The sequence below is a fragment of the Notechis scutatus genome, chromosome 6 (assembly GCF_049901735.1).
Source record: "Notechis scutatus isolate UNSWTSFEM ecotype Mainland chromosome 6, rNotScu1.2, whole genome shotgun sequence".
NCBI lineage: Eukaryota > Metazoa > Chordata > Lepidosauria > Squamata > Elapidae > Notechis > Notechis scutatus.
This window is the reverse complement of record NC_142014.1, coordinates 38,911,712-38,983,800: the sequence shown is the minus strand read 5'-3', so window position 1 is coordinate 38,983,800 and position 72,089 is coordinate 38,911,712. Positions and strand designations below refer to the sequence as shown.

The 72,089-nt window shown below is 36.8% G+C and overlaps 1 pseudogene; it reads left to right on the top strand.

The window, feature by feature from the left end:
- The first annotated feature begins 62,249 nt into the window (after nt 1–62,249).
- On the top strand, nt 62,250–69,935 carry LOC148130179 (uncharacterized; annotated as a pseudogene).
- The last annotated feature ends 2,154 nt before the right edge of the window (nt 69,936–72,089 follow it).

Here is a 72,089-nt window from a genome sequence, read left to right as displayed (position 1 = left end):
ATATAAATGTATTCCTTGGATTTTAACTAATAAGGAAGCTTCTTTATGTTTAAGATTTGAATTTCTGTAGAAAATGTAAATGTGTTCTTAGATAAGTTGCAGTATTTTGAGCTGTTGAATAGATAAACAGTATTTAAGTGACAATGTTCTAACTAATCCTTAATATTCAAATGCTGTGTACCAAAAATGACAGACAACAATTTGTATACACAGATTAAATCCAAGCAGCAGCTGAACTTTTACATAAAATGTGTTTTTAGAATGATATCAGAAACCAGAAAAGAAAATGAGAACAGTAATTTGCATCTTCCACTGAGGGATTCATGATCTTTGTAGCATGGAGCTCATTGGCTTGGCTGGAAGCCATTTCACCTTGGGGAATACGTGTATTCAAAATGCATAATGCAATGCTTTGGAAAATAAATAAAACTTCTGTTTTCAGAAACTGATATTTTCTGAAACATATCCCCTGCTCCCCAAAAAGCTTATAGTTCATAAGTAAAAATAAAATAACAAAATATCAAATGATGTACTACCAGATTGAATTTTGGTATAGAATATAAAAGCATAAGATAATGCTGACAGTTAAAGAGAGTTGGATCATTGAAGATTATTCTTCTGAATGAGCAGCTTGCCAATAGATCTAAAAAGGAAGACTGATATTTAACTGTGTAAGCTTCACCAGGGGTGAATATTAAAGAAACTAAGAAGAGTTCTATTACATTTTTTCATGCCATTAAGCAACACAAATATTTTGCTTTCAAGTATTAGTCTCACATCTAGGAAACTGTCATAACTAATAATAAGAACTAGGACAGACATTTTTCTGCTTTGCATTGTAATGTGAATTTCATAGATATTAACCAAAACAAGAACTGAAACACACTACTCCAAATTGTGTAAGTCAGTTCTCCATAGAAGAAAAATATGTAAAATGTTTATATGAGGAATCAGGGACACACAAAATGGTTAAAATAAGATTAGAATGCATTATATTAGAAAAAGCAGCTTGCAAAATATAGAAAGTTGCATATGTTATACAAAATTGCATATGTTATACAAAATTGTATTCAAAGATTGTATAATGGGTGTAATTCTTACATTTCATTCCTCCCCAGTGAATGGTAAAACCAATAACTTCATAATTAAAAGAGTATGCTGCTTCCAACTGTCCATTTAATTGTAGGTGTACTGTAGTTATGGAGTAACTTGTTACTTTTGTAAAGAAATGATGATGAAGTGGAAACAAACAATAGCAAAAAATAGATAGGGAGAGATAAGATTGTTGGGTTGTTAGAAACATGACAGTTGTGTTGAGACCTTTTAAACATGCAATTGAAGATTGTAATAACACATTCTTAGAAAAATTAGAGTCATTGACATATTTAAGAATGTTCTGGATAAGAAACTAAGCTTTCTATTTTTTTCCTGTTGAGAAGATGAACTTCAGAATAACTCAATCCCACCTCTGCATAAGTTTATAAAATCAGGTGAGGAATATGTATTAGCTTTGAGAGCATTTCCTGAAAGGATTGTTTTACCACACCATATCTCAAGGATGTGTAAAATGGAAACTTGTTATGTCAGAATGGAAGAATTTCTCAGATAAGTAATATTGTTCAAAAATATTTCTCATACTCCTAGAGCAGTCATGTCAAGGTCTACCAGGAATCTATTGTAATTCCTATGCATTTATTTATAAAATTTAGGTTATATACTTGTACATATTCTCTCTCCTCTTTCTTCACTCTTTTTAAAGATCATAAAAGAAAAATTTCCAAAACAGAAAGCAATATTCCTACTAAATATGGAAGTAAGCCAATCTGAAGTTCTAGGTATTGTTCCAAACTGGGGCAGATTACAACCAGTCTGGTTCAGATACTCTAAATTTGAAGTTGCCTTCAACTTGCACAAGATAGGCCATATTTTAAAGGACTAATCTAATTTAAAATCCTCCATGAAGCTTCACATCTAATATATAGTTTGTCCATACTCCAAAGAAATGTATGGTGGCAGGCACCAGGCACATTTAAAAAAAACAAAAAACCCTGATGCTTGATTGTCTGAAATGCTCTATTTGGTGAGAACTGATGTAGGAATGGGAATGATTTGATTAACTGATTTATGGCTCTTTAATGACTCTTGACATGTAGCCTTTCAGTTGTTATGTCATACAGATGTAGGATGGGGAGAAACCTACACTTTCTGATTGATTTATCATTATTTTTATTTTCATTCTCACTTGACCTTCTTTGAGGCAATTTTCATCCAAATTGTGTTCTTGTCAATTCCTATGCTTTCTTTCCCTTCTGTCATGTGGTAGACACCAATAATCTTTTTCTTGATAACAAGAGGCAAGTTTATCTAGAAACTACCTGTTCATGTATTTTATTCCAAGGTAAAATAAAAAATCAGTAAAGTTCTCCATTGCATTCTTTAATTTTGTCTAACTCAAAGATGCTAAACTTTAGAAATGAAATATTTATGAAGAGCCCACAGTATAAATGCAAAAAATATCAGAGTGTGAAATGGGGGAAAAATAATTTTGTTAGCGATTGAAAAACAAGTGCAACAATCAAACTCATTTCATTGTTTTATTTCATCCCAACCCATCTTTTTTATGCAAAAAATATTATTTACAACTTACCTTTTCCTCTTTTTCTTTCACACACTTATCTGAATGCAACTTTTTTTTAGCCATCATGATATAATTTTCCTGAGATTTTTTATTTTAGAAATGTTCTCCTTTTTGAAATTTTGAAATTTAATTTTAAAATATAAATTGATAATTTTAAAATAGAAATTGATATTATTGATATAATAGGGCGTTTAAATTCATGGATGCTCTTCTAATTCCATAATGAATTGCTTTGGTAGAATGTATTGTTTAGCTCCTAGTGAAATGTGAGGCAGATTTCTTTACATAAAATTCTACACTTACTTTTTTAATCAACAGAAAAATGGAGCAAAATTAGTTATTTCAGTGGTTAAACACATTCCTGCCTAAGTGCTGATGGAATTTTTTTTCACAAATTATCAAAGAAAAATGCTGACATACACCCCTGTATATTTCTTTTTGTACAAAATGACTTCAGAATGAAGTCCTCCCAGTATAAGTTTATCATCTGACAAATTATGTCCCTAGAATTAGTAATATGAATATTCTAATGAATTAGAGACATTTCTTTTAGTTTGGTAAAGCATCTTTCAGTCTAGAGAAATTATTCTTAAAACTGAAAATTGATGCAAGTGGGCTTTCCCCCCCCGTTGGGTGGCTCTTTTTAGGTATCTTGCATTCTCTAAAGCAGGGATCCCCAACCTTTTCGACGCCGCAGCCCGGTACCGGCATCAGCTGGGCGCCGCGGCCCGGTACCGGCATCAACTGGGCGCCGCCATCTTTTTTTGACGAAAAAGTGCTTCCGGTGACCTCACCGGAAGCACGTTTTCATCAAAAAAGATGGCGGCGCCAGCGCTTCCGTTGAGCTTTTTCGGGTAGAAATGGCTTTCTACCGGAAAAGCTCACCAGCGCTGGCGCCGCCATCTTTTTGATGAAAAGTGCTTCCGGTGAGCTTTCTACCCGGAAAAGCTCACCGGAAGCACTTTTTTACCAAAAAAAGATGGCGGCGCCCAGCAACCAGCGGCCCGGTAAGAGTTGTTCCGCGGACCGGTATCGGTCCGCGGACCGGCGGTTGGGGACCCCTAAAGAATAACCTTCTGAAAACAAACAAACAAAAAAACCAATAATTTAAAAATAAAAATGGTGGAATCACATGTATTAAATATCTGCCTAAATATTAAATGCTAACTGAAGATCACCCTCAAGGTTTTTCTTCTCTGCTTGGTTGCTTGTAAGAGAAAACCTTGCCTTTTGGGGAATCTTACCATATGGTGTGTAATACTTTCATACATTTATTGAAAGTTTTCCCTTTTACTTTTGAAGACCCATTAATTTATTATGTTTGTTACATTAAAACAGTAATGACTCACTGCATGGATTGAATAAAGTTTATAAAAACTAAATGTATCTTTCCATTTAAATAAGAAAGCCCCTTTATTATGGGTCCATTGCAAAACTGGATTCAGGGTTTTGAAGGACATTTACAATAGGCAAGCATCCCATCTAGGCTTATAACTGGAGAACTTTTAAACTTTTCTCAAGGGAAGCATTTTTGAAATGCAAAGCTGAACATTTTATTAAATATATAGAGTGTTTGGGGAATTAAGGAAAAAAAACACATTTGGGGGTTAGGAGTGAGATAAATGCCTGTTGCTTGGGAGACTAACCAGCTTGAAAACAGCACCCATTAAATAATTGCCCTAAAGCATAGATGCACAAAGGCTGACTGGTTAGAAGATTATGCTTTGAAAATAAAGATATTCACAAGCATTTTATTTCATACATTTAGAATTTTAAAAATGATCATGGGTCTCTAGACACTCGGGAGTAAACCCTAAGCTACAGTTGTGCACATAAGTTTACGTATTCTGGCAGAATTTATGATTTCTTGGCCATTTTTCAGAGAATATGAATGATAACACAAAAACTTTTCTTTCATTCATGGTTAGTGTATGGCTGAAGCCATTTATTATCAATCAACTGTGTTTACCCTTTTTATATCATAATGACAACAGAAAGTATCCAAATCACCCTGATCAAAAGTTTACATACCCCAGTTCTTAATACGGTGTACTGCCCCCTTTAACATCAATGACAGCTTGAAGTCTTTTGTGGTATGGATGGATGAGGCTCTTTATCTTCTCAGATGGTAAAGCTGCCCATTCTTCCTGGCAAAAAGCCTCCACTTCCTGTAAATTCTTGGGCTGTCTTGCATGAACTGCATGTTTGAGATCTCCCCAGAGTGGCTCAATGATATTGAGGTCAGGAGACTGAGATGGCCACTCCAGAACCTTCACTTTATTCTGCTGTAGCCAGTGACAGGTCAATTTGGCCTTGTGTTTAGGGTCATTGTCATGTTGGAATGTCCAAGTACGTCCCATGCGCAGCTTCTGGGCTGATGAATGCAAATTTTTCCTCCAGTATCTGTTGATAACATACTGCATTCATCTTGCCATCAGTTCTGACCAAATTTCCTGTGCCTTTGATGCTCACACATCCCCAAAACATCAGTAATCCACCTCTGTGTTTTATAGTAGGAATTTGGTACTTTTCATAATAGGCCTTGTTGACCCCTCTCCAAATGTAGTGTTTATAGTTGTGGCCCAAAAGGTCAATTTTGGTCTCATCACTCCAAATGACTTTGTGTCAAAAGGTTTGAGGCTTGTCTCTGTGCTGTTTGGTGTATTGTAAGCAGGATACTTTGTGGCATTTGCATAGTAATGGCCTTCTTCTGGTGATTCGACCATAAAGTCCATCTTTCCTCCAGTGCCTCCTTATTGTGCATCTTGAAACAGCCACACCACATGTTTTCAGAGAGTCCTATATTTCACCTGAAGTTATTTGTGGGTTTTTCTTTGCATCCTGAACAATTTTCCTGGCAGTTGTGGCTGAAATTTTAGTTGGTCTACCTGACCGTGGTTTGGTTTCAACAGAACCCCTCATTTTCCACTTCTTGATTAGTGTTTGGACACTGCTGATTGGCATTCTCAATTCCTTGAATATCTTTTTATTTATTCTTTCCTGTTTTATACAGTTCAACTACCTTTTACTGCAGGTCCTTTGACAATTCTTTTCCTTTCCCCATCACTCAGAAGCCAGAAACATCAGTGCAGCACTGGATGAAAGATACAAGGGTCTGTCAGGAGTCCAGGAACTCATTGACCTTTTATATGCACAGACTAATTACAAGCAAACAGATCACAGATGAGGATGGTTACCTTTAATACTCATTCAAACCACTTTGTGTCAACCTGTGTACATGTTATCAGGCCAAAATCACCAAGGTATGTAAACTTTTGATCAGGATCATTTGGGTACTTTCTGTTGTCATTATGATATAAAAAGAGTAAACACAGTTGATTGATAATAAATGGCTTCAGCCAACCATTACCCATGAGTAAAAGAAAATATTTTGTGTTATCATTCATATTCTCTGAAAAATGGCCTAGAAATCATAAATTCTGCCAGGGTACATAAACTTATAAGCACAACTGTATGACTACTATAAACAGTTATTTTTGAAATAACTGAGAAATAATTAATGCAACCCATTGATTTCAATAGGAATAAAGTTAGATTTTCAATGCAGCCTCTTAAACAATGGATCTTCTGAACAGACACATATTGGATTGTATAAAAAATTATAAATGTAATATAGGTACTCACTGTTATCAGTTGTTCAATGCACAATGAGATTAATCACTGTGCAAATTCACATCATCTATGCATACTCGGGACACATTTAGAATTCTGTCTAGGTAATCTCATAGAATGACTGCCATGAGATATCAATTCACAAAATGGCTAAGTTGATGGTCATATGTGATATTTAAGACTCTAATAAATAAATCATTTGCCTAGATTTAGCATATTTGCATATTTGTACTGATCCAAAATACTAACCTATATCTTTGATTCTATATTTTTTTTCTGATTGGCCCTTAATTTTCCAAACAGAGTCTAGCACAGTTGCCAGTCATATAAAGGTCCTCTCATGAAAAAGCATAGAAGTCCTGAAATCCCATTCAGATTGAGTAAAGAGAGGATGGAGCTGCATATGGGGAGACATAGAAGACGGTGCTAGAGCCTGTGGTCTAATGTCCTTAGATATATTCATTTTATCCAGTTCAATCCAGGAATTCGCAAGGGATAAATTCACAGACAAGAATGATAAGATGTGCATTTTGATCTAAATGATAGGGCTTATGTACTAGTGTTAGATGAAATGAAGTACTAATGTGCATCTTTGCATAATACTGTCATGATATATAGTCATCATTGTGATATTACTAAGCCATGTTAGAAACATCACTGCTGATATTGCTTGAACAGACTTGCTCTCTCCCACAGATCATCCCCTAGAAGTCATGGGATTTGGTAGGAAGGGGACCACGCAGAACAGAATGTGAAAGCAAGGAGCAATACAAGAAAAGAAGAAGGAATAAGAAATATTTTAATCATTAGCCATAGAAGACAGACAAGAAGAAACAGATCTTGATCCCATTTGATCAGTACTTCTGAGGAACCAGACATCTACTAACTTATTAGCAGAATGAACGAGCATTGGTCATATTACAACTGCAACTATTTCTCAATGAAAACTGATAATGCTTTCATTTTGGGGGGAAAAGTTCCTTCACAAACATTTGCATTGCACTGATGCAGTCTTCTTGAACTTAGGAATCCTCCAGCTATGTAGACATAAACTTGTAGAATTCTCAGAAATACTATGTGGCTGGGAATTCTGGTTTTAGGGATGGATGAATCTGAGAAAAGTCTAGAATCCAACAGATGTTACAGGTTACAATAAAAGAGTCATGGTGATGCAGAGGTTAGAATGCAGTACAGGCTACTTCTGCTGCCTGTTGGCTGCCTGCAATTTGGTAGTTCGAATCTCACCAGGCTCAGGGTTGACTCAGCCTTCCATCCTTCTGAGGTCGGTAAAATGACTACCCAGATTGTTGGGGCAATATGCTGACTCTGTAAACTGCTTAAAGAGGGATGTAAAGCACTATGAAGCGATATATAAGTCTAAGTGCTATTGCTAGTGCTAAAACGTAGGATCACTGGATTATCACAGCAGATAGAGGACACTTGCTAATATTCCTGTGGACCTGGTTCGGCCATTGAAAAATACATGATATTTAAAAGTGCTATGTTAATTATACTTATAGACCAAAATGAGTGTACCCTATAGTAGATATGAGACCCATTGTAGAAATGATGTTACTTTGTCAGGTCTCTAACATCTTACTGATCCCTTTGATCATTATTATACAATACAAATAAGTTATCTTTTCTCTCTGAACAAGAAGGTTATTTATGAATACGTAATTTACAGAGAATTAAAAACTCATTTTAAGAAGAGCAGAACTGGCTCAGTTTTTTGTAGAAATGCTATCAAACTAACAAACACTGTCCTTTCCTCAAAATTAAATTCTTATTCTTTATTTGTTCAGATTCAGGAGATGAAAGAGAACAAAAGCAGATGTTAATGGAACTTAAATGAGATGGTGAAAGCAACATTAATGTAGCAGCAGGAAATTTTAAAATAACAATAAATCAATTCAGTTTCCATGATAAGGAATAGAGTTAATAAGGATAGGAATAGACAATAACTCTTTTGTTGTATGGTCTCTTCATTGTACTCTGAACTGAAAATTTAATTTGCACCACTGACAGATGCTTCTCTGTCTGTCTCTCTTTCTGTTCCCATGAGGCTGACACTTGACCATTACCAAGTACTTTGAATGAATGAATGAGCCTGACAGTTTCAAGTCCTTGTAGAAAAGTAAACTGTTGTGTTTAATAGATTTATACCTTTAATATATGCTTCAGAGTCAGTTGTTCAAGAAGCAGAAGTCAGGATGGAATTTTAGTCACATATGTCATTTTTGGTTAACATAAATAACCATCTGCAAAAGAAACAGCCTGTAGTATCATGAAGGTTTTGTTTAACCCTCCCTGGGCAACTCCAAAATAAATCCCATTAATTTTAGTGATGCTTACTCTCAAGTCAAGATGTGTTGAATTTACATTTCAGTTCACTGAACAGTAATAATATGGCATATTTTTATCTATATTGATGCAGTTCTTTCTCAATTTTATTTATTTACTTCCACATGTCAAGATATTGTTTAGTAAAATACTTTAAAAGCTTTAGTAATAGGGCCTTTTCAGAAACTGTCATTTAAACCAGGCTTTTTACTTTTCAATACAAAAATGGAGAGAGGGCATATTTTTATATTGCATTATTCTCAAGAAATTCAATTCATGTCTATTGAAATGTGAAGTTCTGGGTTAAATGAATTGGGTATACTTTTCTTTTCATGTTTGCTGCCATGCATGATTTCCTGTTAAGAAATGTGAGAGAAGGGCTGGTTTACTTCATGGCATGGGGCCAGCCTCTTAACACATTCAAAATCATGTTACACAATGGCTCTTTCACTGAAATATCTCACAATCCAGAAGGAAAAACTACATTTTAGAAGACAAAATCATACTGTACATTTGCATGCCTTTTCTTTTTTTCCTTTATAAAAATGTTAAAAGTTAGTTGTTCAAAATCCTTCATTATCTCTCTGAATACCATGGTATATTTCTAGTCTCAACTTATTTTCATTTATATTATTTAATACATATGTAAGTAAGATATATATATATATATATATATCAATGAACACATCACCCTGTCTATAATTCAAGGTTATTCTATAGTTATTCCATATAACATTCCATTGATTTGCACATATTTTAATTTTTTTCTAATGTTCTCATTCAATTTTGCAATGTTCTCTACTATATACATTTTATATGCAATTTCTTATGACACAAGCATTTTGCACATAGTTCTCTTAATATGTATGGCATTGACAAACCAAGATTTGCATTGCAAAGTTGAAAAAAGTGAGAAATCTTAGCTACAAATCTGTCAGTTTATAAAACTAAATAATGAGATCAAGTCAGTGTTTAATAATGTGGGGTAGGGAACCCTAGGGATTCTGTAATAATTTGCTTATTTCACATTAAGTATATTAAAAATATTTTAGCTAGAATTCCCAAATCACCATGTGACATTGTATTTTTTTTTTCAAATCCTCAATGGCCACATAACAGAAACAAACCTAGCTAGTTTTTTTCTGTGTCACTTATCTTTATGAAATAATTATTATCTTCAACTGTTTTTCCTTAACCTGTCTTATATATACTAACTTAACATCTTTTTTTCTTTTGCTGTTAATATTTTATTTTATGCAAACAAATTGCATAAAAATAAGGTTTGTGGATAGAGGTTATTTGTGCCAGTCTAGGGAACCCTATTAAAGTATAGCCAAGCCTACATTCTACATGGCCATCAATATTTTATTTTATATGTGATCAACAGGAAAAGCGTGTTTGGGTTTTAGGATCCTGGGAAAACCAGTTCCCTCTGTTCTGCTTTATCAGATAGGAATATTGAAAGGATCTTCCAAGATCCCAGGGTCTGGATTTTTTTTGCTGGGAAGTTCAGATTAGCCTCAGCTCTGTTGTTCCAGCACTAATAGGAGAATACATTTTATTCAGATAGGTTTGCATGATATGTAACTAAATTTGACAGTAGACAGATTGCATATGCTCTGTTACTGATTTAGTTGGTTAGAAACATATGGTTAACTTTTTGAATTGGGGCCATGGCCAGAAGGAGAAGAACTAATCTGTGTGTGTGTGTGTGTGTGTGTGTGTGTGTGTGTGTGTGTAAAACTTCTAAAAAGATACAGCATTTACTTTAATTTTACTGGTATTAATGAAGATTGACTTTGTAGAGATTAGGATTATATAATATCAGATGTTCATTTTTGTCATTCTCAACCATATTTCAGTGAATAAACGATGTCTACAAAGTGTTGGAACTGATTTAAGAAAGAGAGGAAGCATGATAAGGAAGGGAAAACCAGAATGTGAAAAGATTTTTTTTTACAATAAAAGAAGATTGTTTAAAACAATGTCTGCAATGAGATTGTCCCACCTTATTTAACTGTTATTCCAAACTAGAAATAATATTACATGCCTTAACAAAGTGGTCCCCATTCTTCATGACTTGATGGCCTGGCTGGGGAGGGGGAGAGGTGAATTGGGCTTCATGAGTGTCAGGCCGGTGCATGTGTGCACAGTTTGACTTGTGCAAACATCAGGGTGGCACATATGTGCATGCGGGGACAGCTCAACTTCCCCAATGTTCACACAGCCTAATTGCGAATAGGCTGCCGCCTGGTAGTGAACTGCGGCCCAGAGGTTGCGGAGCCCTGTCTTAACAGTTCTCTAGAGATTCCATTTGATACTTGAATTTCTTTGAAAACTATAGTATGAAATACTTTAGAATTTGGAATATTTAATTTATGCATTTTTCTATAAGTTATCATTTATGGATGTCTTCATGAAATGTGAAACGGAATGATAATAAATTTGTATAAAAGAAATACTTTAAAAGAATGTCTCTTGACTAACAGCTGAAGTATTCTGTTATTTTCATCCAGCATGCTCAGGGACCAGTTGATTATTACCTAGACAACAAAACAAATTTGATTTCAGTCTTGTCTCTCTTTAAAGTTTCTAGGAGCCAGATGTCACAAATGTTTGCTCTCCCTAAGGATGCATACTTCAGTATAAAAACAAAAGATAGGCACCTAAGACTAAGTAAAAAGTGTCTTAACTTGATATGACGCTATAGTAGGAGTATTACAGAAATTAATCATGTTTCTTTTCAATTTAAGTTCACTGTCATATTGATTATCATTATCAATGCAATAAATCACCAGGAAATATAAACTGAATGCCAAGAGCAGGAAGGCCGGAATTGTCCTCTAAGGCAGCATCTATCCTGATTTCGTACCATCAGGAATGAATGATGTGCCCATTGCTATGGTGACAAGCGATGACAGCATCTTAAGCAACTTGGAATAGATGCTTTTAGGATTGAAAAGAAAACCAACATATATGGGATAACTAAGGTTGGTGTCTAGTCTACACCTTCGTTATCTTACTAACAAGCATGATGACATAGCTTAAATTGGCCAAAACCATGATGATTGGCAGAAGTTAGGACATATGGCCCCATCTGGGAATAAGTATGGCAGTTGTGACTTGGAATGTAAGGAAAATAGCTATGTTATTTATTTTATATCTATGCTGTATATAAGAAAAAAGACATAGTTATAAGTCTTTGTGATCTGGTGAATTGGAGTTGATAAACACTTGAAGGAAAATAAAATGTAGATGTAATTATGAATGGAAGAGTACAATGTATGCAAAAAATATGAGTATGCTAATTTAATCTGTAAAGTTTTCCGTGAAAGTGGGGATCCATAGATTGTTTACAATTATTGCATGGTATATTCCAGTCAATGGTGATAATAGCAGAACATGAAAAAGATTAGGGAGATTGTATGGCAGCTGCATACTATATAGCTCTGTGATGGCGAAACTATGGCACACGTGTCACAGGTAGCACACAGAACCATTTGTGTGACCATGTGAGCCACAGCCAAACCTACCTGCACTGCACATGTGCACGCCTTCCAGCTGATTTTTGGCCCGTTTGAGGCCATTTTCGCCCTCCTGGAGGCTTGAGGGAAGCCTCTGCAGCTTTGGGAGACCAAAAAACGGGCCTTCTGGAAATACTGGAAGTGCCCATTTTCAGCCTCCAGAAGGCCTCTGGAGCCCGGGGGTGGCCGTTTTCACTCTCCCGGAGGCTCGAGGGAAGCGCTTTCGGCACACCACAACAAAAAGGTTCACCGTCACTGGTATAGGTTGTAATTCCAGGTGATCTTCAAAATCAGTCTACTTAGTGTAATCTAACTCAGCATTACAATAGTCTAAGTGAGTTGTGATGAAGCCTGGGTACTGGCACCAGGGCATTCAGGCCCAAGTAGGGTTATAATTGGCTTGCCAGCTGGTGCTGGGTAAAGTCATCCTACAAAGAGTCCAGAGGACTAGTTATGATGAATACCAGCTGCTTTAAAGTGGAAGGAAAAATTTAGAAAGTGAGCCAGAGAGTGAGAAAAGTATAGCTGTTGAAACAGGACATAGCCCCTGGTTTATAGCTGGATAATATTCTGGGATCAATCTAGAAATGGTATCCTCAAGTCAGATGGAAATCATATGCTTTGAGAAATGCAAGAAGTGTCACCACAAAAGGATCTCACTTTTTTCCAATGCATAGGAGAAACAGACATCCAGTTTGCATCTAATGATTCTATTAGCACTCCTAATCCTGCAAGGGTGAAGATGAAATATGAAATATCTCATCTTCCCAATTACATCTGCCCATCCCATTAGATCTGTCTGAAGAGATGTGCTATGGGCCAGTTAGGGCAGAATCTTAGGAGGTGAGCCTTCTCCACCAAGATGCTCTCCTTATTGGACATTCTCTCCCTCAAAAAGTGTGGTTAACCCCATCTCTAATCATTTTCCAGACATTCTTCAAGACCTGGCCATGTCATTAAGTTGGAGATCTCATGGGACTTGCGACATTAATTAACTATTTGGCTAAAAATTAATCAATGGAACAGCTTGCCTCCCAGAGTTGTGGGCGCTCCATCTCTGAAGGCCTTTAAGAAAAGATTGGACAACCATTTGTCCAAGATACAATAAGATTTTCTGCCTTCTGCAGGGGATGGGTCTAGAACACCTCCAAGGTCCCTTCCAGCCCTATCATTTTAAAAGATATTGAGGTGGCTTCATTATTAACATCTAATTTCTTGTGTTTTTTAAAAATGTTTTAATAATGACTGCTTTTTGGTATATTTATTGTTTATAACTTGTGTGTATGTGTAGATTTATGAATATATAATACATACATACAGTTGTGCTCATAAGTTTACATACCCTGGCAAAAATTATGATTTCTTGTCTGTTTTTCAGAGAATATGAATGATAACACAAAAGATTTTCTTTTACTCATGGTTAGTGGTTGGCTGAAGCCATTTATTATAAATCAGCTGTGTTTACTCTTTTTAAATCATAATGACAACAGAAAGTACCCAAATGATTCTGATCAAACATTTACATTCCTGGTGATTTTGGCCTGATAACATGTACACAGGTTGACACAAAGTGGTTTGAATGACTATTAAAGGTAACCATCCTCATCTGTGATCTGTTTGCTTGTAATTAGTGTGTGGTATAAAAGGTCAATGAGTTCCTGGACTCTGACAGACCCTTGTATCTTTCATCCAGTGCTGCACTGACGTTTCTGGCTTCTGAGTCATGGGGAAAGGAAAAGAATTGTCTGGATCAAGGACCTGCGGGAAAAGGTAGTTGAACAGGAAAGGGGTATAAAAAGATATCCAAGGAACTGAGAATGCCAATCAGCAGTGTTCAAACACTAATCAAGAAGTGGAAAGTGAGGGGTTCTTTTGAAGGAGCCTCTGTGGTGCAGTGGTTAGAGTACAGTACTGCAAGCTACTTCTGCAGCCAGCTGCCTACAATTTGGCAGTTCAAATCCCACCAGGCTCCAGGTTGACTTAGTCTTCCATCCTTCCGAGGTGGGTAAAATGAGGACCCAAACCAAACCACGGTTAGGTAGACCAACTAAAATTTCAGCCACAACTGCCGGGAAATGCAAAGAAAAGAAAATGCAAAGAAAAACCCACAAATAACTTCAGGTGAAATACAGGACTCTCTGAAAACATGTGGTGTGGCTGTTTCAAGATGCACAAGAAGGAGGCACTGGAAGAAAGATGGACTGCATGGTCGAGTCACCAGAAGAAAGCCATTACTATGCAAATGCCACAAAGTATCCTGCTTACAATACACCAAACAGCACAGAGACAAGCCTCAAACCTTTTGACACAAAGTCATTTGGAGTAATGAGACCAAAATTGAGCTTTTTGGCCACAACTATAAACACTACATTTGGAGAGGGGTCACGATTCCTACTGTGAAACATGGAGGTGGATTGCTGATGTTTTGGGGATGTGTGAGCATCAAAGGCACAGGAAATTTGGTCAGAACTGATGGCAAGATGAATGCTGTATGCAGGGTGGGATTCAAATTTTTAAACAACCGGTTCTGTGGATGTGGCTAAGTTGGTGGGTGTGGCTTGGTGGTCATGTTATTGGCTGGGTGTGGCCAACTCAGTATCACTCACATCGAGGCATGCATCTTCTTGCCTGGCCTCTCATGACTGTCTCATGCTGCAACAGTCGTAAGTGTAAAAACGGTCATAAGTCACTTTTTCAATGGTCACTCCACACAAGCAAAGTACAGCAAAGGAAGGGGAAAAACGCCGGAAGTCTAGTCCTGCCAAGAACGTAATAAGGGTTAACAAAGAAGCAGGTTTCTGTAAGCAACACCAGAATGTTTCCTTCCTGCCTTCCTTACAGGATTAAGCCAATAATTTCTTCTAACAACCGATTCTCCGAACTGCTTAGAATGTTAACAGCCGGTTCTAGCGAATAGGTGGGAACTGGTAGAATCCCACCCTGGCTGTATGTTATCAAAAGATAGTGGAGGAAAATTTGCATTCATCAGCCCAGAAGCTGCGCATGGGACATACTTGGACATTCCAACATGACAATGACCCTAAATAAAAAGCCAAATTGGCCTGTCATTGGCTACAGCAGATTAAAGTGAAGGTTCTGGATCTGTCTCCTGACCTCAAAATCTCAGTCTCCTGACCTTAAAATTTTTGAGCCACTCTGGGGAGATCTCAAAGGTGCAGTTCATGCAAGACAGCCCAAGAATTTACAGGAAGTGGAGGCTTTTTGCCAGGAAGAATGGGCAGCTTTACCATCTGAAAAGATAAAGAGCCTCATCCACACATACCACAAAAGACTTCAAGCTGTCATTGATGTTAAAGGGGGCAGTACACCGTATTAAGAACTGGGGTATGTAAACTTTTGATCAGGGTGATTTGGATACTTTCTGTTGTCATTATGATATAAAAAGAGTAAACACAGTTTGATTGATAATAAATGGCTTCAGCCATACACTAAACATGAATGAAAGAAAAGTTTTTGTGTTATCATTCATATTCTCTGAAAAATGGCCAAGAAATCATAAATTCTACCAGGATATTCTACCTCTGCAGCCCCGAGACGCTCCGAAAAAACTTTCTTCGCTGAGGCTTTCTTGGAGAAGTCCCATTTTCCGGTTGCTAAAGGCAGAGGACAGAGCTTCCATTTGCGGGCCACCTGAAAAGCCGATCTGACCTGTGGGGAGGAAAAGCGCGAGGGGTTCCCAGCGAGGGGATTTTGCATTTCTTGGATTTCCGAGTTCTTTGCTGCTTCTCCCGGGAAGGAGGGCGATTTCTTCGGCGCTGAGCCCATCCGCGGCGCGAAAGGAAACAGCCCCAGAGGGAAAGTGAAAGTGCCGGGAAACGATCGGGAAGGGCCGGCAGAATCATCTCCCCAAGAGAAAGTGAGGACTGCAGGCGCTATCTCTGCTTGGCGCCCTCGGGACTCAGACTCGAATAGAACTAGTTTAGAGTAAATGTTTGGCGGATTGCTGGCCTTTCAAAAGATACAAAGATTCGTTCGTGGCACAAAGCGAGCGTTCTCATGACCCGCGAAGAGCGCTAACAAACAGCCCGGAGGCGCAAAGGCAAGCGGGCGAGGCCATCTCATTCATCAAGGGAAAACAAAAACAAATAGTTTCCTGTGAGCTGATCAATCTTTCCTTCACTCAGATAAAAACCCTTGGATCATTGTGTTACAACTTCCTGTTTACAGAGTAATAGCGATCTGCTTTTCAAACAGCGATAAATTCCTCTCTGCCAGTTAAACAATTAACCCGTTCCTTGCAGACTCTTAACACTACCTCATTACCTCAAATCTTACAACTTTTCTACCTCATCAGCTATATCAACGATTAGATAATCAATTTCTATAAAATATTTTATTAATGGTTTAACTGATTTATTGTTTTTAATTGATTAGTGTGATTAGAGTGTTTAGTGCAAATAGTGTGATTACTGACTAGTTTAAAAGATCAAAATCCATGTAATTTAATTGAATAGCAAAATCATTGATCTAGTGAATTTAAATGAACAGTGTGGTTAATAATTAGTGAATTTAAATGAACAGTGTGGTTAATAATTAGTGTAATTAATTGATTAATGATTAGAGTAATTAACTATTCAGGCTGATTGTTGCTCAGGAATATTATCTGACTTGAGAGATTACTGCAATTGATTGTTTGATATAATATTGGCTATATAGATTACCCAAAATTGTTCCTCTAATTAATTCAATCAACGTACTATTTTAACAATCCTACCATGCCAAAAAGAAAATCCTACGTCAAACCACAACCTAAAGAGAAGATGATCCCCACCAGTGAACCACAAGACTCCTGCACATGCCTTAAATGCTACAAAAATCTAAAGGATAATGAAAACTCCATAGCCGTCAAGGGTGGTGCCTGTAGAAATCTGTTCTCTGTCCACAACAGCGTCTGGGAGCGGTGTTCTGCTCAATGCATCGGCGTGGAGAATCGATTTCCCGGGCTGCTGCAAGGTGTAGTTGTAGGCCGCCAGGAATCAGACCAACGGGTCATTCTGGGGGACAATATATACTTGGGATTAGTAGCGGTTTATGATCAGTGATTATTGTAAACGCACATAAACATGAAATCTTTTAACTGCAGCAACAATACTTCTTTGTCCAGCTGACTAAATTTCGTTCATTTAGCTAAGGTTCGCAAAAAAAGCGCGATGGGGGCTTCCGCTCCGTTTGGTAACACGTGGGCCAGAATTGCCCCAACCCCAAAGGTGATGCATCACACGTGATAGTGAGCAGCAGAGTCTCGTTGTACTGCATAAGTACTGAATCAGAAGTTAGCAATTTCTTTACTTGTTGGAAAGCATGTTGTTCCCGTTGTCCCCAAACCCACGTTGCTTTTTTGTCTAATAGTCTATGCAATGGTTCAGCTACTGTTGCTTTGTGGGGTAAAACACATTATAGAAATTGATAAGTCCAAGGAACGCCTGTAGGTCTGCCTTGTTCCTAGGAGTGGGTGCCTTTTTAATTGCTCGTAATTTGTCTTCGGTGGGATGAATTCCTTGGCTGTCCAGGAGGTATCCCAAAATTCTACTTTTTCGGTACATAAGTGGCATTTATCTTTTTTTACTCTGAGGCCTGCATTTTGGAATCTTCGTAAAACCTCTCTGAGTCGTTTTTCTAGGATGTCTTTGTTAGGTGCGGCGATGAGTACATCGTCGAAATATGGGACAACGCCTTTTATCCCTTGTAACAACCTTTCCATTAAACTCTGGAAGATTCCAGGGCGACGCTTACTCCGAATTGGAGCCGGTTGCATTTAAATGCGCCCCTATGTGTTACGATCGTTGCGCCTCGGCTGTGGTTGGGTCTACAGGCAATTGTTGATACGCCTGGGCTAAATCTAGTTTGGCGAAAACTTTCCCGCCGCCCAGAGAATGGAGTAAGTGTTGCACTACCGGTACTGGATAAGCACTTTGCTGCAGTGCGTGGTTTAATGTGGCCCGGTAGTCTCCGCAAATTCTTAGGGACCCATCAGGCTTGATAGGCGTTACTATCGGGTTTCCCAACGGGCGTGGTCGGTGGGTTCCAGTACACCCTGCGCTATCAGCTTATCGAGTTGTTCGTCGATTTTAGGCTTTAAGGCGAACGGCACCCGACGCGGCTTAAGGCGGATGGGTGCTATTTCAGGGTTCAAGTTAAGCGAGATTGGGGTCCCCTTATACTTGCCTAGTCCGTTCGCGAAAACGTCTTGGAATTCTTGCACGAGTGCTTCCTCCCAATCGACGCTTTCGGCCTTGTGGACTCCGGCTACAGTGATTCCGAGCGGCCTGAACCATTGCAGGCCTAGAAGACTAGGCCTGTCTCGATCCACGACAGTCAGTGGTAGTGCGACGGTGCGGTCCTTGAATGAGACCTGGAATCTGCGGGACCCGACGACGGGAATTGGTTGCCCTGATAGTCTTTGAGTATAACCCTCTGAGGGTTAAGGTCTTGGCGGCGAATCGTTGGAAGGAGCTGTTGGAGCGTTTTCCATGACACCATTGAGAGGAAGATCCCGAGTCTACCTCCATCACGCAAGGTTTGTTTTCGATGGCGACCTTTACTCGGATTTTCCCGGCATCAAGGGATGTAGCGTGGCCTATGGTGATTGTTTGGTGGGTCTCTTCCCGCCTGGTTTCTTCACGCCTGGTGGAAGTGGTGGACGGCTTGTTTCTGTAGGAGTGGTTCAACTTTTTCTCGGTGTGTGCCGAAGAATCCTGAAGACTGGAATTCGGCCTGTCGGGGTTTGGAGTTCTGTTTGCTCCTGCAAACCTTTGCGATGTGACCGCGTCTCCCGCAATGGCGGCAAAGTGCGTCAAGGAATTTGCAGCCGGATCGTGGGTGATTTGCTCCACAGCCGGCACACGGTCGAAATGAGTGTTGTGAGGATTGGTCTCTCTCCGTTCGAAGTCGGTTGACCTCTTCCTCATCACTGTCGGACGGGACTCTAGGTCTTCGTGGTGAGTTGATACCGGGTGTCTCTCTGAGTGAGGCGAGGTATCAGTGGCGAGTTTACGTGAGCGGTGCGTTGGTGCGGCGCATTTGGGCTGCCGACTTCTTTGTCGCCTCTGCTGCCGAGGCTTCTTTAAGGGCATCGGTGAGGCTGATGTCCCCCTTAGCCATAATTTTGCTCTGGATAGCGCCGTCTTCTAGGCCCAGAACCAGGCGGTCCCGGAGAGCTTCTTCTAAATTTGCGAATCCGCAGAGGCCTCCCAGGTTTTGGAGGTCCGCGATGTAATCGGCAAGGCTTTCACCTTTCTGTTGGTCCCTCCGGTAATATTCATGTCTTCTGACGAGGGTTGGCACCGTAGGTGTGTAGTGAGCCCGTAGTAAAGGCTCGAGGACGTCCCAGTCCATCTCTTTTACCTCTGCTGGCCTGGCAAGTGACTTTGCCATCTTAAACACGGTCGGCCCGCAGTGAGTTAGAAAGATAGCTCTTTTTTTTCCCGCTGTTGCATTTTTTAGGTTGTTGGTCTCCAGAAACATCTGGAACCTATCCATGTATGACTCCCAGTCTTCGGTTTCTGGGTCGAATGGAGCGGGTGGTACGACACCGCTGGCCATGTTGCCGTTGATGGTGCGTGATCAACCACGTGCTCTGTAGGTTGCTCTGTAGGTTTAGTCAGCTCTTGGTCTCCGCATCCCACCTTCGTCGCCAGTGTTAAGTTTGGAGAATAAGGAGACCAGACATCTGACCAGTGACTTCAACTCTTTAATAATAACAGGAATCAGAATGGAACAGAGCAATGCTATGGGCAGCAGTAACCCTTTTATAGGGTTAGCTGCTGCCTTATTAACCAATGAAAATGTGCAACAGGTTCCAACTACTGGCCAATAAGGACAGTCCCAAAAGTGGCCAATCAGGGACTGGTTCTGGCCCAATCCCAAGTTGTTGTATAAGGACCAATCAAGTGTGCAGGTTTTCAACCCCTAATTTGCATTTAGGTTATTCACTTTTATTGATTCACAACAGAATGTAAGGAAAATAGCTATGTTATTTATTTTATATCTATGCTATATATAAGAAAAAAGGCATAGTTATAAGTCTTTGTGATCTGGTGAATTGGAGTTGATAAACACTTGAAGGAAAATAAAATGTAGATGTAATTATGAATGGAAGAGTACAATGTATGCAAAAAATATGAGTATGCTAATTTAATCTGTAAAGTTGTCCATGAAAGTGGGGATCCATAGATTGTTTACAATTATTGCATGGTATATTCCAGTCAATTGTGATAATAGCAGAACATGAAAAAGATTAGGCAGATTGTATGGCTGCTGCATACTATATAGCTCTGTGATGGCGAAACTATGGCACACGTGTCACAGGTAGCACGCAGAACCATTTGTGTGGCCATGTGAGCCACAGCCAAACCTACCTGCACTGCACATGTGCACGCCTTCCAGCTGATTTTTGGCCCGTTTCAGGCCGTTTTCGCCCTCCTGGAGGCTTGAGGGAAGCCTCTGCAGCTTCGGGAGACCAAAAAACGGGCCTTCTGGAAATACTGGAAGTGCCCATTTTCAGCCTCCAGAAGGCCTCTGGAGCCCGGGGGTGGCCGTTTTCACTCTCCCGGAGGCTCGAGGGAAGCGCTTTTGGCACACCACAACAAAAAGGTTCACCGTCACTGGTATAGGTTGTAATTCCAGGTGATCTTCAAAATCAGTCTACTTAGTGTAATCTAACTCAGCATTACAATAGTCTAAGTGAGTTGTGATGAAGCCTGGGTACTGGCACCAGGGCATTCAGGCCCAAGTAGGGTTATAATTGGCTTGCCAGCTGGTGCTGGGTAAAGTCATCCTACAAAGAGTCCAGAGGACTAGTTATGACGAATACCAGCTGCTTTAAAGTGGAAGGAAAAATTTAGAAAGTGAGCCAGAGAGTGAGAAAAGTATAGCTGTTGAAACAGGACATAGCCCCTGGTTTATAGCTGGATAATATTCTGGGATCAATCTAGAAATGGTATCCTCAAGTCAGATGGAAATCATATGCTTTGAGAAATGCAAGAAGTGTCACCACAAAAGGATCTCACTTTTTTCCAATGCATAGGAGTTTGCATCTAATTATTCTATTAGCACTCCTAATCCTGCAAGGGTGAAGATGAAATATGAAATATCTCATCTTCCCAATTACATCTGCCCATCCCATTAGATCTGTCTGAAGAGATGTGCTATGGGCCAGTTAGGGCAGAATCTTAGGAGGTGAGCCTTCTCCACCAAGATGCTCTCCTTATTGGACATTCTCTCCCTCAAAAAGTGTGGTTAACCCCATCTCTAATCATTTTCCAGACATTCTTCAAGACCTGGCCATGTCATTAAGTTGGAGATCTCATGGGACTTGCGACATTAATTAACTATTTGGCTAAAAAATTAATCAATGGAACAGCTTGCCTCCCAGAGTTGTGGGCGCTCCATCTCTGAAGGCCTTTAAGAAAAGATTGGACAACCATTTGTCCGAGATACAATAAGATTTTCTGCCTTCTGCAGGGGTTTGGTCTAGAACACCTCCAAGGTCCCTTCCAGCCCTATCATTTTAAAAGATATTGAGGTGGCTTCATTATTAACATCTAATTTCTTGTGTTTTTTAAAAATGTTTTAATAATGACTGCTTTTTGATATATTTATTGTTTATAACTTGTGTGTATGTGTGGATTTATGAATATATAATACATACATACAGTTGTGCTCATAAGTTTACATAACCTGGCAAAATTTATGATTTCTTGGCTGTTTTTCAGAGAATATGAATGATAACACAAAAGATTTTCTTTTACTCATGGTTAGTGGTTGGCTGAAGCCATTTATTATAAATCAGCTGTGTTTACTCTTTTTATATCATAATGACAACAGAAAGTACCCAAATGATTCTGATCAAACATTTACATTCCTGGTGATTTTGGCCTGATAACATGTACACAGGTTGACACAAAGTGGTTTGAATGACTATTAAAGGTAACCATCCTCATCTGTGATCTGTTTGCTTGTAATTAGTGTGTGGTATAAAAGGTCAATGAGTTCCTGGACTCCTGACAGACCCTTGTATCTTTCATCCAGTGCTGCACTGACGTTTCTGGCTTCTGAGTCATGGGGAAAGGAAAAGAATTGTCTGGATCAAGGACCTGCGGGAAAAGGTAGTTGAACAGGAAAGGGGTATAAAAAGATATCCAAGGAACTGAGAATGCCAATCAGCAGTGTTCAAACACTAATCAAGAAGTGGAAAGTGAGGGGTTCTTTTGAAACCAAACCACGGTTAGGTAGACCAACTAAAATTTCAGCCACAACTGCCGGGAAATGCAAAGAAAAGAAAATGCAAAGAAAAACCCACAAATAACTTCAGGTGAAATACAGGACTCTCTGAAAACATGTGGTGTGGCTGTTTCAAGATGCACAAGAAGGAGGCACTGGAAGAAAGATGGACTGCATGGTCGAGTCACCAGAAGAAGGCCATTACTATGCAAATGCCACAAAGTATCCTGCTTACAATACACCAAACAGCACAGAGACAAGCCTCAAACCTTTTGACACAAAGTCATTTGGAGTAATGAGACCAAAATTGAGCTTTTTGGCCACAACTATAAACACTACATTTGGAGAGGGGTCAACAAGGCCTATTATGAAAAGTACACGATTCCTACTGTGAAACACGGAGGTGGATTGCTGATGTTTTGGGGATGTGTGAGCATCAAAGGCACAGGAAATTTGGTCAGAACTGATGGCAAGATGAATGCTGTATGCAGGGGTGGGATTCAAATTTTTAAACAACCGGTTCTGTGGATGTGGCTAAGTTGGTGGGTGTGGCTTGGTGGTCATGTTATTGGCTGGGTGTGGCCAACTCAGTATCACTCACATCGAGGCATGCATCTTCTTGCCTGGCCTCTCATGACTGTCTCATGCTGCAACAGTCGTAAGTGTAAAAAACGGTCATAAGTCACTTTTTTCAATGGTCACTCCACACAAGCAAAGTACAGCAAAGGAAGGGGAAAAAACGCCGGGAAGTCTAGTCCTGCCAAGAACGTAATAAGGGTTAACAAAGAAGCAGTTTCTGTAAGCAACACCAGAATGTTTCCTTCCTGCCTTCCTTACAGGATTAAGCCAATAATTTCTTCTAACAACCGGTTCTCCGAACTGCTTAGAATGTTAACAGCCGGTTCTAGCGAATAGGTGGGAACTGGTAGAATCCCACCCCTGGCTGTATGTTATCAAAAGATAGTGGAGGAAAATTTGCATTCATCAGCCCAGAAGCTGCGCATGGGACATACTTGGACATTCCAACATGACAATGACCCTAAATAAAAAGCCAAATTGGCCTGTCATTGGCTACAGCAGATTAAAGTGAAGGTTCTGGATCTGTCTCCTGACCTCAAAATCTCAGTCTCCTGACCTTAAAATTTTTGAGCCACTCTGGGGAGATCTCAAAGGTGCAGTTCATGCAAGACAGCCCAAGAATTTACAGGAAGTGGAGGCTTTTTGCCAGGAAGAATGGGCAGCTTTACCATCTGAAAAGATAAAGAGCCTCATCCACACATACCACAAAAGACTTCAAGCTGTCATTGATGTTAAAGGGGGCAGTACACCGTATTAAGAACTGGGGTATGTAAACTTTTGATCAGGGTGATTTGGATACTTTCTGTTGTCATTATGATATAAAAAGAGTAAACACAGTTTGATTGATAATAAATGGCTTCAGCCATACACTAAACATGAATGAAAGAAAAGTTTTTGTGTTATCATTCATATTCTCTGAAAAATGGCCAAGAAATCATAAATTCTACCAGGATATATAAACTTATGAGCACAACTGTATGTATCCATAAATGTACATGTACATATACAGATATAGTCATACACACATAGTCACTCTGCCTTTCTTTGTCCAGCCTTAGTTGTTTCTATTCTTTAGAAACAGGAGTTGTGTAAAAAAAAATTCAGTTGCCTTCTTATTATATTTCTTATTATATTCTTATATTTCCCATAACCTTTTCCCATTTCTTGGCCAGGAAGCTACAATTCTGAAAAAGTGCTAAATTCTCCTGACAGATAAACATAATATGGGATTCTAGGATGACATGAGTTTCCTGATTTATTTTTAATGTCTGCAAAGAATTGCTAATCAATTTGCCAATGCGCAGGAAGGAGTATTATATATGTTCACCACTTTGAGTTGTTAATAAAAATAATAAAGGTGGGATATAAATGAGAGGGGGGGGTTCAGAAATGCAAAAAATATAAACAAGTAAATAAATATCTACACACATACAAATAAATGTTTCTATTTCATTTGTAGTATATTAGATTTAATCCATAACTTTAATCCATATCTTCAAAAGTACCTTCGCTATAATATTAACATGATTTTAAAGTCAGCACCATAACAGTATGAAATAGATTTAGGTGCCATAAACAAAAAAAGCCTTCCTTCTTTACATCCGTCTTCAATACATTTCATCTTTGATGACTTTAAATTTGATCCCATGGTATAAGTAAAAATAATGAAGATGATGTTTGTCCATCATATTTAAAGAAGACCTTGACATCTAACAGGTTGCATCAGATCAAATCTCAATAATAACAGAATAAAACAAACAATAGCTAGTTTTTTATAGAATGCTATCTGGAAGGGCTCAGTATATTTATGATTTCTTTCTGTGGGTGGGGGCAGACTGAACTTCAACATGTGATTGTTCCAAAGAACTGGCACTGTTGCTGACAAGCAGTGACTGACTCCCTTTTCCCCTGGTAATGATGTGCACGGAGTGATTGAGAATCTCTACATTGTGCAAGGAGTAATTTCTCCCTAGATGACGTAAGAGATTGAGCTGCTTCTAGTTAGATCAGGGAGCTATGAGCCTACCCATAAATGGCTTTATAGGCCATTAATTACACCCAGAAAGTAACTGGTAGAACTATTTGGCCTGCAGTATAGGTGTAATATGTGCCCAGTAATTGGTGCCAGATAGCACAGAGATGTGGGATAAGTGCAGCCTCTGAAATTTTTTAAAAGCAGCTCCAGGCAAAGTGCTCAGCAATAGTCTAAACTGGGTAGTAATAATAGAATGAAAATAAGTAACAACTTCCACCAGATTAAGTTTGCCACTGGTGCTAAAGATGGGCAAAGATTGCTCGAAACATAGATTCCATCTGTTATAATAGTAGTAATTGTGAATACAGAACCATAAACCTGCTTCTTCAGAGATAGTACCTACCCATAAGTTAACAGTGATATTGATGGAGACCGTTGATTAAAAAAGCAGGCCCCCTCATCTTGTTGGTTGCTTTAGCCCGCGGGCCAGATGCGTCACGTGCTGGCCCCGCTCCCGCCCAGTTTAGCAAAGGGGAAAAGTCCCGATATGTCACATGATGCTGCCGTGACGACGTAAGTTTGACACCTTTGCTTTAGCCTATTCTATTTCATGTAGATACTGCCAGGCACAGGTACAGGTTCCTTCCTTCCTTCCTTCCTTCCTTCCTTCTCCCAGTTCCATTAAGACTCTGGATGGCATACAAAATTAATAACATCAGGAACCAATAAAATAAAAAGAACAATGGGCTTCTCAAAGGAAAAACATTCAAACAAACTGCTGTCTGATAATATATCAAGGTTTTTAAAAATTAAATTCAGCCCTTTCAATTGTTTTTCTTCTTGCATATGCATACTGATCCATGCCTGCCAACTCAATCAATAGGCATGTGGACAGATATAAAATAAAAAGGAGTATGCAAGTGTTTATTGAACTCACATGATTTAAGTTTAGGAGATAGTTAATACTTTGATAATTAGATTAACGAGATTTGGGATCATGATATTATCCATAAATCCTCTGAAATTGCATGTTGCATAGACAAAGGGAATTAAAAGAATATTTTAGTTAAAAAATATGTATTTTGCTGAAAGTTTGTTTTAAGAGCTAAACAAGCAGCCAAGCATATGAAATATTCAAAGCTGATTGTGGTTTCAATGCTGTCTGCTAAGGGGATTTATTTGTGGAAGTGACAAATGAGTCCTCTGTTTCAATATAGTCATTTCAAACCACAATCCCAGTTATTTTTGTAATTCTGGATTCATTAAATCTCTAAATGTTCAGATTGAAAAATGTAAATATAACTTGGTGATTGTCAAGTATCACTTAAGAAAACTTATGGAATTTGGTCCCTCTACATGATTTGGGAAGAATGTGCAGATGGCACTGATTTTTACTGAAGCTTAAACAATGTTTTTGACAAGCCACTATGAAAGAAAGGTAGAATGTGTTTGTATATATATAGTATAATTGGTGTAATTAATATTTCAAATAGATTTGAGATCCATAGCAATAAATGATTAGATTGAGTATCAAACATCCAACCAAACAGATCATAAAGGGTTGATTTCTTTTCATAATTTATTAGACAGTGAAAAGCTATTAATGCATGGAAAACACTAAAATACAGTATAGTTCATCTTGGCTTTAATTTCCTTGATATAGACCTGAACAGTCTTTGATCAACTATTAGAGAACCTATGAATGTGTAGTGTAGGTTTTTCATTGATTTGATTTGAATAAAAAAAGTTTTAGGCAATCTTGAAAGTCTGCTTCCTTGTAAGGCGTGCTATAATTGATCAATTGGGAATTTACACGTGAATGCATTATAAATAGCAAAACAATGTAATACAATACTACATCCATCACAGAGCCTAAATACTGCATTGATCATTATCGCCTCATGTAGGTAATGATTTCAGTTTTCTCTTTGTGGGAATTAGATGAAGTTTTTCTTAGGCTGCTAAAATATCTGGTGGTTAGATCGGTTTCTTCCTAATAGTTAAATTGAAGTCTTGCTCTTTTTATTTACTATGTGAAAAGAAAAGAACAATATGATTCATTTTCATGAAATGAAGTTTTGATTTATTGTGTGCATTCCCATGATTAATCTAGTTGGCACTAGATATCTATAAATCCCTGTGACTAAAAACTGAAAGCAGTGATAGCACAGGAGAGGGATCAATAGGTTATTCATTAGAAGACTTTAATCAAGCATTGATAGGAATCGTATGGTGAAATGTAACAGCACATCAAAAAGAAAGTACTCCACTATTTTCTTTATGAGATTGCAACATGGGGATTCATATAGCAAACAGAATAATTGCTTTACAAATACTGTCTGATTTCTGAATGCAATGTTAATGAATGGTTTGGTCTAAACCTGTATTTCACATTGCATTATGCATTTCTATGTTTCTAATAAAAAACTAGTTTGTAGATACCTATGCAGAAAATATAAATATAGCTTTTCCATATATTCTATAGCCCTCAGCAGACAAACAAAACAATTTCCATTGGTCCAAAGCCTGGAAAAATAATGCAAAGGAGAGCCTTAATGGGACATGAATTAGAGAGCACAGTGTAAGATTTATGCATAATTATTTTGATGGCTGTAAACTTATTGTTTTTATTTTAAAACTTTCATCCATATAGCAGCACAAGCAAAGGAAATTAGATCACACATTTTCAACCTCTGATAACTCATCCTAGGTTTATGTCAGTACACTGCATGCACCACTTAATTGGGTGGGATGTGAACAATAAATGTTGGCTTGCAGGATTGTTTCTAATTTATAAATCCAGCTTTCTCAGAATAGCTTGAGAATGCTTGGGATAAATCTAAGTTTGATAGCTTTTATAGCACACAAAGCAAAATATGAGAAGCTGACCGATACTTATTATTAGCAGCATGTGCTTCATATAGTACAAGAAAACTAATAAACTCCTCTATATCATCTCAGTCTTTCTAACAAGAGTTTTTAAAAAGCCTTGACTGGTCAAAATTATGGTGATGGAGACTATTTTCAGTGGGTATATCAGGTATTGATCAGGAAATATGTAAATTTAGACTTAGAAAAAAAATAAATGAATAATGTGAAATGAGTCATAACTGGTAATTATCTGTTTAAAAAGGTTTTTTTTATTACATATATTAAGTAAACATATGTACTCATTGAAAGGGAAGGGATGGTTGTCTTAATTTCTATGATGAAAAACTGTGAGAGAATTAGTGAAGGATGCCGTAGTTTAAAAGTGATTCTTAGGAAGAAATGAACATGGAGGCAAGGAAATAAATGCAATAAAAATGAAAGAAGAATGATTTCTCAAGAAGGCAACATAAAACTTGAATGAAAAAGGACTAACTTCACACAGAATGTATAGACAGTGGATGTGAGATAGAGGATGTAAAAACTTCCAGGAACTGGGTGAAAAGAATTATAGAGTGCCACCGAAGTGTCTGGAGTGACATTTATGGGAAATATGAAAAAGGAAGCCCAGTAGAATGATGAAATGGAAAAGATTATGGTTGAGGAAAAACATGAATACAAGAATATGTAAGTGATTGAAAGATAATGTATAATGTATCTAAAGAAAGGTGCAAAGAATGCTGTCAGAGCAAAGAACTGTTAAAAGGTAAAAATATAGAGATATTTTATTGTTTCATGTATTTATGTATATATGAATGCTTCATTAAATGTTTTAGAGTTAAGGTGGAAACAAAGATACTTAGAAAGCATGAGCAGGTATAGTGAATAATGTACTGTATAAACCTGATTTGGCTATACAGGTGAAACTTGAAAAATTAGAATATCGTGCAAAAGTTCATTTATACAACTTAAAAGGTGAAACTAAGATACGAGATAGACTCATTACATGCAAAGCAAGATAGTTCAAGCCATGATTTGACATAATTGAGATGATTATGGCTTACAGCTCATGAAAACCCCAAATCCACAATCTCAGAAAATTAGAATATTGTGAAAAGGTGAAAACTTCACACTGGACTTCAAGCATCTTGCAGTGTGTGCCTCTCCGTTCTTCCTCCAGACTCTGGGTCCTTGGTTTCCAAATGAGATGCAAAAGTTGCTCTCATCAGAAAAGAGGACTTTGGACCACTGAGCAACAGACCAGGTCTGTTTTTCTTTAGCCTAGGTAAGACACTTCTGACGTTGTTTGTTGTTCAGGAGTGGCTTGACAAGAGGAATACGACATTTGAAGCCCATGTCCAGGATCTGTCTGTGTATGGTGGCTCTTGATGCACTGACTCCAGCCTCAGTCCACTCCTTGTGAAAGTCCCCAATATTTTTGAATGGCCTTTTCCTGACAATCGTCTCCAGGCTGCGGTCATCCCTGCTCCTTGTGCACCTTTTTCTTCCACACTTTTCCCTTCCACATAACTTTCTATTAATGTGCTTTGATATTGCACTTTGGGAACATCCAACTTCTTTTACAATTACCTTTTGAGGCTTTCCCTCCTTATGGATGGTGTCAATGATGGTTTTCTGCACAACTGTCAGGTCATCAGTCTTTCCCATGACTGTGATTCCTACTGAACCAGACTGAGAGACCATTTAAAGGCTCAGAAACTCTTTGCAAGTGTTATGGCTTAATTAGCTGGTTAGAGTGGGACACTTTGAGACCATTGAACCTTTTCACAATATTCTAATTTTCTGAGATTTTGGATTTGGGGTTTTCATGAGCTGTAAGCCATAATAATCTCAATTATGTCAAATCACGGCTTGAACTATCTTGCTTTGCATGTAATAAGTCTATCTCATATATTAGGTTCACCTTTTAAGTTGCATTCCTGAAATAAATGAACTTTTGCACGATATTCTAATTTTTCAAATTTCACCTGTAGTTCCACTGAGATAAAATGTGATAATTCTGATTGTTAATGTTTCACTTGAGTAGGAATACTTTTCATCATTCTTTTTAGCTTGCAGGAAGATTTACATAGTTACTCCTAAACTCTATTGAGTAATTATGGTATATTCTCAACTCTCCTTGAAAAATAATTACCGTATTTCAAGAGTGCTCCCTGTGTTCAATAGCATTTTACAAACCTGGGAGATGTTGATGGTAGACTATGTAATAAAGAGTTGACAGAATCAGTGGGGGTCTGTTGAAAAAAATATTACATTTAAAGCTCTATTAATTTGTTAATATCTAAATTACTCAGTGGCAGTTTTCGTTAATATATTGCTGCAAGAGACTATAACCTGCTCATATTAAAATGACCGATTTAGTATTATTGGTGACAGTTGTTTATAGTAGTTCACTTCAAGGTTGTTGTTTGACTTTTCAAATGTATAGTTTAGTTCTTTACTTTGTCATATAAATAGATCATTCCTCCTGCAGCTAGATCTCTGTCACCCTATATGAAATGTTGTGTTTGTTTCTCTTCTCAGGAGAGCACAAATCAGCAAGCATATTACTTTAGGGTCTTGATCTGTGAACATAATCCATAATGACTGATTATTTCTCCAATATCTGCATTTGCTGTTGGCGTACAAGCAAAACTTTTCAGCTTCCTGGAAAACTGAGTATGAAAATATGGCAGCATACCATCTCAAATCAAATGAAAGAACAAATTTTCCTTTTCATTGTTAGCAAAAGTACATGTCAGATATAATGCACAAGAAGAAATGAATTTATGGAGATAATGAAATAAGCAAAACTAAAAGAGAGAGATACAGAAGGTTATTTTGAATAAGTTAATTTGCTGAAAAGTTTCTAAGTGCTCTAGCATTCAACAATAGGATAAAATTATCTTAAAGGACAGTTGAACAAATGAAAGTTCATAGGCATTCATGAGCAAGAAAGCATTTTTCATCACCCAGACTTCAAAGGATTTCAGGATCCTATTTAGAGCTCAAGAGATTTGTTTTGTTACTGTTCTTACAGAACATCTTCATTTCAATACTATGAAAATGAATATTGAAGACAAGTCATAATACATAATGCTGGAAGGGTCAGGATATTACTGTAATATAGATTTCCCCAGCAATGCTTTATTTATTTTACTAGTGTTGAAAAGATGTCCTTATATGTTTTCCAGCACATTACATTGTCTTTAAATCTTTGGAGGCATCCCATTCCCATATCTAAGCCACTAGGATAATTGTTTAATCGAGCTTACCTTGTCATTCATTACTCTGAGGATATAGTCACAACTTTGTGATTCTGCATGTTATTTTGCTGCAATAGATACTGCTGGATGGCTGGGCCATTTTAATGAAGTATTTCTTGATTAGAAAATAAAGTAAGCTTTCAGGACTTAGAGAGGGTTTTTTTTGTAAAATGCTTAACCAAGAGGTGATTTGAAAGTGGACAAAGGGGTTAGTTGTTTTTAAAAGATTATTTTTAATTAAAGTACTTTGGAATAAATTATAATTAAATTAGGAAAGTAAATTAAGCCTTTGTGGGAATATTTTCTGTTTGTTATTAAAAAAAAATCAAAACAAAAGATGAGTGTATAAGTGTATGAGTGCATTGTGTGCCTGTCTATAACCACAAAGATGTGACATTTGACTGTAATTACAGTTTGAAAGCATCAAGGGACAGAAAGATAAAAAAAGGGAAAAAAGAGGGGGTGTTTTTTTCCCCTTTTCCCTTGTTTGGGACACTTTCACTTTTGTTGTGTGGAGATATGTGTCCTGCATGCTGATTGGTCAATCTGACTGTTTTCTGGGCTTTGTTGTTTGAGCCAGAATACTAATTTCACAGACGTATAAATGTAACAGCTATGTAACTAACTCCGAACGACAGACACATATGTTCCTGACCTATAGTGATGTAGAAATCTTCTCCAGGCTTTAGAGCTATTCCAGAGGTTTTTTGATAAAAATACTCAATAAAATATTATAAAAGCTTTGGCAATTTGGGCAGATTTGAAGAGTTGAATGCAAAGACAGAAATAAATAAAGTTTATGGAATAAACGCAAGATTTGCAAGAACAAGAAATGTTCCAAGGGATGTTTTAGTACACTTTGTAATGAAGAAGAAAAGAGATCAAGTTTTGCAATATCATTTTAATACTAGTCTAAAAATTGATAATAAAAATATAATTATTCTATTAGACTAAAATATTTGGCAGAAAAATATCCCATTTTGATGGGGAATTTTTCTATTAAATAACAGTATTTCATTTGAATTCTATTCAAAAGATGAGAGTTTCTATAAAAGTGTAAAAAAGAACTGGAGGATATTTAAATGGAGATGTTAGAAGAGATGACATTAAAAATAACAACAGGCCCAACAGGAATCTGAAAAGGATGGTTCCAGATTCTGTACTAAAGATTTGACGTTATTATGAAATGCAAACGCTTAACGTGGAATATAAATGGAGTGCCCAAATTTTTTTTTTTTTTTGGAACAAATTTTATTAATTTTAAAGACAAACAAACCATCATTAACCATTGAATACATAAAACCTCTTTCCATTATTAATTTTACAAGTCAAGTAAAATATTATTTTATACAACATAATTCTGTTTTACACCATTTCCATATGGACATATAAATATCTCTTAGCAAATTTCTCATTATTTCTCTTTTCGTATTCAATTTCATTATTATTATTGTTATTTTCTATATTTATCCAATTTATAATCATCATCTATATTTCTCTCTGACTTGATTACCATTATTCTCATCGAACATTCCTCCGAGGTTTTATTAATTCTCAAACAAACATGAACACACAAAACACAAAAATATAAAACTTATTTTAAGAAAGTAGTTTGGCCCCAGATTACCTCTCTTTGTATGGACTCAATTAAATTCGTGCTCATTTTATATACCATTACCTATCTTGTTTACCATTCTATATCTTCTATATAACTTCTCCCCGCTTTTCATTCTTTTTAATTCTATTTTATTTAATTCATTTTAATTTAAATCATTGTATTTGTATTTTTTGTCCATTCTTTCCAAATTATCCATTTATCTCATTTCCTACAATAAAAAAAAAGGATTTCTCCTGAAATCACTGATCAGAGTATGATGCCTTTCTATCCTCCCCCTAAATTAATATTTAAAATAACGCCTAGTACCCAATCTGATTCTGCTTAGTACATTCTACCTGCTAACTTTTAAAAAGAGGAAAAAAATAAGTCCAAAATAATTAATATGATTAGATAATAAATCTAAATGTTAAATCTTATAACATTCCAATTATCTATTTCAAAAAACAAATGCTAGAATAATAAGTTTATAGTAAAATCAACACAATAGTCAATTAAACTCTTTAATTAAACTTAATATTTTAAACATTCCTTTTAATATTTTGTTAAATTTTAAAGTCTATCATTACTAAACATTTCAATATTTTAATCTTTTATTAATTCTTATAACATTCTAATTTTCTATTTCTAATACAAATACTACAATACCATCTTATGTACCTTGCAGAATCTTCTTTTTTAAAGAAATTATACATCACCCTTTATCCGTGAAAAAAATTCCTTTTTTCCCATCTTGTTTCATGTTAGGTATAACATTGATACCAAATATGGTTTGGGTGAATAAATATATAAAACTTAGATATCATGGTTTAAGTGCTTATCACTTTAAGCACAATGCTGCAGGCAATTAGCCGATTAAGGGTGCGGTTAGAAGTTACAATATAAGGAAGCATTAGAAGCTGGAAAGCTTACTGTGACTGTGACTTACTGTGACTAACTGTGAATACTGATTGTACTGTGCCTGTGACTGAGATGATCCTGTCTGCTACTTTTTGCTGATTTACTGCGAAATTCAACTGTTCTACTGTTTGAGCGTCTTGCTGAATATCCAGCGATTGTTCCTCTGGAGAGAGGCACCGGAGGAGGAGAAGATATCTTTATCGGCTGATAAAGATATTGTAAGGACTCTTAACTTGGACTGTAATAGTGAGTCTTACTGGATGGAAATATAGTGAATGACTAATGGACTGAATGACTATGCTTTAAACTCTAAATGGATTAAAAACTATTTAAACTACAAACAGTGTTTGTGTTCAGTGTGTGTATACTCTGGGGCCCTTCCGCTCTCGTTTGGCTGCCTGGCTTGACTACTGCTGCAATACTCTGCTAGGGGTTAATCCCCAAACACTAACACCTTTGTGGCTTTTTCCCCCCTTTTCCCTTCCTTTCTTATCCCACCTGGCCTTTTTACCTCCTCCTCTAATAACCTCTGCCTTTTTAGCTTCCCCTCTCTGTTGTATTCCTTTTTTCTTTTGCTTAGTAACATTATGTTGATTTTGCATCTTATTTTTCTCTTTCTTGAGTGTTTTTTTAAGTCTTAAGTCCTTCATTTTTCTTCCTCTCTTTCTCCTTTCTCTCTTAATTAAATTTTTAGGTTCATTGAAGATGGCGTCCTCTTCTTCTTGTTCTTCTTCTTCTTCTTCTATTTCCTCCATCTGTTGTTGTGTTTGCTGATAAATAGCAAGCGCCATTTCTAAAAAAAGGAAGGCTTCCTTCATAGCGTCCTTACTTTCTTTCTTTATTTTTCCATATTCCTTAAGCTCATCAACAGGTAAAGCCATTGTAAATCTTTTCTTTGTTCTTCTTCTTAAAGCAACCAAAATGTTTCAAAAGTTAGAACAATTCCCCAAAGTCCCAGAGACATCAGTCCAAACAAAGCACAAAGTTCTCACTTTCTCTTCCTGGGGTGGTATCAATAAAAAGGAAAAGAAAAGAAAAAAAGCCCAATCTGTATTTTAGAGCCTTGTTGCAATTAATTTCCAGTCTCAAAATCTTCAAGGCATCTCCTCCAGCAAGATCTTAATATTTTTTTGTCCTCTCCCTTCCCACTTATAACAAGAAGCCAAGTTTTTACCTTTTATAAAAAAAAAGACAGGTTTCTCAATGGCCATTTGTTGATTCCATAGGGAAGGAGAGTAAACTTTCCCTTTCAGCACCTCAGTTTTGCTGCTTGAAATTCTCCTCTGGAAACAAAGTATCGTTCAAGAAGTCATAGTTTTCAGGATTAAGCGTCTCTTAAAGTCCTGGGTCAGCCAAAAAACTTTCTCTTAGAAACTTTCTCCCCTCTTCCTCCTGCTCAGTCTTACCCACCTGCCGGCTTCTTTGTGGCGGCCATTACAGACCGCCGCTCGACCGCCTTGAGAAAAGGGGGTTTAGCCAGCTGGGGAGGGGGTCTGCAACACTCCCAAATCCCTCTCCGGATCCCCCCTATCTTCGGCTGCCTCTGCGGGGCAGCCTTAGCCTCCAGATCCATCAGGATCGAAGGCACCAAGACGGCTAGTGCCGCAGGGATCGCGCAGGATCGCGAATCCCTGCCGCTGGTGAAGCCGACAAACCGGAAGTTTGGAGTGCCCAAATTTTGATTATGTGATAATGGGGATGTTCTGATAGTCGTAAGTGTGAGAACAGGTCATCAACCCTATTTTTCAGTGCTGCTGTAATTTCTAACTGTCACTAAACAAATGATACTATTACTTTTATTTGTTACAAAGGAAACCGGAAGCTTCTTCTATTTCTTTTTATCTTTTATTTTTGCATCTTTCTTTCTTTCTTTCTTTCTTTCTTTCTTTCTTTCTTTCTTTCTTTCTTTCTTTCTTTCTTTCCTTCCTTCCTTCCTTCCTTCCTTCCTTCCTTCCTTCCTTCCTTCCTTCCTTCCTTCTTTCTTTCTTTCTTTCTTTCTTTCTTTCTTTCTTTCTTTCTTTCTTTCTTTCTTTCTTTCTTTCTTTCTTTCTTTCTATTTTTATTATTTACATATAAATATATTGAATAGTGTAATTGTCCTGGCATTCCACTTACCACAAAACAAAAGTAAAAACAGAATAACATATATACCAGTGGTGGCTAACCTTTTTAGGTGTCTGGTGCATGCCAGCATGCACGCACTCATGTGCCAGCACCCAGAATGGAATGCATGCACCCCTCCTCACCCCTCCTGCTCATGCACGTGCAGTCCCCACCACCACCCCGTTACCTGCACTGCACCTCACGGCTGATTTTTCGGCTGGTTTGAGGCCTTTTTTGGTATTTTAGTATTACAGGACATGACGAAATGGGCCTATAATTCGGCCTGAAAAGTCTTGCAGAGGCTTTTTCCAAGCCTCTGGGAGGCTGAAAAAGGCCTCAAACCAACAGAGAAAAAATCAGCTGTGAGGTGTGCGCATGCACAGTGAGGTAAGTTTGCCTGTAGCTCATGTGCCAGCACAAATGGCTCTGCGTGGGGCACTTGTGGCATGCGTGCCATAGGTTCGCCATCACGGATATATACTATTTTAAACAGTGCTAATATTGTACAATAGTTTCTGACCATCCTATTCTAATATGTCAACTTATCTATCATTCTAATACTTACATTCCTATAATGATATTAAAAATAATATTTCTTTCCATGTCCACCTAACCGGATTCTTTCACATTCTAACTTCTACCTTATGTTTCTAAGGTTTTGATAGAACCTATTCCATGTTGAATAGTATTCTGTATCTCCTTTATCTTTATTTTTAGTGTTAGTCTGTCCATTTCCGCACAGTCTACTATCTTCCTTATCGTCTCATCCTCTGAAGGGGTGTTTTTGTTCTTCCACTGCTGCACACATACAATTCTTGCTGTGGTCAAGACATGTAATATTAAATATACTGTCCCTTTATCATTGCCATCTGATATAATACCTAATAAAAACAATTCTGGCTTAAATCTATAAGTTCAGTGGTGGGATTCAAATTTTTTTACTACCAGTTCTGTGGCTGTGGCTTGGCGACTGTAGCTAAGTGGGCATGGCAGGGGAAGGATACTGTAAAATCTCCATTCCCACCCCACTCCAGGAGAAGGATACTGCAAAATCCCCATTCCCTCCCCCACTCCTGGGGAAGGTTACTGCAAAATTCCCATTCCCTCCCCACTCCACTAACCTGCTTTCCAGCTCTGTTCTCCTGTGCAGGGCAACAAAAGAAGACCCAGCCAATCAGCCGGGACTTGGGAGGCAGAGAATAGATGGGGGCAGGGCCAGTCAGAGGTGGTATTTGCCTGTTCTCCAAACTAATCAAAATTTCCACTACCGGTTCTCCAGAACTGGTCAGAACCTAATGAATACCACCTCTGTATATGTTGCTTGATTATTTTTTCTAACCACATATGGATTTGTGTCCAAAATTTCCTTGCCTTTATACAGGTCTACCACATGTGGTAATATGTTCCAGGTGTTTACATTTCCAACATATTATTAAACATTTTAGTCAATATTGCTGGGTGCAGATGCCACCTATAGAACATTTTATAGAGATTTCCCTTATATGCTGTGGCCATCTTTCTGTATAAGTTTGTGTTGCATCTTAAATGTTCTCTCTAAACTTTTATGTTCTCTTTAAAACTTTTAATGATATTTTTTACTTTAGATATGCAGAACAGCCTTATTTTAATGGGTCAGTCAGGAGAGGAATATCTGATGAATCCAAAGTTCAGTTAAAATGGAATGTCTGTCACAATTTGTGTAGATTTTCACCATAGGTATACATGTGTAATTCTTAAAAATGGTATCACTTAGATTTAGATTTCAATCTGACTTTCACTTTAAACTTTGCACAAAAAGAATTGTATCCCAAATCCATTAAAGCAGGTATGTTAAACTCATGTTTCACGGTATGTAGATATTGATTATACATCTATAATATATAATTATATTATGGGAAAGCAAACTGAAGTAAAAATGTGGGCCACAAGTAAAGCTACAAAATGATAAAGAAACATGTAATAGAAAGATCGATCCTTCTCTGTCTAGCTTATACAAATAAAACGAGCTCAAAATAGAAAAAAAAAAACTGTGTTTTTCTCTCTGTGAAAAAAAAAGCCTACAGAAATCAGAGAAAATATTTTAGCATAGTTTTAATTTATGTGCATTTTAAATTTCTTTTTCCACTTGTGTAGGGTTGAATGTTCTTTGCTATATTACTTTATGCTATTCTGTATTTCTCCAATTTCAGCCAGTGAAGTCTTGGTGGCTGGGAGTCCCTGCATATTAAAACAACAGGCAAATTTTTGATGACATTATTGCAGCAGCATCTTTTTTTTAAAACCACATCTTATGGACATCCCTGCTTGTGGCTGGTGTTAATTTAGGATTGCGGTGCACGGGGGCACTTATTTTGATCCTTTAGGAGTAAGCACCATTAAATAAATGGGGGGTGTATTCCTGGTAAACACAAAGAGAGCCAAGCTGCATGTTGCAGTACCTTTGAATAAAATGGAGGATGTTTCTGGACATTGATTACATAATTAAATAGGAATCATAAAGCCCCAAAGAGGAAATTGTGTATGTTATACACAAAGTAAATATGTTCTCTGGAGAGATTATGAGTATTGCAGAAAAGTCTACACATCCCCTTTTCAAACAGATCAAACAGATAATCAGAGTTGGAAGGGACCTTGTAGGTCATCTAGTCCAACCCCTTGCCCAAGCAGGAGACCCTACACCATTTCTGACAAATGGAAGTCCAATCTCTTCTTGAAAGTCTCAAGTGATGATGCTCCCATAACCTCCGAAGGCAAGCTGTTCCATTGGTTGATTGTTCTCACTGTCAGAAAGTTTCTTCTTATTTCCAGGTTAAATCTCTCCTTGTTCAGTTTCCATCCATTATTCCTTGTTTGGCCTACAGGCGCTTTAGAAAATAGCTTCCTCCCTGTGGCAGCCCCTCAAATATTGGAAGACTGCTATCATGTCTCCCCTGGTCCTTCTCTTTACTAGACTAGCCAAGCCCAGTTCCTGCAACGGTTCATTGTATGCTTTAGTCTCCAGTCCCCTAATCATCCTGGTTGCTCTTCTCTGTACTTTTTCTAGAGTCTCAACATCTTTTTTATAATGTGGTGAACAAAACTGGATGCAGTACTCTAGGTGTGGTTTTACTAAGGCTTTTTAGAGTGGTATTAGTACTTCCCTTGTTCTTGATTGTATCCCTCTGTTAATACAATTTAGGATTGCATTAGCTTTTTTGGCTGCTGCTGCACACTGCTGGCTCATATTTAGCTGGTTGTCCAGTAAGACTCCAAGATCCCTCTCATGGTTACTGCTATTGAGCCTGGTTTCACCCAGTCTGTATGTGTACTTTTGGTTTTTCTTGCCTAAGTGTAGGACTTTACTTTTCTCTATATTGAATTTCATTTTGTTAGATATGTCCCAGTGTTCTAGTCTGTTAAGATCCATCTATCTTCTTGGGTGTTAGCTATTCCTGCCAGGTTAGTATCATCTGCAAATTTGGTAAGTTCCCCTTCTATTCCCCCATCTAAGTCGTTAATGAAGATATTGAAGAGTACTGGGCCTAAGACAGAACCTTGTGGCACCCCACTGCTTACTTCCCTCCATGTAGACTTAGGCCCATTAAGGACTACTCGTTGAGTATGGTTTGTCAGCCAGTTGCAAGTCCATCTAGTGGTGGTGCTATCTATTCCACTTTTTTCTAGCTTACTAAGAAGTAGGTTGTGGTCTACTTTGTTGAATGCCTTGCTGAAATCTAAATATATTATGTACACAGTATTTTGCTGGTCTACTATTTTAGTCACTGTGTTGAAGAATGAAATGAGATTGGTTTGGCATGATCTGTTTTTAACAAACTTGTGCTGACTGCTAGTTATTACTTTACTTGTTTCTAGATGTTGGTAGATTTGTTTTTTCATTATCTTTTCCAGTATCTTCCCGGGTATTGATGTTAGGATGATTGGTGTATAGTTTCCTGGGTCTGTTTTTTCCCCTTTTTTGAAGATGGGAACCACATCAGCTCTTTTCCAGTCCTCTGGTAGTTCCTTGGTGCTCCAGGATTTTTGAAAGATATGGTGCAGTGGTTCTGAGATGACCTCTGCCAGCTCCTTTAAAACTTTGGGATGTAATCCATCAGACCCTGGTGATTTGTTTTCACCAAGAGACATCTAAATTTCACAAAATCAGGAGACTTTGAAATTATTCATCCTCGTTCCACTAATTTTGATAGAACCTAGATGCTACAAATGTCATCTATGTGCTGTTTAGCTTTAATATTATTGTGACCCTGAACAATAGTAATGAATTCTATTTCCTTTATAAACTAGAGTGTGCTGACTTTACTATTAAAGGTTTAAGCATTATCTGCATTAAGCTGTAAAATAAATAAATGCTATCCATTGGGGGCCCATTTACAGCATACTTAGCAAGATATCTAGGCTGAATAATTAAAAAAGATTATGAAACGAAAATTAAACCACATCATTAATTTGTGCTGCAAAGTACTTTTCATTTTGGATTAATCTCTGACTAACAAATGAAGTAGAATATATTTTGTTACTGAAACATTTTTATATTTGATAGATTCCCTACTAAGTTTAGTGAGATTATGCCTAAAGGCTTGGATGCAATCCAATACACTCTAACATGCAAGAATCCTCAAGCTATGTGAGACAAATAAGCATGTAAAATATTGATCTAGCATTTGTCTAGCAGAATAATATCAACTGGTGAATTGTCAGATCTGACAATTCACCAGTTGATATTATTCTGCTAGACAAATGAGGCCATCGTTTCCCAGGTATTTAGATTATAGTATTTTCTAACTATAGCTGGAATTATTAGGGTTTATACTTGGCAACTTTTGCTTGCAAAATGTATTTTTTACTACTAGGATGCAGCTTCTCATCTAAATGGTAGGTATAAATTAAATTTTATTAAATTAATAAAAATTAATTTTATTTATGCATTAAATTTATAGGCTGTCTCACTCCATTGTGATTCTGGACAATATACAATAGAAAAGTTTTAATACTATCCGAAAAGTACAGAAAAAAATCTGGAAAAATAATATCAAAATTGCACAAATCAATGCTCTCATAAGGACTCTGCTACCCAAATTAGTTCAAGGCCTGAAGAAGAGTTTATTTAAATAAGATCTGTGTGGGGCTCATATGAATCTCTTGGAGGCCTGTCATTTTAGAACAGGTGCTATGACAGAGAGGGTCTACCTTCAGGGTCTCCTTACATGACACTGTTTAATCAATGGAACTTAGATCACCCCAACTCTGCTAGATTATATAGGATGGAAAGAAACTATGGAAGACAAGTAATCCCTCAGATAACCAGGCCTATGCTATAAAAGACTTTCTAGAAGATAACCAGTGTCTTGAATTGTACCTGAAAACCTCCTGTAACTTGTACAGGCTCATGCATCAGGGATGCAACACACACCTACCATGGCAGGGTCATAGTTACAGTTGCTGCTGCATTCCAGGACCACCTGTAGCTTCAGAATACTGTCAAAACACAGCACATTGCAGTAATCCAAACACAAGGTGACTAAGGCATAAGCCATTGCCTCCCAGTCCAGGTATGGGTACAACTGACACACTAGAAGAATATATACAAAAGCCTTCCTGGTCACAATTATTATTTGTTTCTTGGACAGAGGCTATGAGCCCAAGAAAACCCCCAAGTTGCATATCAGTCCCAAAAGCAGAAGTAGTAATTTAGGAAACATTTCCCAGCTCAAATATTCTAAATACTCACAGTTGCTCTGTCTTTTCAGGGTTCAGGCTGATTTTGTTTCTTCCTATCCAGGTGTCCAAAGCCACCAGCCATTGACACAAGACACTGACCACATTTCCTGGCCTGATAGTCAATTGCTATTATGGCAGTGATGACATCTCATCCCAAACTGAGGGATGTTATGTAGATGTCACTTTATTTTTTAAATTGCTTTGAAAATATTAATGGAAAAGGGGAAAAATCCATACAAAGTTAATTATAATGCAAATACGTATAACCTCAAGAAAAAAGATAATTAAAAAAGTAAAAAATATAACAGATAAAACTATAACATCTCATTATAACAGTTATTATATATACTTATCTAAAGTAATTATTACTACTCAAGCAAGTATATATTTATTTCTATGTGGATGTTAAACAGGAGGGGTAAGAGTGTCATGTTGAGGCAATTTATATGCCAGGGCTCCTTAAATTGAACCCCCCCCCCCAAATACTGACTGAAAGCAACTACAGGAAAAGGTGGGCTTCGGAGGAAGAAATGGTGCACTTAAGTTTTTAAAAAAGTATTTGTTGTTCTAGTTTTAATGTTTGTTATTTTTTCCTATATTTTTTCCTAATACATGCTACTTTAAGAGCAGAGATATATGGGTAACATGTACTGCTTTTCCCATAAACTGAGGACAGTGTATAATGCAATGTTCAATATCAACAATTTAACACACCAACTACAACTGGGAATACACTTTGCCGTACATGTATGCACCTAGTTTAATGAAATAATTACTGGATAGCCTGGTGGATCAGAAAATAATAAAATAACTGTTTGGGCATAGTAGGTCATGGGAAACAAATTCTAACATTCAGACACAACATGAAAATTAATATAAGAATGATTTATTGAGTAAACCAAAAGAAAAATAAGAGTTATTAATTAAGGAAGATATTGAAATTATATTTCTTTTCTGGAATTTAAGCAAAGTGAAAAGTTGTCCCTCAAATTAACTGTAGACATACTGTTTACTGTATGCCGTGGCCGCATTGTAGTGTTTTGTGTGTGTGTGTGTGTGTGTGTGTGTGTGTTTGCTTACTGATATCTTCAACAGATGGTTGCATTAGATCTGCATTAATTTATGTGTTATAAATTTAAAATGGCCTTGTCACATATTGTACTATCACAACTGTTAACTCTTTATTTTGTAGAGATTTGGAGAATGCATCATGTCATGTCAAATTCAGTAAACCCTATGCTGTTTTCTAGTTATAAAATGATATTGTAGCAACCTGCAAGAATAACTGGAATAGGGTCACTGAACCTTTAGCCTCCTCTAGTTATTTTGATGCAGCTGAATGCAAGCTGACAGAGAATGAGAAATGTAGCACTCTAGCTGGAGTGGCTGACACCTGCTGTGAACAAAATTGACTAGGAGAATGTGATTCTAATAAGAGGTATCTCATGATAAAAGAAATGTTTCCTAGCACAAACTTGCTTCTACATTACATGCCCAGTTGAGCTTGATTTTTGAAAAATAGGAAAATGAAGCAGTTGGGCATTCTATTGCTTGACTTTGTGCCAGCTGAATAGTGCTTCCTAAGCCTGATTTACAACAGCCTGATATAAGGCATCTTAAAAAGCCATTGTGGCTTTCTTTGAAAATATAACATAAAATGCCCAGGGATTCATAGTTCCTTCCTTTTCATGACTCACTCTTCAGTTGTCTTGTATCAAAACTAATGATAATAATACATACAGCTTTTTATTTGTTTGTTTGTTTTGCAGTTTCACAGTTGAGTCTTTTAAGAACTCCCTGGATCTTCTGAACTGCTACTTTTCAGGTTGCTGTCTTTTATTAGTTGTACAATACTTTCTGCCACCTCTGTTGGACAAAGAATGTTTAATATATTTCCTGAGTAAATTGTTTTGGATCATCTCCTTTTTGCAGAAAAGACAAAGCAAGTAATTTGGTTAATTTCCCTGCAGTCTTTTTTCTTTCTTTCCATACAAACCTCTCTGACTTAGTACTTCTTAGTGCTTCAAAAATCAATTACTTTTAGACTCAATAGCAATTTAATTTCTTGTTTGATGCAAAAATTCATTTCATTTGCCTTCATTTAAGCCTTTTGGTCTTCAGTATAAAATAGACTAAACTTGTTTCCTCATAATGTTCAATTGCAACTTTAGGATGCTGGGTTGAAGGGAACTGCTTTTGAAAATGTTCATAGTTACTTGTGAGATGGTATGTGTGGTTTAGGACAAAGAAGCAGCATATTCCTTCTTATGCAAAATGCTGAAAATTTATGATTGAGACAATAATGAGAAGAAAAGAAAAGGTTTTATGAGTTGATAGGAGTTGAAAGGAGCAAGTATTGTGAAACTAGAAACTGTTCTTCATGTGTTTGCTTCCTGTCTTTAAGATGAAAGGGGAACATATCATTTCAAAAACCACTTCTAACACTATATAACACTATTATAACCACTACCCCAATATTTCTCATTGTAATTGCTTTCATGGAAAAGAAAGGGGGGGGAGACCATTGCAGATTGTGTGCAAGATAGAAGTGTAAGTGTATCAACCCTCACTCAATGTCAAATAAGACATGGGTCACTTTGATGAGGCTGATATTACCCTTCAGCCAGATAAATTAGTGCTATTATAACTGGACAAATACTGTAGAATCTGGCATTGTGAAATAACATACATTTATTTGGTTATGTAAACTTGAACAGTAAAGCAAAAAGTGATTAGTATTAGATTAGAGTTCTGAACAGGCTCTATCTTTTCCTCTAATACCTAGTTTTGACAAAATAGTTTGTGGTATATTTTGAACAGAGTTTTTTCAGATTTATCATTGCATTCCATTTCTTCCTCCAACATTATTAATTTTTTCACAGACAGATCTTAATTGAATATCCACAGGAAACTAAAGCCAGATTGTAATGCCATGTATGCTTCCATCAAAATTACCTCAATCAAAATGATCAATAAAAGTTAGTTCAGACAAATACAATATGTACATAATGCATAACATCACGCTATGTATCATCTGTTCTGCTAAATTTATGAGATCTTGAAATAGGATAGAATTTACATAACCTGATTCTGCTTACTGGGTTTCTGTCTCTCTTTCTCTGTCTCTCTTTCTTTGTTTTTCCAGTTCCAGATATTGCTGAATTAGAAAGCTTGACGTTCATGAACTCTTTTTTTTTTTTTTTTGTAAGATGTCTAAACTACCATTTTCATGCAGCTCTTGTTACTGTACAGGAATATTTTAAAAAAATACAATACTCATGCTAGAGGAAAATAACATAATATAAACATTAAGAATGATGAGTTAGTTGGAGCCAGATAAGCATGCTTACTACCTTTTTTCAATTAAAAAAAATTCAGGCTGGAAGAACTCTATTTTAATTTAAACTCCATGAAAGAAGTATAAAAGATCTAATCCAACTGCTTTCCTATAATACAGGGAGACATAACTGAAAACAAAAGACTTAGCCCTCCTAATTTTACAAATTTTACAAATTATGTGTAATTCTGACTGAAATGTTCTTATTGGGTACGCTATTCTATAGGAAGTTGGTGGTCTTACTTCTTGTTTGATTGAATAGAAGCCAAATTTATGTTGGATTATTTCCACTGTATAGAATTAAATCACTGGCATATTATTTCATCTCTCCCACTTAGAAACCTTCGCATTCTGAACTGAAGACATGATGAATGCTTTAGCTATTTCTTTTTCTGGAAAAAAATGGCTTATTGGGACAAAGTTTGCCTCCAAATGCACTTAGCTTTCTCTGTGCTACTCTGTGAAAGTATTTTCATTCTTGCATTTACAAAGATTTTAAATAAATCATCTGGGCAGTACTTTTAGTAAAAGTAAAACTGGCATACTAGTGGTTTGCATACATTAAATATGAATAAATAATTTTAACAACTTTCCCAATAGTAGATTCTCCTAAGAACAGTCATAGTAAGTTTTAAAAAAACCTATAACAAACAGATTGATAATCAGAAGACAGGAAAATCACAGCATTTGGCTGAATGAGCAGGCAAAAACAAGGTGGTTTTAGGTCAATTCATGCTTCTGTCACCTTGAATTACTTTATCCAGCAGTTCTACTTAGCTTCTCACTGCACCCCATCCATTATATTGCCAATTGGACTTTGGCCATCAACTAATTTAGATTTACATGATTGCTACTGGCATAATTTGTTTGCCACTTGGGCAGCTTTTCAATATTTCTGGCATTTTTCTGAATCACAGCTATGCTTAAGTCACTTATGTGTATTCATTGGAGCAAATATTTTCTTTTAGCTTTTGTGCAAATAAGGTCACAAATCTAATTTAGTATAGTTGTAAAAGAATAAAAATAAAATATACCCTTAGATATTAAAAAGAAGAGGAAGGATCAAATCAGCAAACAAAGTCTTCTCTTATAAACATCTGGATTTCCACAGATGGCACTGTTCATAGGTGTTTGGCAGTCACAAATAATTACTGTAAGTATTTCTCATCCTTTGGATATATCTCTTAGTTTTCCAAGCAATTGATCCTCATGAGGGATAATGCACTGAATTCACTACATTGATCAATAGAATATATCAGTCTCCATAGTGGTACCATTGGCAACTGGAAAAGTTCTCTTCATTTTATTCCCATTAAGAAAACTATTTAGTCTGTAACAGAATATCTTAACAAGTTTTTACAAGGGCACTTCTGGCTATATTTGCTGCACTGGATTTTATTTTTAAAAATACTATTGAAGAACAAAATCCTCAGTCAGAAAATATTGAAAAATATGTGACATGGAGATATGACCAACTAGAACTACATTATTATTTTTTGAACTCACTATCAAGACAGCATGATAGATTCTTTATTCATATTTTCTCTATGATTACTATGCAGCCTCTTCCATACCCATGTACAAATACCCACATACACATTCACATACAGAGCAGTGTAAATACTGTACCATGTATTGATATTTATGTGAGCATGAGCTAGCCATATTGTAAGGAATTTTCTCCCATAATTATCAAAGAAAAAAGAGAAGCTGATTTGGCAGAAAAGAAATATTGTGATTAGTTCTGCTCATAATGATAGCAGAATGTTCTAGAATCCTGAGATGCACAATAAGTTCTGAACTTTTATATGAAATATGAACATCATTCAGATTTGTATAAACTATTTTGTTCAAAATTAACTTTATCAAATACTTCCAAAGAGGATTCATTTATCATAACGTTCTTTTTCTTGCCCATTTTTTCTGACATATTTCTGTGATTTCTGAGAATGTATCAAACTCCTGACATGAATAGTCTAAATAGCTACTTGTTAAAAGTCGAGTTAGTAATTCACCATTAGCTTCTTAAGGGTGGATCTAATGATCCGTCACCAGTTTCTTAAAAGATGGACTGCTGTTTTCTCATCACCGGAATATTTCTATAAACTAAATAGACTACAATGTAAAACTGTTGTACTTAATTCTGACAGATTATCAGAAAGCTTTTCTAGTTGTCATATTGCAAACACTGAACAGTAATCTAGCAATAAGGGATATTCTTTACCTAGAAATTTGGATCTATCTTTCTCAACATTTCAATTCTTAATTTATGTAAAACTATACAATCACCCTTTAAAATTGATTCTTTATAAACATTTAACTCTTCTCTATAGTTCTAATCTATTCTCATTTCTTGGACACATTGTCTTTTTCCCCCCTGAGATCATCTAATAACCTTCAAGAGCGGTAAATGATAGTACTTCAGTTTAACTTCCTTAAAGTCTCTCATTTTAGTATAAGGCAAATGTTCAGAGAAAGTGATACTTAAGCTTTTCCTATATCAAATCTTTTCCTGGACAAAATGTCAACTATTACTATTTTTTCCTTCGTGTATAAGTAATATACAATTGGTATATCTTCAAAGTTAACAACAGTCTTTGAACCCTGTAGACAGAATAGAATAGAATAGAATTCTTTTATTGGCCAAGTGTGATTGGACACATAAGGAATTTGTCTTAGTGCAAATGTTCTCTGTATACATAAAAGAAAAGATACATTCGTCAAGAGTCAAGAATCATAACGTACAACACTTAATAATAGTCATAGGGTACAATAAGCAATCAAATCATACTAGAAACAATCCATATAAATCATAAGGATACAAGCAACAAAGTTACAGTCATACAGTAGGAGGGGATAAGTGGGAGGGGATGGGTGATAAGGAGTGATGAAAAGATTAATAGTAATATTTAGCGCAGACTTTGTAAATAGTTCGACAGTGTTGAAGGAATTATTTGTTTAGCAGAGTGATGGCTTTTGGGAAAAAACTGTTCTTGTGTCCAGTTATTCTGGTGTGCAGTGCTCTATAGCATTGTTTTGAGGGAAGGAGTTGAAACAGTTTATGTTCGGGATGTGAGGAGTCTGTAAATATTTTCACAGCCCTCTTTTTGACTCGTGCAGTATACAGGTCCTCAATTGAAGGCAGGTTGGTAGTAATTGTTTTTTCTGCAGTCCCAATTATCTTCTGAAGTCTGTGTCTGTCCTGTTGGGTTACAGAACCAAACCAGGCTTTCTTAACAACGGCTTCTTAAAATTTGTGACAAATCTGTCTTTATCATCACTTTTTGTCCATGAATAAACTAAGGAAATACTGCATAGCCAACAAAATGGCTAACATTTCTTGACATTGGATGTAAAATCTACAGTATGTACAAGGCAATATAGATAAGCATTTCACTTTCAACATCTGATTCCCCAGTAAGTGAATGCCCCCTCAAATTGCTTATATGCAGCATGTATTGTCTTATCATCTGCCTTTAATAACAATAAATTAATGAAAATTATGGGAGAACATTTTTCACTACTGATATACCAGTAGATAGAACGATACATTACATAATACATAAATTATATCAAGACACTTACATGTGTGTACAGGTAAACCAGAATGGTTCCCCAACAAAGCAGATTAAAAACCAAAAATGTGTCCCCCAGTGTTGTATATTGGTTCCCTTCCACTTTAATTTTTATATAAACCACATTGTAGAAGAGCTTAATAATCCTCTGTTCTATGCCACATTAATAGGAAGTAGAAAGGTCTCTATATTACTGTATACAGACAACATGATACTCACATTGACAACATTAATTGGAATGAGAAAAACTCTAACACAAATTGGTATTTACTCTAGGAAAGAATACTTACGGATAAGTTAATCCAAAATCAAGGTGGTACTAGTTTCTAAAGGACCAAAGAGATATAGATAGAAGTTAAATGGTAAGTAGATAGAACAAGTGAAGTCAATTTGGGTATCCAGTTTACTGAAACATTAACAAGGAAATACATATAGTATAAACAAAAACAATGACCAAGAGGTCGGGAGTCATTTTGTCTTCCTTTGACTCAAAAGGAGCATGGTTAATACAGGGGAAATAGAAATCAAGGGAAACAGTCTCAATTTGGGATTTTAGTATATTAGAAGTAGAACCAGTCCAGAATAAATTTGTGAGATTGATCTTATGTATGTGTACCAGCATCAGTTGAGATTAGAAGTGGGCCTTCCAATAATTAAAATAAACTAAAGAAATCAATAGCATATTATAAGAGATTGGTCCTCATGCTCAATATTTATTTGGCAAAAAAAAAATGCTTCCACACCCAATATCTTGACATTAATAGTAGGAGATACTTCTAATATAATCTACCAGATCTCCTGCATGGATTACTCCTGTGACTATGTAGGACAGACAGGGAGAAAGCTAACCACTAGACTGCAAGAACACAAGTGACCAGTTACACAAGTAGACCCAAATTCAATGATAACCTCACATTGCAGTGAACAAAGATGTACATTCAATTTTGTAGCTAAAAATTGTTGGCCAAGCAGATACAAAAATATCCAGGGAAATGATTGTAGCTTGCAAAACTGCTCCCTTGTCAGTCAATAGGAGTGCTGATTAATCACCAGCATATCACCCATTTGCACTACTCAGGTGCCTTGAGGACACAGATAAACCTCCAAGTGGCTTCAAGGACTCTTTTAAAAATGCAAATGACTAGCTGTCTACATTAAGGAGTATATATCCTTTCATTCCCCACCATCCAGTCAGAGCTGAAGAAACTTCTTGGATGAGAATCAAAACATCTTGAAAGAAAAACAAGAAAAAGCACCTTTGGGAGACCAGTTTATCAGGTACTTGGGAGCTGAAAAGGAAACAGCAGCCAATGATTGAATAACTGATCATCAATACCCCAATCTACAACTAAAAAAAACCAAGGACAACCAAGCACCACATAAATACTATGCACAGAATAGCCCAAAGCACACATTCTGGTGAGAGAGAAGTTCCCTGAGGATGGACTCCAGCGCAAGCCTAAAGCTCAGAAAACTAAATCTGTGGTACTGGTGACCATCCCAGATTGGATCATTAACAGTAATAGATGTGTAAATTTGTGTCTGAAATTACTTTCACAATGATCACTTGATCAGAAACTGCTGAATGATATAAATTACTGTACACATTTGTGGAGCCATTTATTTTTTAATTATTTTCAATAAGAGTAGATATATAAGCTTACATTGTCTAACTGGTAGTTTTTTTAAAAAAAGATGGACAAGAAATGCCATATTATTTGCAGTGTCTCACATCCCATTCCCTGAGACAAGCTTTCACAGAATTTCATTTTCAAATAATGCCAACAGCCTATTTGGATGGAATATATAAGGGATTAACACCTACATATTGTTTATACATTTGTAATAACCCACAGGTGCAAGATTTGATCCATTACTTATTATATTACAAATTATATCAGGAATCTAGAGCTACATTCATCATACCTTTGTTAATGCAACTGAATCAATCTAGTTTAGAAGAAAAAAAATATTTTCTGTTGACTGATGTAGATGGACATGAAACAAGTTACTTTGCAATGGCCACAAGGAATTGCTCATGTTGGCAAATAGCGCTGTTAATATTAGAGGTGATATATCTAACTGATATACTTATATAAAATTTTACATGATTTTTTCTAAAATGTATGTTTGCAAACAAATGCATATAGACCTTATATAACAATAACAATTTTAAGTGTATATACCATATGTGAATGAGATAGACCAGTGATGGCTAACCTTTTCAGCTTGGTGTGTCGAAAATCGGGAGAAAGTGTAGCCTTCCTCGGATTGTGTGTCACTTCAAGAAATATCAATAATTTGGTTTATGACGGACTGGGCTGGGGTGATCACACAGGGCTGTGAAACTCGTCTCCCTGGTCTCAGGGCTGCAGGTGCAGAATGTGGGGATCGGGAGGCCACCTTACAGGGCTGTGAACCTCATGGATCTCCTTTCCTCCTGTAGCGTCCCTGAGGTAATGAAACTAACAAACCTCAGTTTATGGCGGTTAAAACTGGTTCTCTGCTGCAAAGATCTTGCGGCAGCGGTGACACCACGCCTCCACGCAACAAGCAGGGAGCAGGGATTGGAGCAGAGCACAGGCAGCCTCTAAATGTGCAGGTTTTCCCCACACCAACAGGCGTGTCAGTCAAAGTGCCTCGGCATGTTACGAGTGACACGTGTGTCATAGGTTAGCCATCACTGAGATAGACGATTGCCTCATTTTAATATAATAATTATTTTTGCTTGGTAGCTACAGGAATTCTATTCCTAAGACATCAGAGTGAAAAAAAATGCCTGTTGTCATTTTTCAGGAAATAAAATATATATTTGTTCTACTCCCCTAAAACATGAATTAATTAAGAAATGAAAGTGTAATGAGAATCTATTTCCAATATTGCAGAGAAGACTACAGAAATTTTAACGATGCATGCATAGATCTAGATATATAATTTAGGTGTATACCATTCATACATTTAGATCATTGAAGCCATCCTAATGATTTAATTGGTGTATTATTGTTTCAGCAATCAAAACAATTTGACAGCCCATTGATTTCAGTTCACATGTAATGATCTCAATCTAACAAACCATAGCTTAGCAGCTACACACCTATGCGTTCTGTCCTCATATTTCACCTTTTATCTTCTCTTTGGAGGCTAGTTTCAGGATATTTAATACATTTTCTTAAATCTGTTTCCTGTGATGTACAAATGGGAAAAATATCATTTAAGTTGTTATACTTAGATTAGGATCTTGGTTACAATATTACAACAGTCACAGTGTGATTTTGGACTAAAACTGGGGAGATTTACATTGCAATTATCTTTCATTTTTGGTATCTAAATAGCTATGGATTTGTCTACCAATTCTTACTTTAAAATATATTGTGGAAATATGACTCTGGTTTAGAAACTGTTTAAGTGCTAATTATTTTTTTCCATTCTTCCTTCCTCCAATGTTACCAGAAGGTGATCTACTGGGAGAAGCTGCTGAGGAACAATTGATTTGCCCTCAGCCATCCTATGTAGTATGACTTTCCTCTCTGGCCAACAATCAGAGCAACAGACTGTTTTAACTTCCACTTCACTGCATCTGTTCCAAGTGATGCCATGCATAACAAATTAGCAGTCTTAACCCCCTCCCCAATCTCAATTAAACAGGTGCTCAGGTCAAGAACTCTTTGTCTGGCTGGCTGGCTACACACAAACAGAAACACACAAATTATAATAAACTCTCCTGTTTTCACCCGGAACAAATATTAACCAGTGCTATAACAATTTAAAAAAAGAATAGTTGTGTTGTTTTAAGAAAAATCCAAAACCACAAATCCACAAATATAATAAGTTTATTACTCCACCTGGCTTTTATTGATTCCACTAGCTAAAGTTTAATAGTTAAATTTTGTAAACTTTGTAAATATGAACAATGACAAACTGATTTCATTGTACTCTTTAAAATAAACCAAAAGATCTATATAACACATGCAAGATAAAAACACTAAAGATTTTTTTACCAGTTTAATGTACTGGTTTAATAGCAGTTTAATAATAATAACAATTTAATAATAATAACAATTTAATAATAATCATTTTTCTATCCTTTTCTCAGCTAGTTTTGAAAGATTCTGCCTGAAATTCAACAGTATCTTGTACCAAACCAACCCAGTCTGAAATCCAGTTTCTAGTACTTTTTCAATTTAATATTTGTTCTCTTAAAATTTAGAACTGGGAAAACATTCTAATTATTTATAGTATGAGAACATCACAACTACAATATCAATATCAATATGTGTGTGTGTGTGTGTGTGTGTGTGTATGATATAGATAGATATAGATAAAGATATTGTATAACAAGAGATTCTTGATAGACTGACAAAGATTCTTTTTCCTTCCCTCTTATGCAAAACAATATCAAGGCAGATATGATTAGTGTCTGTAACCAAAATCTAACTTTCTATACCTTCTATACCTTAGAATCCACCTTTTGCTTTGTCTCTTTTATAGATTCCCAGGGCCAGAACTAATAAAAGCCATGCAACTAATAAAATTCTTGCTAAGTTTAATTAGTTCTGAAGTTGGAATACTCAGATTATTTCTAGAGTTCTCATCTTTTTAAGAAGTGTATCTTTCTTACTACTTACTGCACATTATTAGTCTGTCTGCAATGCCCACATGTACAGATGTTCCCAAGTATATTGCAATCATGGGGGAAGTATCTTCCAATAGTAGTAACTGTAAGTGAACAATGCCTGTCTTCCCTTTTAGGTGAAGAATGACATATTAAATTTATTTGTAATTTGGATTACCTCTTCCCTTATTTTCATGGACAACAAGAAAGTTCTCTTGATATCTCAGGGGCTGCCACAAAGAAGAAACTATTCTCCAAAGCAGAGGTCTCCAACTGGTGGGGCACAGCCCACTGGTGGGCTGTGAGAAAATTTTGGTGGGCCACAGAGAAATCTCACCCCCAGAGCACCCCCACAAAGCAATTAATCCAGGCTGCACAGAAACACAAGGCTGCGCTGCCCACATGGCCCGCAGGAACGCTCCCCGCCCACTCACCACTTACCCAGCAAACTTGCCTGCTAAAATTGCTATTTTTCCTTTTTCCGACCATCATCTGTTCTGCTGTGCCGGGAAATTTAGATTAGCTAGGAAGCAGGAAATGGTTGGATTTCTTGCTTTCTAGCTAGTCTTTAGAAAGTTTAGATCTTCCGCTCTGCCAAACCTCCCTTAGGACTGAAGGTTTGCTTGCAAGCAAATTCAGTGCAGACTCACAGCAAGCAAATTTGAGAGACTGAGCTAGCTGATGGCAGATAGATCACTGAATGATTCTGTGAGCAACTCAATCTGCCTGCTTTGCCTGATTTTGGGTAAAAATTGCTCTTTTTTAATAAAAAATTCAATATTTACATACATGGTGTGTTGTGAGTTAATTTTATGAGTTTGCTTGCAAGCAAATTTTATGTGACAGACTGAGCTAGCCAATGGCAGATAGATAGATCTCTGAATGAATCTGTGATTCTGTGAGCAACTCAATCTGCCTGCCTGCTTTGCCTGATTTTGGATAAAAGATGCTCTTTTTTAATAAAAAAAAATCAATATTTATATAAATATTTATAATATGTACATGCAAGCCATTTATAATATTTACATACAAGTCATACATGACAACCAAGACACAACCACAAATTAGGCCACACCCACAGAACCGGTTAGTGGTCCCTGGGATCAAAAATTATGAGTTTGGTGGTCCCTGAGGTCCAAAAGGTTGGTGACCCCTGCTCCAAAGCACCTGAGGGCAGAAAAAGAATCAATGGATAGAAACTAATCAAGGAGAGAAGCAACTTAGAACTAAGGAGAAATTTTCTGACAGTTAGAACAATTAATCAGTTGAATAACTTGTCTCCAGAAGTTGTGAATATTCCAACAATGGAAGTTTTAAAGAAGAGATTGGATAACCATTTGTCTGAAGTAGTGTAGGGTTTCCTGCCTAAGCAGGGGGTTGAACTAGAGGACCTCCAAGGTCCCTTCCAACTTTGTTATTCTAAATTGAAAGTTTGCTTGTCTCAGTCAATGCTGGGAAGTAAGATAGGCTCCGTGGAATCCTGCTAACTTGACTTTTGGGATGGCGGCATGATTTATTCACCAATTCTTGTATTTTATCTCTCAATTGTTAGACACGTTGATTTCAGTTTTCATATCTTTTGGGATGGGTTTTGGTTTTTTTCATCACAATATGCTCTTGTTAATTAGACTCATTACTATGAACAGATGCCCATGGTTATCTTTCTAGATTGTTGCCATTAGCTCAAAATATTGCTTAAAATCAGCTTGCCTCTTTTTTAAGTATGTATTTTCAGAAAACCACAGATCTCAGTTCAGTTCTACCAGTCTAGAAAGGGTTGCAGGATTTCTATACAAATATGTCATAATGGAGTGATTTAAGTAAACTCATTACTTGAGAATGAGTATACATAATACTTTTCCCTAAATACTTTTTTAAAAAAAATTATGCTCACTGTTTAAATATTCTAACAGTAGAATTATCACTTCTTTCCATTTTAAATTTGAATTGTTCTTAAATATTTGGGATGTCTCCACTTTACTTAATCAAAATCTTATTTGTGAAAACAAGAAGGGCAGAAAAGACCATGGGGGCCTTTTTTTTGGAAAGAGAACTCCCATTTCTAATTAAAAAACAACAACAGAAAGCAATATTTTCCCCTTAAAAAACCATAGCAAATCCCATTGTTATGCATACAAGAGGAAGGATTCTTTTATTTTCTCCCATAGGCAGCTGACACCTCATCCACACATGGAAGCTGAGAATCACTTTTCAATTTCAAATAATTTTTCTCTAACAGTTAATTTCCCATCCCCCACCCCCTGATATTATCAGGTTTAATACTTTCTCACAGAAATAGCCTGATGTTGTTCAGATTTGCTTGGACTACCAAGTCTATTAATCCAATTCCTTTTGTGCCGTAGGGAGCCATTAGACTTAATGAGGCAATTATCATCCTGTACTTGAGCCCCATTGGCTCTGGGTTTCTTCATAATTGGAGTAGTAAGATGTTTCAGGATTCACTCTTAGACTGAATGAACCATTTTCCTCTGATGTATAGATTGCATGAAGTGTGGCCTTTCAAATTCAAAAGCAAGCCCTTTCCATAAAGAGTTGATTAGTCTAATTATAATATGGGTGATACAGTTAATTCAGATAGACACAATACATAGTGCTGACTTTGAATATTGGCTCTTTAGAAGCTGATAAAAATAATGAGATTTTGGTGGTTTTTAATTTCAGGGTCATAATTCATTGCTCAAAATAGTTTACCAAAATTTAAGGAAGGTTCAGAAAGTACATATGAATTTACAGAGGCATTTTGACTTATAATAGTATATCCTAGATTTTAGCAGATGTCACTGCTTTTTCTATCTGTCAGCTTAGTCCATTCTGAATTATGTCACATCCTAACTATTACTTGCCATGGCTGCTCTGCTACAAACTAGAATAATAAAAAAGCTTGTATCCTTTAAGTAGTGTGAAATGTGGATGAAGAATAACTTCTTTCAACTGTATATAAAGAATAGAATAGAATAGAATAGAATAGAATAGAATAGAATAGAATAGAATAGAATAGAATAGAATAGAATAGAATACTTTATTGACCAAGTGTGATTGGACACACAATGAATTTGTCTTGGTGTAAATACTCTCAGTATACATAAAGAAAAGATACATTCATTAAGAATCAAGAATCATAACCTACAACACTTAATGATAGTCATAGGGTACAATCAACAATCAAATCATACAAGGAAACAGTCCATATGAATTGTAAGGATACAAGCGACAAAGTTACAGTCCTACAATCACAAGTGGGAAGGGATGGGTGATAAGGAGTGATGAGAAGATTAATAGTAATAGTAAAAAAAAAGTAAGTTTGTACTTCCTAAAATAATAAGCATAATGGAATTCTTTACAAGAATTTTCACTTCTTCAGTCATGCGGTTTTTGCCTCAGCAATTCTATGGAAAATAGAATATTACAATTTATATGCAACATCAAGCATATATTTTCATTTGTTCATTTTTCAATTTTTTTTGCAAATAAGGTAGGATACTCAAGACTGAAGCCATGGTGATATGATCAAAGCTCCATCTGTTTTTGTGTCACATATAAAATGAGCAGAGCTTCATTCTCACCATCACAGTTTTCACTAACATATGATGCCTTTCAGATGCGATATTATTTGATAATATTCAGCCACATGGCTCTGGAATTCCAAGCCAACCTGGAAGTTTAAATGCAACACAATTGTACGAAAGAAGGATGGAACATATTGAAAGAGACTTGACTAAATATATCCATGCTGACATAGACTGAAAACCTATTAATTTATGCTTGCTTTAAGTTGATTCTATACCAGATAGTTCCTTCCAAAATTCTATTCTGTTTACATCATGCAAATATTTCAGGAATTTGCATGATTAGTATTAAAAACTAAGAGAATCCAAATTTAGCTTTGTAGGTTATTTATTTATCTACACATTTTATACTGCCAACAAAAATACATGATTTATAGTAACATTTCTGGGCAGAGATATGTTCGCCACAGTCATCCATGTTCTGAAAATATCCCAATTAACTTATTAAAATGTGAAAAAGACATGCCTGGTGTTCAATTTATAATCATTTTGATATCAATTTAAGAAATATTATCTTTGTACCCAGGTATTTCAATTTATATAAGTTTTCAGTGATGCTTTGTAATCAAAGCTGTAAATGGAATTTTCACTGCAGTTTTCTGCTAAAGAAGTTGATTTTCTTTACTGTATTGTATTAATATAGTGTTATTTAAATTGCATTTCACCCTGAATTTTATAGCATGAAACAAGAAAGATTTTAAAAAGCAGTAAGTGATTTCAATAACTTTTAGAAATTAATTAAGTCTTTTTTCTTTTCTTTTTTTTTGGTTTTCGTTTACCTTTTAAACCAAATACTTTTCTTTCTTTATTACTTTTCTGATTAAAATAAAGAGATATTATGAAAGAAAGAAATGTTCCACATCTTTTTCTCCCAAATAATTTGGGGTTACAAGATGCTTATCATACAAATAACTTATCTCTGAGCAGAGATTAAACTATTTAATGTGCTTTAAACAGTTATGATTTCTCAGTTGAAAGGCACTTTGAAAACATTTGGAAGAATCACAGATAGAGACAAGGCAAAGAATTATGACAAGTGAATTGAGTCTGTTGAGAACATTTTACTTTCCTTATTAATGTGACATATTAGGCTCATTAGAAAAAAAGGTGACAGACAATATGATAATCTTATCCAGGGACTGGGTGTGCAAGTGAAATCTTCTAATGAATAAGAATATAAAAACTACATATTTCAGAGTGAAAATGGACCATAGAAATGGAGACCACATTTGTCTCAAAGAACAGGAGTTTGTTATAAAACAGCTCAATAAAAACTTGACAATGGGGAAAGGCAATGAAGGGGAAAATAGCTGTCCGCAAAGATATATTAGTGTTTAATGGGGAAGAGCTTTTGAAATCACACACAGTGTTGAGGGAGTAGCAGTGCACAATCCCTGAGGGCTTGTGATCAGACAGAATAACAGAATGTCAGAGTTGAAAGGGACCTTGGAGGTCTTCTAGTCCAATCCTCTGCTCAGGCAGGAAGTCCTATATCATTTTAGACCACGTGGCTGTCCAGGCTCTTCTTAAAAATTTCCAGTGTTGGAGCACCCACAGTGTCTGGCGGCAACATGAATACTGTGCCATACTTATTTAGGAAAGAGAGTAAGTCTAATGTTTGGTCTATGCGAGCTGTTTTCCTTGCCCGAGAGAGACGAGGAGGGCAGGGGTTATTTGCATATGTGCCTTAGCTTTGGGAGTCAGGAAGTTACCAGGAATAAAGCAACATGTGACATAATTGGAAACACTGTAAATTTTGTTGAGATCTGAAAGGGAAGATAAACAATTAAAAATTATATGATCAAACAGATTCATAAGCATGTTACAGTATACAGCAGCATCAATGAGAAATAATGTTGTTAAAAGGACTGAGAGCTACAAAGTCTTACAATTTAAAAGAGAATTTATATCAAATGGCATATTGTTGGTATATGCCATCAGGGATATACATAAGTCTAAGATGTATAAGGATATTTTGATTCGTTAAAAGTGTGTAAGGCCCAAAGGAACATTTTATCATACATGGTAGACTTGTGAAAAAGTACCAGCATTTGATACAAATGCATATAACAATTTAAAAATTAATATCCAGATAAAACCAGGTTTCTTTACTATTAGGGATAATCAATTACAAAACAATTATGAATGGTTGATTTTATATAGGGTAATGGCAGTTGGATTATTATATGGGCAAAAATGGAAAAATAATAGAAATACGTACGATGGAGGAATGGATGGTTAAGATGGCTGAATTTGCAGAAATGGCTAAACTGATATGTTTGATTAGAAAGGGAACAATTACAAAGAGACCTCAACTCACAACAGTTCATTTAGTGAACATTCAAAATTACAATGGCACAAAGTTACAAAGAGGAAAGAAAAAGAAAGAAAGAAAAATCATGATCTCCAAATGCCATAGGAACAAAAAGTCAAAAACCTATTCCACCCTCTTTACATCATTGCCTGCCTACTGCAGCCCCCAGTCCCTGAAATCTGATGGCAATCAAGAATCAAAGGGTCTAATACAGTGGTTCCCAAACTTTTTCAGTCCACCGCCCCCTTGGTGCTACAAATTCATCCTCGGTGCCCCCCCACCCAAGGGTGGAATTCAAATTTCTGTGGGTGTGGTCTAATTTGAGGGTGTGGCTTGCTGGTCACGTGACTGGGTGGGCATGGCTTGCTGGTTATGTGACTGGGTGGTGTGGCTTGCTGGCTGGCCGTGGCTTCTGGTAACATGACTGGGTAGGCATGGCCAGGTGACTGGCAAACCAAATACAAGTGGTCCTCACTTAATGGCCGGTTGTTTAGCAAGTGTTCTAATTTATGACTGGCCTCCCCAGAGCTACTTGACCTGTTTTTGGAGTTTTGACAGCCATGCACACACATACACACACACTCTTTTCTAACCCTGCTGGAGCAGGTCATTGGACTAGAATTGGCAAAGCATCTCTGATTAGGTTCTAGTAGTGAATAAAATCTAATCAGAAATGCTTTGCCGATTCTTGTTGATTTGTTTTATTTGTATCTCTTTATTTTATGTTGCTGAATTGCATTGACATGTGTGTCCCTTCTTGTGCACAGCCCAAAAGCTTTTGTGATTCTTTGCAGCAAAAATTACTGACCTCTGGCTTTACTTTACTTTTCAAACATGCCACCACTGCCACATCCTAGGTGCCGGCCCCACAGGTCCACCCCATTGAGCCCGCTGCACCAGAGGGACCTGCCCAAGCAAGTCCGAGCGGAGTGGTGCACCAAGTCAATGGGGTGAGCCTGAGAGAGGAAAAGAGAGAGAGAGAAAAGAAAGAGAGAGAGAGAGAAAGAGAGAAGGAAGAAAAGAAAAAGAAAGGGGAAAGAAAGAAAAAGGGGCAGACAAAGAAAGGGGGGATGGAAGGAAGGGACAGAAAGAAAAAGAAATAAAGAAAGAGGGAGGGAGGAGAAAGATAATTAGATATCTAATCTAGTCTAATTGCCTGCTCCAGCAGAGTTAGAAGGGAGTGTGTGTGTGTGTGTGTGTGTGTGTTTTCTCCTTGTAATTTACTAGTACATTTTGGTTTTGCCTTCTTCGGAGTTGGCACTGTAATACATTGGGAAAAAGTATTTTTTTAGGGTGGAGATCTGGTCCAATGGATCCTATTTAAAGCCTCAACAAAATGTGAGAGCTTCCTGATAGTCTTGACCATGTTTCGTCCACAAAACCTTTAATAGAAGCCAAAGATGTTTCAATGTGTTGGCAAAGATGTTTCAATGTGGAAAAGGGCCTCAGTCTAAACTAGGCCTCATTTCGATCTGATGCATCAAGTCTCTCTCTCTCTCTCCCCCTCTCCCTCCCTCCCTCTCTCTCTCTCTCTCTCTCTCTCTCTCTCTCTCTCTCTGTATATATATCTATATCTATATCTATATCTATATCTATATCTATATCTATATCTATATCTATATCTATATATATATATATATCTATATATATCTATATCTATATCTATATCTATATATCTATCTATCTATCTATCTATCTATCTATCTATCTATCTATCTATCTATCTATATATCTATATATATCTATATATCTATATATATATATATATATATATATATATATCTATATATATCTATATCTATATCTATATCTATATCTATATCTATATCTATATCTATATCTATATATATATATATATATATATATATATATATATATATATATATATATATATATATATCTCCCCTCCCTCCCTCCTTCCCAGACTGGCTTTGCTCTACTTTCCCAATGTGCCTGTGGGGTCGGCGCTTCAAACATAGAGACAGAGACAGATAGAGACAGGTAGGTAGGTAGGTAGGTAGGTAGGCAGGCAGGCAGGCAGGCAGGCAGACAAGTAGGCAGGAAGACAGACATACAGACCTTTTGGATGGGTGTATGGATAGGTAGGTAGGTAGGTAGGTAGGTAGGTAGGTAGGTAGGTAGGTAGTCAGATAGATAGATCTATATTGGTAGATAGGTAGGTAGCTAGACAGGCAGGCAGGCAGGCAGGTAGGTAGGCAGGCAGGCAGACAGACAGACCTTTTGGATGGATGGATGGATAGACAGACAGACAGACAGACAAAATGCGACAGTGGCAGCATTTTGGGAAAGTAGAGCCACTCTGGCTTTGCTCTACTTTCCCAATGTGCTGCTGCCACTGCGTTCGATGTGCCGGCTCTGCAGGTTCACCCCATTGAGCCCCTTGCACCACTCTGGTGCAACAGTCAATGAGGTGAGCCTGCGGTGCCGGCGTCTCAAACGCCCCCTGCCACCTCTTAGCACCCCCAAGGGGGCTGGCAGAGGGGTGCTAAGAGGCGGCAGGAGGGCATTCGAGGAGCCAGTCCCACAGGCTCACCGCATTGACTGTTGCACTGCTCCGGAGCCGGCGCCTTGAATGTGGCAGCACATTGGGAAAGTAAAGCAAAGCTGCCGCCACCACATTTGAGGTGCTGGCTCTGGAGTGGTGCAACAGTCAGTGGGATGACCCTGTGGGGCTGGCACCTCAAATGCCTCCCTGCCACCTTTTAGCGCCCTCCTGCTGGCCCCCTTGCCTCTTAGCACCCCCTAAGGCATGGTACCACCCCCAGGGGGTGGTACCACCCACTTTGGGAACCACTGGTCTAATATATGGATCTTAGTCAAAAGAGCTCTGAAAAAGAGTTTGTCTAGTTCACAGAAAAACCCTGCAAATCAAAATTCAGGAGACACTCTCGGGAAGATGCTGGAAAGAAAAAAAAACTCATATAAAGTAGTGCATAAGCAGTTAAGAGAAATTGTTCTTCTAACTGTGTTCACTAAGTCCATTGCCCTCTGTAATCCGAAATACCTTCCCAAAGAAATGTCTGTATTGTTGTGGTTTCTTTATATTTGATCTGTCTGCAGTGGATAATTGCCATTTCATGGTGGTGGATTTACAGAAAATTGCATTGCCTTCCATGTAGCAAGAGATAAGAACATATACCATAGTGCTCTCCCTGAACAGAAAGCTGCTTATTAGCTAAACAAAGAAGATGGACCTCTGATTCCTAATACCAGTTTAGACTGCTTGTTGAGATTTCTCTGCAAAATTCTGCTTTGCAGTTTTCATACTGTTTGTCACAACTAATTTAAACATGCTTTGGATGACCCTGTGAATATTGATCCATAGCCAGGTAAGATTTACTGTCAATGTGACTATTTTGGGCTTACAATTTTCTGAATCCACATGATTATAACACCCATATGTCCTGTGAAAACTATCGAAGAGAGAGGAGTTTAGACAGATGTGAAAAATGGATTATCAGTACTCCTACTACACAAAAATCTCTGCAGTCTGTATGAGATACTGTACATTTGTAGAGGCTAGATCCATCATCTCTATAATCTACATTGGGGAGATTAATTAATAAAACAAACTAATGGGTGAAACAGCCAGCTTGATGTAATGTTTAAGGCACCAGGCTGGAAACCAGGAGACTGTGAGTTGTAGTCCTGCCTTAGGCTGACTTGAAGGACAAATCCATGCACTTTTCTTAGTGACACTTTGGAAGTGGTTGTCCCAAAGGTGCTTTTTTCCCAAAAGGCAACTGGACTTCTTTTGTTTTTTTCTTGAAGACATTTGCTCCCATCCCATTCACTCCCTGAAACTTCTTCAGTTTGGAAGTGGTTGCTATTGTCTGCATCCTATAGTTGAAAGAGAATGACTGGCCCAAGGTCACTCAGCTGGCTTTGTGCCTAAAACAGGACTAGAACTCACGGTTTTATACCCAAAGGTGCTTTTTCAAGAGGCAACTGGAGATTCTGGGGTTTTTTTTTGAAGGCATTTCGCTTTTCATTCAAGAAGCTTCTTCAACTCTGAAGAGCTGAAGAAGCTTCTTGGGTGAGAAATGAAACATCTTCAACTAAAAACCTGAAAGTCCAGTTGCCTCTTGAAAATGCACCTTTGAGACAATCATGACCTGGATGGGTGAGAATACACATTCACAGTTTTATACCTTTTTGTCCATGCTTTTAACTATTACATCAAGCTGCCCCCTCTCTTATTTTTTAGAAAGAGAAACTAGTTTTGTACAATAAAATCTCTAATACAGGTGAGCAAGAAATCAATAAAAAGTGATTACTGTGATGGGGATTGAAAAGTCAAGATAAAAATAGAAATGACTATTCTATTGTTAATCTGTTTTGCTTTTTATGCCATAAGTAAGCCTTTCAGGAGGACAAAAATATTTTTCCTCAAAAAAGTCTTTAACCATTTTTGCAAACTTCTTAGTGATATTCACTTATTTTGTTTTTCACTTCTTACAAAATTTTGGTACTCTTGTTTTCTAATAAAAGTTTTTTTTTTCTTTTTTGTGGCCTGATCTTAGACAATCAAGAATTACTTCAAGAATGTGATGATTACAGAAGTCGTGAACTCCATTTATTTGATGCCCTGAGAAGTTCAAGTCAGGAGCGAATGGGATGAGCAGAAAGCCACACGGTTCTGCAACTTTTCCACATTCATACAGGTGGCCCAGAACAAAGCATGGGTTGAATATGAGTATAGTTATCAATGCAACTTTTTTTTTTGCAACTTTTCATCAATTCCATCCAGTCAGAACCATTACTTTTGTTTTTTTTCCTAACCTACTTTTTATAATTCTCTTGACATATTCACTTCCACATAATAAAATGATGAAATAATGCTTTTCTACTGCTATTATAGCAGCATTCATATATCTCAAAATTTCTCAGCCATTTCCCTGTCTTTAGTAAACAATCTACCAAGGAACATAAATTTGTTTACTTTATGTATTTTTTCACCTTTTATGCACAATGTGTTATTGTTCACCCTGATCCCTTGTCAAACACAACTATCTTGGCTATTGTAAAAAATTCATACTCCCTACTGCATATAGTCTATCTAACATTTGCTGCAAAATCATTTAGATTTTCAGCCAACAATACAGCATACAATATGCATACAGTAGTTTCCAAATAACAAATCTCTAAATTCATTCCAAATATCTCCTATATGTTTAACCATATATATATATATTAAATAGCCAGGGGGAAATCAGATATCCTTGTTTTAATCCTTGCTCCATGTTGAACCATTTTCAAAAAGTTATATTTATTTTCGTGCATGCTTTTCTTCCATTGTAAACTATTCTTATCACATTTATCTTCAAGTTCATATTACTGTCAAACATTCCATAATCAAGCCTATTTATTTTATCTATTCTATAACCCAACAGATGTGCAGTAAACTTTCCTTTTCATACTCCTACACTTTTCAATAAACCGATCCACAGACTTTCTGAAGCCATGTTGCACTTCTCAAATTCTAGTCACTGTCATCTGTCATACCATTTCAATCACAATTATGCCAAATATTTCCCTGGGCACACTTCACAAATAAACCCTTCTATAATTTTATATGCGTTCTTGTTAATTTTCCTTTGTAGAAGACAGTATTTTACAAACTCGGGCAATTTTAAGATGTGTGGACTTCAACTTCTAGAATTCCCATGACAGCCAGTTGATTGGCAATAAGACTGACATTCATGCAACCATTAGGTTCATGTGCAGCCTTCACACACATTTTAATTGTCAACAGCCACAGAGATGTCTATACGTGCAATCTTATTATTTTAAATATACTCCCATGTGCATTTTTTCTTGAAAATGACATTTTAGCATTCTTTTTAATTATGCTGCAATTTACATACAAATCTCTAAAATGTTATTGCTAGCATTCTCAATTTTGTATTATACTACATATTTCATTATTTTCTTCTTAATTCTGTTCATCATGCTAGAACCTGGTTTCTTTAGATGTGTTCATCCACTTCTAAAACAATGTTTTATTCCTATCAAAAGTGCTTTTTTGATATTCTTATCAAAACTGCATTTTCTACAGTGGTGGGATTCAAATTTTTTTACTACCGGTTCTGTGGGTATGGCTTGGTGGGCGTGGCTTGGTAGGCATGGCAGGGGAAGGATACTATAAAATCTCCATTCCCTCCCCACTCCTGGGGGAAGGTTACTGCAAAATCCCATTCCCTCCCTACCCCACTAACCTGCTTTCCAGCTCCGTTCTCCTGTGCAGGACAATAAAAGAAGACCCAGCTGATCGAGAGGCAGAGAATAGATGGGGGCACGGCCAGTCAGAGGTGGTATTTGCCAGTTCTCCAAACTACTCAAAATTTCCACTACCAGTTCTCCAGAACTGGTCAGAACCTGCTGAATACCATCTCTGATTTTCTATATTTTCCCTTTCTGTTTTAATCATATCTGTTCCTTCTTACCCATGCATTGATGCCACCAGCAGAATCCGATTAAGACCCCAAAAGTACAGAACTATAATAATCCAGAATTAAAACTTAGTCAGTTTAGTAGAAGCTCAAATTAAATGAGCATAGGATCACAGCTTCAATATATTTAAATGTTTTTGGAATTTTCACACTGCCAAGAAATAAATGGAAAATTCTGGTAGATAGGTAAATTTCAATAATCATGTATTTCATCAAGAAGCATTTTGTTTTTGACAGTCAAAAATATTTATGTTGTATATACAGTTAGTAATAATAACCTATCTGGGATTGCAACAGCAATATGAGCAATCATATTTAAAGGAGGAATAATGTAGCTGAATGAAAAGTATTCTAAATAAATAAATAAAACATGTTCCCAAGACTGTGCTTCCTGTATGCAGTGCTGTCATAATAACAGCCTTCTGAAACCCTGCCACAACTTTTGAATTATGGCCATTGCACTCTCCAGCATCCAGAATGCTGTAGTTATTACTCCAGTTCATTCAACCAAGGCCTGCCGAAAATACTGTCTGGGAAATGACCCATGCTTGGGCATATTCACCAGTATGGGTAGCAACATACCCACCAGTATGGGTAGCAACAGGTGAATAGAATGATAGCAAATCATTAGTTGGATTGTTTTCTCAGTAGGATTAACCCCCCCCCTTTTTTTTAGTGTAAATATATATTTTTTAAAAGATGAAAGAGTTGCTATGACAGGATCATTCTGTTTCTTTTATTTTATGACTCTTTATTAATTCATATATACGTGAATTAATGTATGTAAAGTAATCATTCCTATATTTTTTCAGGCTATGAAAGATGGCAATCTTTTATTTAATTGAAGTAAACAAGTACTGATAATCTTCCTAAGTCTATGGAGGCAGTTGAATCTGATAAACCAACCTGCGCTATTTAGTCAAATTTCACAGCCATTTCTAGCACAGTTTTACAAATGAGAATTCTAAAGTGAAAGACAGGTGAGTAGATAGGGGACAGGTACACTGACAGACTGACAGATAACTAGACAGATAAATATGGAGATAAGTTGTTTTGTTGATTTAAGTTCTCACTGAGCCTGAAATAGCATCACATTCTGAGATTAAATCTGACAGGACAGTATAGAAAAAAGATCAGAATGAAGCTCTACCCTGGTTAATCTAATATTTGGCAGCATGAAACAATTTAACTGTCTTATGCCTTTTAGGATAAATGAAAAATAATCCAGGAGATAATGATTGAATAAACAAAGAAAAATGTTCCAGTGGGGACAGTGGGGAGGATATGGCTTGAAACATTGCTAATGGCTGACTTTGCTGCATTACACCAGAGAGTCAAACTTGAATAAAATATGTTTAGCCTGCATTCAGACTGCCTGTATCTATCCTTTGATTAAATATAAAAATTGTTGTATCACTACATTCAGCTTCCTCAATTCTACTTCCCCTGCTGAAAAAAGAAAGAAAGAAAGCATTTCACAGAAAGCTGTACAGACATAATGGGTTATTCCCCCCTCCTCCCCAGTTTCTGCTATGTAAATGGAGGTTGCAAGTGATTGTTTGCATGCAGCTCAATATCCCTTATGAAATATTATTGAGAAATAAATTAAAGATGAAAGCTTCAAAATATATTGCTCATCCACTGTTGGGCATTGAGAGTTTCTAATGAAAAGGTGCTGAATCATTATCCGGGAGAAGGAATAATTTCAAATTCATAACTTTCACAATTTTATGCTTAGAGGCTACTAGGAAGAGAAGCAATCACCACAGAAGTGAGACAGCTTTTACACTGAAAGGAATTGCATTGAAGATAAAGACAGATTTCTCTCTTTTTAATTATCTAAGCACTGGATATGGTCTTGTAGGTGAAATAGTGTGAAATAAACCACTGAAATGTGTATATTTCAAATTCACTAGAAAGCATCTTGTGCATTATGATATTTACCTAACATCGGTACAGTAATAAAATCCAGGCATATCTATCATCCGCTTTTAATTAAATTTAGTATCTTCAACTTCATATTGTATTACAAACTCATTTTTTGAAATGTAGATAGCAAAAAAAAACCACATGGCTATTAAGAAAATGCATTATAAAGTTAACTAATTGTTAATTGAATGCCAGAAAAGCTCGGTATCTGCAGTGATAAATGTGCTTTAACTATTGAAAAGAATGACAGACTCATTCCCAACCAGCAGAGAGTTGATTAACAATACAATTAATCCTTCAGAGGAAGAGTGCCGCTTTTGTAGCATATTTTCTCTTCATCATGAGCAAAGATAGATCATTTCAAATGTTGCTCAAATCAGAATTTAATTTGGTCTCAGTGGTGATTATTTTATCTTCATTTAACTTCTACACATATAAATTTTCTAAATAAATAAAAGCAGACTTTTCAACAACAGTGTGATTATTGCTGGTATCAGCAATAGCTTTCATCCATTTACTATATAGGTAGTCCTAGACTTGAACCCAAAATTTCTGTGGCTAAGGGAGACATTTGTTAAGTGAGTTTTTCACATTTAATGACTTTTCTTCCCATAGTTGTTTAAGTGAATCACTGCAGTTGTTAAATTAGTAACATGGTTATTAAGTGATTCTTGTTTTGCTCGTCAGAAGGTTGCAAGAGGTGATCACATGATTCTGGGATATTGCAACCATCACAAATATGAGTAAGTTGCCAAACATCTGAATTTTGATCTCATGATCATGGACATGCTGCAATGGTTGTAAACATCTTAATTTTGATCTCATGATCATGGACATGCTGCAATGGTTGTCAAACACCTGAATTTTGATCTCATGATCATGGACATGCTACAATGGTTGTAAGTATGAAAAACAACCATAAGTCACTTTTTTCAGTACCATGGTAACTTCAATCAGTCACTAAATAAACCATTGTAAGCCAAGGATCACCTATATATTACAGCTATCAGCTATCCTTAGATGAAGGATAGGTAATCTGCAGGTCTAGAGAATTTTCAGTTGCATTATCCACATCTCTTATTATTGGCCAGGTGGGCTACGATTTAAGAAAACTGGAATTCAACTGCATGCTTACATCTCAGAGCAGCAACATATTTTCCTCCATAAGAGTATCTGACCATTATAATAGTCCATTCTAATAGACTATTTGATCATTATAATCAGTACCAGGATAGGATCTTGGATGTGAATCAAATTAATTCTGGGGGTGGGGGCAGCTTCAATGTATTGTTATCCATGTGGCATAATTAGTGTTTATAGCCTTTCTGAAGACCTTTCTGCTGCACTTCCAGTCTTATGTCAAAGGTGGTTGAAAAGAGTCACAGTCTAGCATTATCATCAAAAATCAGGGCAGAAGGGCAATAGCTGCTATGGAAAATTTCTCTGAGGGTATTGTGAAATTGTTAAATTAGCTGGGCTATGTTCATAGATATGATAGTTTGGAGGAAAAAAAAGAATAAGTATGTCTTATTGATAATAGCTAAGATCTTAGAAAGTATTCCAAATAGCTATTCCACTTAGAAACAAACAATCTACTTTCTAACAAGCAGTTTGGTTTCAGGAAAAATTTGTCCTGTAATATGTAATCTGCGGATCCCTGCACAAGTGGATAGCTATGGTCCTGTCAAACAGTCAACAGATAGTTAAAATAGGGAGGGCCCTATCAAATCCAGCACCAATTAACAGTGGTGTCCCCCAAGGCAGCATTTTAGGACCCACACTCTTTCTGCTTTACATCAACGACCTATGCAATCATGTTAAAAGAGCTGCGTTCTCTTTTCTGATGATGTGCAATTATTTAACACCACTAACAATGCTGTAGCTCTACAAAGCGACCTTGACTATGTGTCAGAATGGCCATGTAATTTGGCAGCTCCAAATTTCAATTAATAAATGCTCTGTCCTACATATTGGCAATAAAAATCAGAACACCAAATACAAGTTGGGCGGAAACGATCTCATAGATGAGCCTCACTCTGTCAAGGACCTAGGAGTACTCATCTCAAACAATCTAAGCCCCAGAGTTCACTGTAACAGCATTGCCAAAAAAGCATTAAGAGTTCTTAACCTAATTTTGCGAAGCTTCTTCTCCAGTAACATTGAATTGCTAACTAAGGTATACAAAACCTTTGCCAGACCAATTCTTGAATACTGCTCGTCCACCTGGAACCCATGCTGTATATTGGACCTTAACATGATTGAGGGGGTTCAGAGGTATTTATCTAGAAGAGTACTCCACTCCTCTACTCACAATAGAATTTCCTATGCCTCCAGGCTTGAAATTTTGGACTTGGACAATCTGGAACTGCGCTGCTGGCGGTCCTATCTAAGCACAGTACACAAAATTGTCTGCTACAATGTCTTGCCTGTCAACAAATTCTTCAGCTTCAACCACAATAATACACGGGAAAACAATCGATACAAACTCAAGGTAAACCACTTTAAACTCAATTGCAGAAAATATGACTTCAGCAACAGAGTGGTCAATGCCTGGAATGCTCTACTGGAATCCATTGTTACAGCTTGAAATCTTCACAGCTTCAATCTCAAACTGTCTACCATGGATTTCACCCCGTTCTTAAGAGGTCCTTAAAAAGGGTATGTATAAGGTACTTAAAGAGGGCATGTAGGTTGTTAGGAATATAAGTCACCTAACAGGTATTTGGGTTAGAAATATATAAACCAGGATAAACATTTTAAAACTGTATCTTTAAGAAAATGCAAAACTGTAATTAGGTGTGGTTTCTCAAACGGCCATAAGATGGAGCCAGAAACCTGTTTGTCTTAGTCTTAGTCTCAGAAGAGAGTGTGAGTCAGTCTCTGTTTCCTTCTGTTGGAAAGTATTGCCGTTCCTCCATTTTTCCTAATTGACTGATATTCCTGGATTTAATGTAAGTCTGTTACTGAACTGGTTTTTTGACACTGGACTTTGTTATTAAATTATCCCTGGATTGAAAACTGACTGATTTAACCTGTGAATGATTTTGGACTGCCTATTTTGAACTTTGCTTAAACCTTTATTGAAAGTAAAACCCTACATTTACTGTACAGTGTATCTGTGTGCTGTATGTGTATTATTCAAACACTACTCTCAAAATACGTCTCCCTGTATGCGTTCATTCTCCTAACGGGGAATTACCTCAACATAGGTGAACCAGAATACCTACCATGCCTGTCTTACTGTCCCCATTTATCTGTATTTACTTCCTTTGTTCATGTTTATGTTCATACCTATACATGTTATTTTGTACATGTTTGACAAACAAATAAAACAAATAAATAGTTTGACAGGTTTGTTGTTTTTCTTCTATAGAATATGCTGAGATTGAAATTACCATCTGATTTTGCCATTTATCTTGTATTTTTTAGAAAGAAAATAATTTGATAGATAAGGAAAAATATTTATTTTTAGCAACTATAAAATTTACTGCTTATAGATTAAAAATCATTAATATTCAAATTCCTTGACTTTTTTGATGCATGCATTTTAGGGCACATCCTATTTATGAAGCTGTATGGCATAGTGATGTTGGGCTATAGAATTTGTTGGTAGTTTCTGCCTCACATGGAAGGTAGTCAAGAGGATGTAAGACTCAGAACAAGCAAATCTTCAGGCAGGATAGAAAGATAGAAGAGAATGAAGGATATCAGAGTGTTATTCCTGGAGTCTCAGGATAAATATTACTGTAGGTAACAGGAATATGGAACAGGTAAAGATGGGCTTGACATGCAGGGATAGAAAAACGGAGGCTGTATAGACCAGAAGAAAAATAAGATTCTCTCCTCTTGATTTAACAAAGCTATTGTTGGAATTTCCTGTCCAGGACACAACTATTTTCTCCATGAGTTTACTGGATTTCAAACCAGAGATCTGTGGTATTATACTTTTAAGTGCTTTAGTAAAGTTGGGTAATAAGAACTGGGCTACAAAAACTGTAGAAGACAGCAAAAGGGATTGATTAAGTGATCACTCACTCTCTGTTTTTCTCCTAACACTAGTCTTAGTTATTTTAACTGAAATCTGGTAGACCTAATTAGAGCAAGAGTTGTAACATTAATGGCTTCTCCTATTTAATCTTTCCACAGAATTATAGTTCAATCTCCTCTGCCAGCATTGAAACACAATTGTATAAGGAAAACTTCATTTCTGGATGAAGTTCAAAATATTAGTCATGTTCAATGTAGAGAAAAGTAAAGTCCTACACTTAGGCAAGAAAAACCAAAAGCACACATATAGACTGGGTGAAATCAGGCTCAATAGCAGTAACTGTGAGAGGGATCTTAGAGTCTTAGTGGACAACCAGCTAAATATGAGCCAGAAGTGTGCAGCCGCCACCAAAAAAGCTAATGCAATCCTAAATTGCATTAACAGAGGGATACAATCGAGATCAAGTGAGGCACTAATACAATTCTATAAAGCCTTAGTAAGACCACTCCTAGAGTACTGCATCCAGTTTTGGTCACCATACTATAAAAAAGATATTGAGATGCTAGAAAAAGTACAGAGAAGAGCAACCAGGATGATTAGGGAACTGGAGACTAGAATATATGAGGAACGGTTACAGGAACTGGGCATGGCTAGTCTAGTGAAGAGAAGGACCAGGGGAGACATGATAGCAGTCTTCCAATATTTGAGGGGCTGTCACAGTGAGGGAGGGGTCAAGCTATTTTCTAAAGCGCCTGTAGGCCAGACAAGGAATAATGGATGGAAACTGAACAAGGAGAGATTTAACCTGGAAATAAGGAGAAACTTTCTGACAGTGAGAACAATCAACCAATGGAACAGCTTGCCTTCAGA